The sequence below is a fragment of the Hordeum vulgare genome, chromosome 3H (genome assembly GCF_904849725.1).
Source record: "Hordeum vulgare subsp. vulgare chromosome 3H, MorexV3_pseudomolecules_assembly, whole genome shotgun sequence".
In the NCBI taxonomy this organism is placed as follows: domain Eukaryota; kingdom Viridiplantae; phylum Streptophyta; class Magnoliopsida; order Poales; family Poaceae; genus Hordeum; species Hordeum vulgare.
The window spans coordinates 308,125,297-308,197,385 of NC_058520.1; positions in this window are offsets into that span (position 1 = coordinate 308,125,297).

The window sequence follows — 72,089 nt, forward strand, 5'->3', positions numbered from 1 at the left end:
CCTCACGTTACAATGAGTCGAGGATGCGCAAGGACAACCAAACCTCCAAACATTCCTCCTCGGTGTACTTGTCTTTTTGTGAATTTCCAAACTAGATAGAGAGTTACCGATAATAAGTGAATGAGTTCTTAGGACTAATGTGAGTATTTGATTGTTGGTACTTCCACCATCCATATTTTGCTAGCTTCTTCCGTACCGTGCATTTCCCTTTCTCACATTGGGAGTTGGTGCAAACTCCGTCGGTTCAGCCAAACCCATGACATGATACGCTTTTTCATACATAAGCCTCGTCATATCTTTCCTCAAAACAGCCACCATACCTACCTATTAAGGCATTTCCATAGCCTTTTCGAGATACATTGCCATGTAACATCCATCATCTCATGACTTGATCTTCATGTCATACATGCTTTTGCTTGATCATAGAGCCGCATGCTAGTTGGGCCTTGCCCTCATTACTACTACATGACGCACTGGCAGAGGCATACATTTGCATACATCATGATAGTTTTCACTTGTCTTTATGTTGAGTACTTCTTATAAAGTGTGATGATTTTTCTTTCTATTCATGTAAAATATAGAGTGTTGCCCTTAAGTGAGGAAAAGATCCCATAGAGGACAAACAAAAGATCCCAAAGAGGACAAACGAGAGATAAAAATAAAGAGCCAAAGAGGCCATAAAAAAATAAAAAAAGGAAATAAAAATAGAGAAGGGGGCAACACTACTATTCCTTTTGAAAGATCCACACTCGTACTCCACTACTATATTGGTACTACATAGAGATTATAATTCATGCATAACTATGTGGGGATCCTTACACTATATAACTTGGTTTGCATATTCCAATGATGAGCCTCCTCAAATGAGCTCTAGGTCTTCATGAGCAAACAAGTTGGATGCACCCCCACTAGTTCCATTGGAGAGCTAACCTTAGCTCATATGTGCATCTGTTACATGGCAATCCCTACTCCTCACATCGTATCAATCATTTGGCTTTCTCTCGCCTATGGTTGCCCTCATTGATGTGAGCCTTTCACACCTTTTTGTCTTCCTTCCCCATCATTATTATATTTTCCATCCTAAGTGCCAACATATCTTGCTTACGCTCATCCATTGCATGAGTGCTCAAAATCGAAAGGGAGAGGATCATTTTGACTTGTGCCTGACAAGTGGTCTGGGGACGAGTCAAAATAAGATTCCAAAGGAGGCTAAGTGTGAGGCTTAGTAGATTGAGTTCTCAATTGAAAAAATATTTTATCTCTCAACCCATCTCCCACTTCTTGCACGCATACACCATTTGGAGACATTCGAGTCATGGACATCGAGAGCTCTTGCACCTTCATGTTCTTACTTTGCTAAATTCAATACTAGGTATAGACTCTTGCTTGTTATTGTCTTGACTTGAATTGCATATCTCACTTGCTTTACTTTGAAGTTCTTATATGTGTGTTAGCATGTCACCACATAAATTATTGTGTTATCATTTATCTACTCGAGGACGAGTAGAAATTAAGCTTGGGGATGTTGATACGTCCCAAACGTATCCATAATTTTTGCTTGTTCCATGATCTTTTCGGTGACATTGTTATATGTTTTGCTATAGTTTTATATCATTTTACACATATTTGGACTAACCTACTAACTCAGTGCACCTAGTGCCAGTTTATGTCTGCTGATGTCTTTTTTGCAGGGGCTTTTATTTAGTGTTCCTTGAGGAAACGCTCGCAGACTATCTAGAATCGGGAATTTCTCCATCGTTCCACCGACGCAGCACTTCCGAGATTGGGAGCGTCAGGAGACCTCTTCCCGACACCTTGCCGGAGAGAGGATTGACCTCGGGGAGCTTCTCCACAACCATGGACGCCTCCCGGATGTGCAGTGAGTAGTTTCCCTTGGACCATGAGTCCATGACCAGAAGCTATGTGATGTCTTCTCTCCAATCTTGTGATTCAATGGTTATTCCTTGTGAGCTGCCCTACATGATCAAGGTATCTATGTAATTCTCTTGCTATTGTTGTGCTTGGTTTGTTGGGATCCGATGGATTATGAGATTATGTTTAGATTATTATGAGTTATATATTTGATTATCCTTTTATATTATGTTCCTTAGTTATTCTTGCATGTTCTCTGTTGTTTTTCATTGCTTTCGCCAAGTAGTAGATCATAACTCCAAGAGGGAGCGTTATCATGATTGTGGGTTCGGGCCCCTCGATGTCTAGCTTGGGTGACAGAAACATGAGACTAGGGGATGTGCTTGATGCCACCGGGGAGAAAATGACGGTTCTTGTGACCAAGGTTGCAATGATTATTTACCTTACACATAGTTCGTTAATGCAGTTGTCCATTGCTTTGAGTTTACACATAGGTGGGACTCGCAACTTAATACCGGAGAGGTGTTTTGGATAGATATCTCAAGGTGTATGATTAGTAAGTAGATGCTGATGAATAAATGTTCTACTTGTCTCGGCGTATTGCGCATTACTATTGAACCTCTAACTATCAAGGAGCATAATTAGCATTGCGGTGCGATCATAATTCTATCAATTTCCCAACTTTGCTTTGTTTATCCTAGCATAGTTGTTTATCATCTTCTGGGAGAGAGACATCACTAGTGAGCTGTTGGGGAACGTCGCATGGGAAACACAAAATTTCCTACACACACGAAGACCTATCATGGTGATGTTCATCTAAGAGAGGAGATTAAATCCACATACCCTTGTAGGTCTCTAAGCGGGGAGCATTAAGAAACGCGGTTGATGTAGTGGTACAGCTTCATGATTCAAATCACTGTCGTCCCATGATCCGTCCCACGATTTGTTCCGATCTAGTGCCGAACGGTAGGCACTTCCGCGTTCAGCACACGTACAAATCAATGAAGATCTCGGCCTTCTTGATCCAACAAGAGAGACGGAGAAGTAGATGAGTTCTCCGACACCATGACGGCGCGCCGGGGTTGGTGATGATGAATTCCTGCAGGGCTCCGCCCGAGCTCCGCAGAAATCTAATCTAGATGAAGAACTATGAGGTGTAGGTTTGAGTTGCACGTGGCAAAGTTGTGTCTCAAAAGCCCTAAACCTCAAGTATATATAGGAGGAGGGGAGGGGCAGCCTTGGCGCGCCAAGGAAGGCCTCCTTGCGTCGGCCGAAGTGGGGAAGGGAGGAATCCTCCTCCAATTCCACTTTTTCCTCATGGGCTTTCCTTGGATGACTTTATCAGCCCATTATACCTTATTGCACAACCAATAAACCCACATGGACCCCTTGGGGCGTGGTGGGCCCACCCAGTGGGCCCCCGGAACCCATTCGTCACTCCTCGTACACTGCCGACAATGCGAGAAAACCTTTCGGAATCCAAACACCAACTTCCTATATATCAATCTTCATTTCCGGACCATTCCGGAAACCCTCGTGAGCTCTGTGATCTCATCCGGGACTCCGAACAACCTTCGGTCACCAACACATATAACTCAACTATACTAAAACGTCACCAAACCTTTAGTGTGCAAACCCTACGGGTTCGAGAACTATGCAGACATGACCTGAGACACTCCCTGGTCAATATCCAATAGCGGGACCTGGATGCCCATATTGGATCCTATATATTCTATGAAGATCTTATTGGTTGAACCTCTGTGCCAAGGATTGATATAATCCCGTATATCATTCCCTTTGTCCTTCTGTTTGTTACTTGCCCGAGATTTGATCGTCGGTATCCCTATACCTATTTCAATCTCGTTACCGGAAAGTCTCTTTACTCGTTCCATAATACAAGATCCCGTGACTTACACTTGATCACATTGCTTGCAAGGCTTGTATGTGATGTTGTATTACCGAGTGGGCCCCGAGATACCTCTCTGTCACACGGAGTGACAAATCCCAGTCTTGATCCATGCTAACTCAACGGAAACCTTCGCAGATACCTGCAGAGCACCTTTATAGTCACGCAGTAACGTTGTGAAGTTTGATACACACAAGGTATTCCTCCGGTGTGAGTGAGTTACGTGATCTCATGGTCATAGGATTGAATACTTGACACGCAGAAAACAATAGCAACAAAATAACACGATCACATGCTACGTTTATAATTTGGGTCTTGTCCATCAAATGATTCTCCTAATGATGTCATACCGTTATGAAGTGACAATAGTTGTCTATGGCCAGGAAACCTTGACCATCTTTGATCAACGAGCTAGTCAACTAGAGGCTTACAAGGGACATTATTTTCTCTATGTATCCACACATGTATTTGTGTTTCCAATCAATACAATTATAGCACGGATAATAAACGATTATCATGAAAAAGAAATATAATAATAACTAATTTATTATTGCCTCTAGGGCAGATTTCCAACGGTCTCCCACTTGCACTAGAGTCAATAATCCTGTTCACATCACTATGTGATTGTAATGAATCTAACACCCATACAGTTCTGGGGTTCGATCATGTCTTTCTTGTGAGAGAGGTTTTATTCGACGGTTCTGAATGTTTCAGATCCGTGTGTGCTTCACAATTTTTAATGTCATCCTATAGATGCTGCTACTACGTGCTATTTGGAAAATATTCCAAATGACTACTCTACTATACGAATCCGGTTTACTACTCAGAGTTATTCAGATTGGTGTCAAAGCTTGCATCGACGTAACCCTTTACGACGAACTCTTTAATCACCTCCATAATCGAGAAAAATTACTTAGTATACTTGTTACTAAGGATAACTTTGACCGATCTTCAGTGATTAAATCCTGGATCACTCTTTGTACCCCTTGACAGACTCATGGCAAGGCACATATCACGTGCGGTACACAACATGGCATACTTTAGAGTCTACGACTAAGGCATTGGAGATGACCTTCGTCCTTTCTCTTTCTTCTGCCGTGGTCGGGATTTTGAGTCTTACTCAAATTCACACCTTACAACACAACCAAGAACTCCTTCTTTGCTGATCTATTTTGAACTCCTTCAAAAACTTGTCAAGGCATGCATTTCATTGAAAGTTCTGTTAAGGGTTTTGATCTATCTCTATAGATCTTGATGGTCAATGTTCAAGTAGCTCTATGCAGGTTTCCTTTGAAAAAGTCCTTTCAAACAACCCTTTATGGTTTATAGGAATTCTACATTACTTCCGATCAACAATATGTCAACCACATATACTTATGAGAAATTCTATAGTGCTCCCACTCACTTCTTTGGAAATACGAGTTTCTCATAAACCTTGTACAAACCCAAAAGCTTAAATCATCTCATCCAAGCGTATATTCCAACTCTAAGAAGCTTGCACCAGTCCATAGAAGGATCACTCGAGCTTGCATACTTGTTAGGATCCTTAGGATCGACAAAACCTTCTGATTGTATCACATACAACCTTTCCTCAAGGAAACCATCGAGAAAACAATGTTTTGTCATCCTATGTGCAATATAAAATAATGCAGCAACCGCCAACATAATTCCAACATACTTTTAGCATCGCTACGAGTGAGAAAGTCTCATCATAGTCAACTCTTTGATCTTTTCGGAAACATCCTTGCAACAAGTCGAGCTTTTCTTAATGGTGACTTTTCACCATCATCATCTGTCTTCCTTTTAAAGATCCATCTTTACTTAATAGTCCTATGACCATCAAGTAGTTCTTCCAAAGTCTACAATTTGTTTTCATACATGGATCCTCTCTCAGATTTCATGGCCTCCAGCCATTTGCCGGAATGCGGGCCCACCATCGCTTCTCCATAGCTCGTAGGTTCATTGTTGTTCAATAACATGACCTCTAAGACAGGGTTACCGTACCACTCTGTAGTAGTACGCATCCTTGTCGACCTACGAGGTTTGTAGTAACTTGATACGAAGCTTACTGATCACCATCATCAGTTTCCACTTAAATTAGTGTAGGCACCATAGGAACAACTTCCCGCGCACTGCTACACACTGGTTGAAGTGACGGTTCAATAACCTCATCAAGTTCCACCACTCTCCCACTCAATTCTTTCGAGAGAAACTTTTCCTCGAGAAAAGACCTGTTTCCAGAAACAAACACTTTGCTTCCGGATCTGAGATAGGAGATGTACCCAACTGTTTTGGATATCCTATGCAGATGCATTTATCCACTTTGGGTCCGAGCTTAGCAGACTGAAACTTTTCCACATAAGCGTCGCAGCCCCAAACTTTCAAGAAACGATAGCTTAGGTTTCTCAAAACCATAATCTTTACTGTGTCATCTCAACGGAAATACACGGTGCCCTATTTAAAGTGAATGTGATTATCTGTAATGCATAACCCAGAAACGATAGTGGTAACTCGATAAGAGACATCACAGTATGCGCTATATCCAATAGGGCGCGGCTCTGACGTTCGGACACACCATCACACTATGGTGTTCTAGGTGGCATGAATTCCGAAACAATTTCCACATTGTCTTAACTATGTACCAAAACTCGCAACTCAGATATTCATCTCTATGATCATATCGTAGACAGTTTATCCTCTTGTCACGACGATCTTCACTCTGAAATAGCTTTGAACTTTTCAATATTTCAGACTTGTCATTCATCAAGTAAATACTCCAGTATCTATTCAAATCATGAGTGAAGTAAGAACATAACGGTATCCACTACGTGCCTCAGCACTCATTGGACTGCACACATCAGAAATGTGTTACTTCCAACAAGTTACTTTCTTGTTCCATGAGGTATGATTTGCATGTCTGATACGTCTCCAACGTATCTATAATTTTTTATGGTTTCATGCCATTATCTTGTCAAACTTTGGATGTTTTGTATGCCTTTTATATCTTTTTTGGGACTAACTTATTAACTGAGTGCCAAGTGCCAGTTCCTGTTTTTTCCGTGTTTTTGACCCTTTTCAGAGGAGAATTTTGAACGGAGTCCAAACGGAATAAAACTTCTGAAAAGATTTTTTCCGAAACAGAAGACGATTGGGAGACTTGAGAACTAAGGCAGAGGGTCACCAGGGTCCCCACAAGCCTCATGGCGTGGCCAGGGGGGCCGCGCCTCCCAGGATTGTGGGCTCCCTCGGCCTCCCCTCCCTAGGTCTTTCGCCTATATATTCCCTAAAATCCAAGAAAAAATTAGGAGATCATCGAAAGTACTTTTCCGCCGTCGCAACCTTCTGTCTCCGCAAGATCCCATCTGGGGCACGTTCTGGTGCCCTACTGGAGGGCGGATTCGGATACGGAGGGCTTCTTCATCAACACCATGACCTCTCCGATGATGCGTGAGAAGTTCACCATAGACCTACGGGTCCATAGCTAGTTGCTAGATGGCTTCTTATCTCTCTTGGATCTTCAATACAAAGTTCTCCATGATCTTCATGGAGATCTATCCCATGTAATCTTCTTTTGCGGTGTGTTTGTTGAGATCCGATGAATTATGATCAGGTTATCTATGAATCTTATTTGAGTTTCTCACGATCTCTTATATGCATGATTTCATATTCTTGTAATTCTCTTCGAGTTGTGGGTTTTTTTAGGCCAACTTGATCTATGATTCTTGGAATGGGAGAAGTGCTTGGTTTTGGGTTCATACCGTGCGGTGACCTCACCCAGTGATAGAAGGGGTAGCGAGGCACGCATCGTTTTGTTGCCACCAAGGGTAAAAAGATGGGGTTTTCATCATTGGTTTGAGTTTATCCCTCTACATCATGTCATCTTGCTTAAGGCGTTACTCTGTTCGTCATGAACTCAATACACTAGATGCATGCTGGATAGCGGTCGATGTGTGGAGTAATAGTAGGTGATGCAGAAAGTATCGGTCTACTTGTCTCGGACGTGATGCCTATATGTATGATCATTACCTTAGATATCGTCATGACTTTGCGCGGTTCTATCAATTGCTCGACAGTAATTTATTCACCCACCGTAATATTTGCTATTTTGAGAGAAGCCTCTAGTGAACACTATGGCCCCCGGGTCTACTTCACACCATATTTTTAGCCTTACTCTTTTACTTCGTTGCACTTTCCGCCTTCAGATCTCAGTTTGCAATCAATCTTGAAGGGATTGACAACACCTTTATAGGGTTGGGTGCAAGCTCTTTTTTGTTTGCGCAGGTACTCTGGACTTGACGAGATTCTACTACTGGATTGATACCTTGGTTCTCAAACTGAGGGAAATACTTACTGCTCCTGTGCTTCATCACCCTTTACTCTTCAAGGGAAAAAACAACGCAAGAAATGTCTCAAGTGATTCAAAATCAAGTGATTCCAAATGATCCATCTGCATGGAGTTTCTTCATGCGTTTATACCAACATGTATGGTTTGCATGTCTCAAACGTTTAAAAAATGAGTGAGTACAAAGATCCATCAGCATGGAGCTTCTTCATGCATTTTATACCAACATGACTCAAGCGGCAGTGCCACAAGTAAGTGGTACTATCATTACTACTTTGTATCTTTTGGCTTCAATATTATGAACTTGTGTAGCACTACGATCGAGATTCAATAATCCATTGAAGGCAATTATTCAAGTAAATAGAATAACCATTATTCTCTTTAAATGAATAATCGTATTGCAATGAACACTATCCCATCATGATTATGCTCAACGCAAATGCCAAATAACAATTATTTAGGTTTAACACCAATCCCGATGGTACAGGGAGCGTGCGATGTTTGATCACATCAACCTTGGAAACACTTCCAACACATATCGTCACCTCGCCTTTAGCTAGTCTCCGTTTACTCCGTAGCTTTCATTTCAAGTTACTAATCACTTAGCAACCGAACCGGTATCCAATACCCTCGTTCTACGAGGAGTACTAGTAAAGTACACATCAATATCATGTATATCAAACATACTTCTATCGACTTTGCCAGCCTTCTTATCTACCAAGTATCTAGGGTAGCTCCGCCTCAATGACCCTTCCCCTCATAACAGAAGCACTTAGTCTCGGGTTTGGGTTCAATCTTGGGTTTCTTTATTAGAGCAACAACTGGTTTGCTGTTTCATGAAGTATCCCTTCTAGCCCTTGCCCTTCTTGAAACTAGTGGTTTTACTAACCATCAACAATTGATGCTCCTTCTTGATTTCTACTTTCGCAGTGTTAAACATTGCGAATCGCTCAAGGATCATCATATCTATCCTTGATATGTTATTCATCACGAAGCTCTAGCGGCTTGGTGGTAGTGACTTTGGAGAACCATCACTATCTCATCTGGAATATTAATTCCCACTTGATTCAAGCGATTGTTGTACTCACACAATCTGAGCACATGCTCAACGGTTGAGCTTTTCTCCTTCACTTTGTAGACAAAGAATCTTGTCGGAGGTCTCATACCTCTCAACAAGGGCACGAGCATGAAATCCCAATTTCATCTCTTAGAACATCTCATATGTTTCGTGACGTTTCAAAACATGTTCGGCACCTTGCTTCTAAGCCATTAAGTATTACGCAGTGAACTATCACGTAGTCATCAAAAACATGTATGTCAGATGTTCGCAACATCCACAGACGACGCTCGAGGTGCAGCACACCGAGTTGTGCATTAATGACATAAGCCTTTTGCGCAGCAATGAGGAAAACCTCAGTCTTACGAACTCAGTCCGCAAAGTTACTACTATAAACTTTCAACTAAATTTTCTCTAGGAACATATGAAAATAGTAGAGCTATAGCGCAAGCTACATCATAATTCGCAAAGACCTTTTGACTATGTTCACGATAATTAGTTCAATTAATCATATTACTTAAGAACTCCCACTCAAAAAGTACACCCCTCTATCATTGGAGTGGTGCATGATCCAAATCCACTAACTCAAGTCCGATCATCACGTGAGTTGAGTATAGCTTCAATGGTAAACATCTCTATGCTAATCATATCAACTATACGATTCATGCTCGACCTTTCGGTCTCTTGTGTTCCGAGGCCATGTCTGCACATGCTAGGCTCGTCAAGTTTAACCCCGAGTGTTACACGTGTGCAACTGTTTTGCAACCGTTGTATGTGAATGTTGAGTCTATCACACCCGATCATCACGTGGTGTCTCGAAATGACGAACTGTCGCAACGGTACACAGTCGGGGAGAACACAATTTCATCTTGAAATTTTAGTGAGGGATTACCTTATAATGCTACCGTCGTTCTAAGCAAAATAAGGTGCATAAAAGGATTAACATCACATGCAATTCGTAAATGACATGATATGGCCATGATCTTCTGGTTCTTGATCTCCATCACCAAAGCACCGGCATGATCTTCAGCGTCACCAGCGCCACACCATGATCTCCATCATCATGCCGCCATCGAGGTTGTCGTGCTATCTATGCTATTACTACTAAAGCTACAACCTAGTGATATAGTAAACGCATCTGCAAACACAAACGTTAGTTTACAGACAACCCTATGGCTCCTGCCGGTTGCCGTAGCATCGACATGCAAGTCAATATTAACTATTATAACATTATCATCTCATACATCCAATATATCACATCATGTGTTTGGCCATATCACATCACAAGCATACCCTGCAAAAACAAGTTAGACGTCCTCTAATTTGTTGTTGCATGTTTTACGTGAATGCTATGGGTATCTAGTATGACCGCATCTTACTTACGCAAACACCACAACGGTGATGTACAAATTTCTATTTAACTTCTCTGCAAGAACCGCCTTGGTCAAATCCAATTCAACCAAAGTTGAAGAAACAGGCACCCGCCAGTCATCTTTATGCAACGAGTTGCATGTTAGTCGATGAAACCGGTCTCTCGTAAGCGTACGAGTAATGTCGGTCAGAGCCGCTTCAATCCAACAATACTGCTGAATCGAGAACAGACTAAGGAGGGCAGAAAATCAAACATCAACGCCCACAAAAACTTTTGTGTTCTACTCGAGATAACATCTACGCATCAACCTAGCTCATGATGCCACTGTTGGGGAACGTTGCATGGGAAACAAAAAATTTCCTACGCACACGAAGACCTATCATGGTGATGTTCATCGACGAGAGGAGATTAGATCCACATACCCTTGTAGATCGCTAAGAGGGAAGCGTTAAGAAACGCGGTTGATGTAGTGGTACAACTTCGTGATTCAAATCACCGTCGTCCCATGATCCGTTCCGATCTAGTGCCAAACAGACGACACCTCCGCATTCAGCACACGTACAACTCGATGACGATCTTGGCCTTCTTGATCTAGCAAGAGAGACAGAGAAGTAGATGAGTTCTCCGGCAGCGTGACGGTGCGTCGGTGTTGGTGATGATCTATTCCTACAGGGTTCCGCCCGAGCTCCGCAGAAATCTAATCTAGAGGAAGAACTACGAGGTATAGGTTTGAGTTGCACGTGGAAAAGTTGTGTCTAAAAAGCCCTAAACCTCTAGTATATATAGGAGGAGGGGAGGGGCAGCCTTGGCGCGCCAAGGAAGGCCTCCTTGGGTCGACTGACGTGGGGAAGGGAGGAGTCCTCCTTCAATCCCACTTGGATTAGGACTCCTTCCTTATTTTCCAACCTCTTTTGGATTTTCCACTTTTTCCTCATGGGCTTTCGTTGGATGACTTTGTTAGCCAATTATACCTTATTGCACATCCAATAAACCCACGTGGACCCCTTGGGGCGTGGTGGGCCCACGGAACCCATTCGTCACTCCTGGTACACTGCCGACAATGCGTGAAAACCTTCCGGAATCCAAACACCAACTTCCTACATATCAATCTTTGTTTCCAGACCATTCCAGAAACCCTCGTGACGTCCGTGATCTCATCCGGGACTCCGAACAACCTTCGGTCACCAACACATATAACTCAACTATACTAAAACGTCACCGAACCTTAATACAAGGATTCATATAATCCCGTATATCATTCCCTTTGTCCTTCTTATGTTACTTGCCCGAGATCTGATCGTCGGTATCCCTATACCTATTTCAATCTCGTTACCGGCAAGCCTCTTTACTCGTTCCGTAATACAAGATCCTGTGACTTACACTTGAGTCACATTGCTTGCAAGGCTTGTATGTGATGTTGTATTACTGAGTGGGCTCCGAGATACCTCTCCGTCACACGGAGTGACAAATCCTAGTCTTGATCCATGCTAACTCAACGGACACCTTCGGAGATACCTGTAGAGCACCTTTATAGTCACCCAGTAACGTTGTGACGTTTGATACACACAAGGTATTCCTCCGGTGTCAGTGAGTTACATGATCTCATGGTCATTGGAATGAATACTTGACACGCAGAAAACAATAGCAACAAAACGACACGATCACATGCTACGTTTATAATTTGGGTCTTGTCCATCACATGATTCTCCTAATGATGTGATCCCGTTATCAAGTGACAACACTTGTCTATGGCCATTAAACCTGGACCATCTTTGATCCACGAGCTAGTCAGCTAGAGGCTTACTAGGGACAGTGTTTTGGCTATGTATCCACACATGTATTTGTGTTTCCAATCAATACAATCATAGCATGGATAATAAACGATTATCATGAACAAAGAAATATAATAATAACTAATTTATTATTGCCTCTAGGGCATATTTCCAACATGAACACCATGTGACTCCGGTCCATATCACCATCATTGCTTACACCTCCATCATTTACCGTTTAATTTACTTTTCCATTGCAATCACTATTACCTTCCCGCTTGTGTTTTGATCCTTTGCAAACTACAAGGCCGGAGAGATTGACAACCTCTGTGTACTCGTTGGGAGCAAAGTTATTTGTTGTGTGTGCAGGTCCACGTCTTCTGCTAGCGCCAGGGTGGAAGACACCTACTTGTTGAGCCTAGGAGTCCTCCTGGTTCGTTAAACCTTAAAGTGTCCGTGTAAAGGAAATTTGTTGTTGGCTACATCTCCAACTTCCACTTGGGGTCCGACGAGGGGCGAGAAGCATATACATCACCTCGTCATCAACATGTTCCTGAAGACCAAAGGTACGTCGGAACAACACTGTCCCTATGGGAGACAGGTCCACCTTAACCTTAAGTTGCGGCCGAGTACAAATAGTAATGAGCGAAAAGAACCGCTCCACAAAAGGCCTACTACTAGACAACCGGTCTAGGCAAAATAGGGTGCTCGCATCCGAACCAATCCTAATGGATGCGCCTATCCAGAGGACTTGCAATATATAACTGGGTAATCGACTGCCAATACTGAGAGCCGCCAGCCCTCAGCGCAAAGCCAAGTGGCTGACCACCCAAATATTTGGCACATATAATGTCAAGCCACAGTCCCCCATCCCGAGTCTAAATATGCCAGAGCCACTTGAACTATAGAGCTATGTTCATTCGTTTGGACGAGATGACACTTAGGCCACCCTGGTCCTTGGGTTTGCAAATCTCCGACCACTTAACCATGTGGTATTTCTGCTTATGACCCTTTCCCGCCCAAAACAACCAGGATTGGTACTTCACAATATCCTGATGTAGGGATTCATGCAAGCTATAGAATCCCATCAGGTACATCAATAGGCTAGTCATGGAAGAGTTTATAAGTACAAACCTTGCCGCCTTCGATATCCACTGTCAGTGCCATGGTTTACCTTATGGTGGACCTTAGCCACTGTAAGATGGAGGCCCTTCTCCTGAAGCCGGAGTCACTAATCGACATGCCGAGGTAAGTTGTCGGGAAGGACCCGAGTCGACAAGTAAGGCCATTAGGTATACGGTGGGATTCCTAAACGGAGTAACCCAACACTATTATTTAGCTCTTTGCGAAGTTAATCATTAACCCCGACATCTCCTGGAAGCATAGAAGAAGGAACTTCAGGTCAGTGATGTCCTCATCTGAGCCTTCTATCATCAAGATCGTGTCGTCGGCATATTGTAGATGGGTTAGCCTACCCTCGGGGACGAGGTGGGGGCAAATACCCCTAACATGATCTTTTGGCAAGGTCCAAGATTGCCACTAGGGCTTCAACTACTAGGTCGAAGAGGAAACGGGACAACAGGTTTCCCTGCCGAAGCCCTTGCGCCATAGGAACACTAGCACAGTCATGTGCTATACAAATGGTTTTTACCCCCTTTCCACGATGCAGTTTTAAATTGTCACCTTGCCTGTGTGGACGAAAGGGTGCCTATCCCACAGGACATAGATAGATCATCGGTGATACCTCCGTCCGATCAAACAAGCCACACAAAAATAGAGCGTGTGCGATTGGGAGGACCATCACAAACAGACATATTGCAGAAGTCGTGTGAGATGTGCCTAGCATCGTGCACGGGGAATCCCAAAGATACATCTCTGTTCGTATTGCACATCACACACAATTTTCTACATAACATCGTTTCTAATAAGGCTAGCCATCACACACAATAGTTATAATTTTTTCAATTGCATTATTTAATACATCACTCACGGTGCCTAGAGGACTGTTTTGCATTGGGCTGTCCATCACACAGACTTGTTATGTGAAAACGTTTGTGATAGGGTGGCCTAATGCACAAAGTTGTCGACCGAAAGGCGTCTGTGATTGTTCACTGATCCAACACGCCAACTTTCAAGAAACCGTGTGGGTTTGTTGAGGTCATCGCCCACGGTGTTGTCTTAAAAACCGTCTGCAATAGGAACCCCTATAATCAGCATAATTGCTCTATTATTTTTAACCCATTTGGTAATCAAATTAACATTTTATATCAAGCACACAATATATTTCTTATTCGTATTAGGACAACCAGGATTTCATAATTGAATTACATCAGGGTACAACATCATATATGCATATACTACCTAGCTACCCAATTGCACAATAGGATGAAGTTTCAAATGTAACATATAAAACATTTGGAAATTAAGTATTATCATAGACGGTAAATAGACAAATGAGTATCATCTAGAAAACTATTGAAGCGGCAGGCGAATATTGAGCTTGCAGTGACGTTGAAGGTCCTCGCAACTTTAGCTAGTGCGTGTGGATGATTGTCGGCCCATCCTTCATCCTCTTGAGAAAGTCTTCGAGATTATATCGTGGGTGTTGTGTGAATACCTTCCTCGCCTCTTGAACATACAGGTGGTTTGAGACGTAGTCATCGACGAACTTCCTTGAAAAGGACAGGAAACAAACATATACATAAATATCTTTTGTAAAATTTGATATTGTGCAAAAACAAGAGGACAAGGTGAAAGAGATGGTACCATCCTATAGTTCACTGATGTCGTCTTCATTGTGCAGACAAACATCTTGTTGTTTTTTGTAGCTAGTTTCTTTATCTTAACAATCTTTCTAAGTTTCTTGATTTGACTCCTATTCAAGGACACCTCATTTCCCCAAATGCAAAAAGGGTCGAACAATGGGCCTAAACCTCTTATGGAAGGACCTCCATGTGCAATAACGAATTATTAAAAATCTTAATAGTAGAATGGTTCCTGCAATTGCACAGGAATGCGCTATTAGACAAAGGACCATGCATGTGCAAACCTTGATGGTAAACTTTAGTGTCTCCCATTGTTTCCCCCTGCAACATAATTAAGTTAGATATTGATCAAGTTATGTGTGATATTTGGCATACTAACAGCGAAATATGTTAATGAAAAATAAACACATTGCAGATCCAAGAGATTAATTCGATCCACATGGAAAGCCAGTTATCTAAACCAAGCGTGCTAAGAAACAGGAAATATAGCAATTGTATATGTTGCACATGTATTTAGTACATGTAAATTCAATTTATTTGTCACATGCATAACAATACCAAATTGTACCAACAACAATCGAACATCACATTACAGAATTGAATTAACTAGTTAAACGATCACCACAAGAAATGAATGAAAAAGTTAACTAAGAACCACATTGCACAATACAACATACTAGAAGGTAAGATTACAAGTAGCATTACATTGGACAATTCATAGGAATTTCTAAATGAAAGGCAGGAGCATCACATGCAAACCAAACATGCTTAACCGGCATAGCTAGCTAACATAGGTCCTTAGTGATAAAGCTAAGAAAAAAAAGCTATTCCTCATCGTCAGAGATATCAATGATGATGGGCTCATTCAACTTGGAAGAGGGTGAGGCCTCCTGTAACGCCCAAGATGCTATCCTATCCTAATTTTGGCACGAGGGCATCAACAGGGATAGAAGTGCATCTCGTCATTTCGCAAGAATGGATATCGTTGCAAGTACATGTACTGAAAATTTGAGTATAAGGAGTTGGCTTACACTCGCCACAAGCTACATTAGAGTCACATTAATACAAAAACATAATCAATCATCATGAAGAAGAGCAGGGTCTGACTACGAACGAAAACAACCGATAAAAGAACGACGTCCATCCTTGCTATCCCATGCTGCCACCCTGGAACCCATCCTTGATCGATGAAGAAGAATAAGAAACTCCAAACAGCACAATTAGCGCGCTCACGTCAAAGTAACTCTTTACATGCACCTGCAACTGGTGTTGTAGTAAATTGTGAGCCATAGGGACTCAACAATCTCATTTCGAAAGGTATCAAGACTAGCAAAGCTTAATGGGTCAGGTATGGTTAAGTGGTGAGGCTGCAGCAAGCGACTACGCATTTATTTGAGGTGGCTAACTTACGAGTACAAGAATATTAGGGGGATGATGTGCGCATAACGGACGTGAACTACTGATGATCAAATGAATGATCCTGAACACCTACTTATGTCACACATAACCCCACCGTGTCCTCGATCGGACAAGGAGCTCACGAAAGAGACGGTTACGGTTACGCACTCAGTTGGCACATAACCGCGTGCACGACTTTCTAAAAGATTTAACCCTGAAGAGGTGTTCCAATTAGTCCATCACAAACTACCACACGCTTCGTGGGAATGACCTCGATCAGGGAAAACCCATGATATCCTCGGGTTTCTATTGGAAAACCTCAACCTCGAGATAACCCGAAGCATCTTCGGAATCCCTTGTAGAAGACGCTCGAGAAAGGTAAAACAAGTCCAGCAAGGCCGCCCGGTGTGTCGACGGTCCCGATAGGAGCCGCGTATCTCGTTCTCAGGACACGATGGCTAAGCGACGCGTACGGTGGCCTGATAGAAATCATCCAAGTTGCATTGGGTTGGCCCCGCATAGTGCTCTGTTTTGGACCAACACCACCAGCACTGGATCTCCCTGTATTATGTTCAATTACCCCTTGGGTAGCGCTAACTCCCTATGCGTCACATTAATATCAGTATTATTATGTTGGAAAAATATAGTATCAATGTTGGCCCTTGCCTGACGATTTTATCCCTAAACGAAAGTGAAGGAGGTCCCCATAACAACCCCAAGCATGTTAGGAATGCTCATTTATGGAACATATCACCGGTAGCCGAAACTAAGGCGACAAAGGTGGAACAAGACACTAGGATAGAAACCCGAGCCTTTCACCTTCTACCAAGTATATATGTGCATTAATTTAAATAGCAATTAATATGATGATATAACAAGGAACCCATGTTTTCACATGGAAGCAACTGCACCTGCAACAAGAAGCTCGAACACATGGCTAAGCAAGCGGTAACATAGCCAAATAGTGGTTTGCTAGGTTGTGAACAGGTTGAAGGTTTTCATAGCAATGTTGGGATGCATGTTAAACAGGTGGTAGGCAGCGGGACATAATGAATAAAAACATGAGAACACCTCTAGGAAAGATATGAATTCACCACTTGACATCAAAGCAACTCAAATTACCATACTCCAACAAAGCAGAGGATGAGGCTTACGAAACAAGCTGGAACAAATTCATGACACATACTTCTTCCGATATTTTCGTGGATAGGATCGCACGGGCTCTATCCTACATAAGCCATCATGTACAAGGCCGTGCACACGACATACGAAGCATCCCCGAGTCGTAGCAACCTACAAGGACTCTTTAAGACAGAACGAGAACCACTTTAAGATTACCATGAACAAGCGAATCCACTAGATGTCAAACCCCAACCTCACATCATGCATCTGCTGGAAGATTGTCCTACAAGTAACTACTTGAATTCCCACTAAGAACTCTTGAAATTTTCTGGTCATGCAATCGGGTCCATGGATACAAGGAGTAAAATCCATCACTCAACTCCTAGCAATAACACTACCCATCCACTGTATCACATTGTCAACAGATAACCAGAGACCTTGGAAACTCATCTATCTCAGACCCTCGAAAACACAATGATATTAAGTATGGTAGTACCCCAGAACTCTCTGCACCAGTACTGGGGATGCCGGGATTATCTTGCCACTACTAGTATTGAAGCAATTTCGAACATCCTCCGTCCTGAGATACTAAGAAATCTGAATGATAACGATGTGCTCAAGAATCCCCTCGAGCTCAATTCCCCGGAATAAAATCAACACAACAGGAGGCACCAAGAAAGAATTCCGTCACATCGAGATCATATAGATTTCAAAAATATTCATGTGATCTTAAAAAAATGAGTGAGAAGAGGAGTAGAATTAAATTATTATGAAAAGATTCCTCACCTGAACATAGAAGAGGAGAAAAAAGATTCCTACTCTCCGATATATAACTAGACTCATAGTAGTGTTTTTCACTAGACTCGACTTGGCCAAGTTCGATCAATCAAGGGGGCTCCTAGGTCGGTACTGCTCTGCTACCAACTTGTAACGCCCAAGATGAGATCCTTTCCTTATTTTGGCACGAGGGCCTCAAGAGGGATAGAAGTGCATCTCGTCATTTTGCAAGAACGGATATCGTTACAAGTACATGTACTGAAAATATGAGTATAAGGGGTTTGCTTACACTCACCACAAGCTACAACAGAGTCACATTAATATAACAACATAATCAATCATCATGAAGAAGAGCAGGGTCCGACTACGGATGAAAACAAACGATAAAAGAACGACGTCCATCATTGCTATCCCAGGCTGCTAGCCTGGAACCCATCCTAGATCGATGAAGAAGAAGAAGGAACTCCAAACAGCACAATCAGCGCGCTCACGTCAAAGTAACTCTTTGCCTGCACCTGCAACCGGTGTTGTAGTAAACTATGAGCCACAGGGACTCAACAATCTCATTTCCAATGGTATCAACACTAGCAAAGCTTAATGGGTGAGGTATGGTTAAGTGGCGAGGCTGCAGCAGGCGACTAAGCATTTATTTGAGGTGGCTAACTTACGAGTAGAAGAATACGAGGGGGATGATCTAAGCATAGCAGACGTGAACTACTGATGATCAAATGAATTATCCTGAACGCCTACTTACGTCGGACATAACCCCACTGTGTCCTCGATCGGAGAAGGAGCTCAAGAAATAGACAGTCACGGTTACACACTCAGTTGGCAAGTTTTAATTATGTTTACTTCAAGTTTTCTAGAACCATATGTTAAACAAAGTTTTTATGTTGCCACATAACCGCGGGCATGGCTTCCGAAAGATTTAACCCTGCAGGGGTGCTCCAACAAGTCCATCACAAACTACCACACGCTGCGCGGCATGACCTCGATTAGGGAAAACCCATGATCTCATCGGGTTCCTATTGGAAAACCTCAACCTCAAGATAACCCAAAGCATCCCAGGAATCCCTCGCACAAGACGCTCCGGAAAGGTAAAACAAGTCGAGCAAGGCCGCCCGGCGTGTCGACGATCCCGAAAGGAGCCGCGTATTGCATTCTCAGGACACGACGGATAAGCGACACGTACGATGGCCTGATGGAAATCACCCAAGTTGCCCTGGGTTGGACCTACACAGTACTCTATTTTGGACCAGCACCATCAACACTAGCCCTCCCTGTATTATGTTGAATTACTCCTTGGGTAGCGCTAACTCCCTATGCGTCACATTAATATCAGTATTATTATGTTGGACAAATATAGTACCAATGTTGGGTCTTGCCAGACGAGTTTTATCCCAAAACGTAAGTGAAGGGGGTCTCCATAACAACCCCAAGCATGTTAGGAGCGCTCATTTATGGAACATAACACCGGTAGCCGAAATAAGGCGACAAAGGTGGAACAAAACACCAGGCTAGAAAGCCGAACCTTCCACCTTCTACCAAGTATGTAGGTGCATTAATTTAAATAGCAATTAATATGGTGATATAACAAGGAACCCATGTTTTCACATGGAAGCAACTGCCTGCAACTAGCAGATCTAACACATGGTTAAGCAAGCGGTAACATAGCCAAACAATGGTTTGCTAGGTTGTGAACAGGTTGAAGGTCTTCATGGCAGTGTTGGGTGGCATGTCAAACAGCTAGTAGGCAGCGAGACATAACGAATAAAAATATGAGAACACCTCCAGGAAAGATATGAATTGACCACTTGACATTGAAGCAACTCGAATTACCATACTCCAACAAAACAAAGGATGAGGCTTACGAAACAAGCCAGAACAAATTCATGACAGGATTTCATCCGATATTTTCGTGGATAGGATCGCACGGGCTCTATCCTACAGAAGCCATCATGTACAAGGCCGTGCACACGACATACGAAGCATCCCCGAGTCGTAGCAAGACACAAGGACTCTTTAAGACACAACGAGAACCACTCTAAGACGTCCGTGAACAAACGAATCCACTAGATGTCGAACCCCAACCTCACATCATGCATCTGTTGGAAGATTGTCCCATAAGTAACTACTTTAATTTTCACTAAGAACTCTCTAAATTTTCTGGTCATGCAATCTGGTCCACTCATACAAGGAGTAAAATCCATCACTCAACTCCTAGCAATAACACTACCCATCCAGTGTATCACATCCGTCAACACATAACCAGAGACCTCGAAAACTCATTTATCTAAGACCCCCGAAAACATAATGATATTTAGTATGGCAGTACCACCGAACTCTCTGCACTAGTACTGGGGATGCCGGGGTTATCTCGCTACTACTAGTATTGAAGCAATTTCGATCATCCTTCATCCTGAGATACTAAGAAATCTGAATGATAACGATATGCTCAAGAATCCCCTAGAGCTCAACTCCTCAGAATAAAATCAACACGGCGGGAGGCACCAAGATAGAACTTCGTCATAGCAACATCATATAGATTTCAAAAATATTCGTGTGATCCTAAAAAATTTTGAGTGAGAAGAGGAGTAGAATTAAAATTATTATGAAAAGGTTCCTCACCTGAGCATAGAAGAGGAGAAAAAATAATCTTACTCTCCAATATATAACAAGACTAAAAGTAGTGTTTTTCACTAGACTCGACTTGGACAAGTTCGATGAATCAAGGGGGCTCCTAGGTCGGTAGTGCTCTGATACCAACTTGTAACGCCCAAGATGAGATCCTATCCTTATTTTGGCACGAGGGTCTCAACAGGGATAGAAGCGCATCTCGTCATGTCGCAAGAATGGATATCGTTACAAGTACATGTACTGAAAATATGAATATAAGGGGTTTGCTTACACTCGCCACAAGCTACATCAGAGTCACATTAATACAACAACATAATCAATCATCATGAAGAAGAGCAGGGTCCGACTATGGACGAAAACACAATATAAAAGAACGACGTTCATCCTTTCTATCCCAGGATGCCGGCCTGGAATCCATCGTAGATCGATGAAGAAGAACAAACTCCAAACAGCACAATCAGCGCGCTCACATCAAAGTAACTCTTTACCTACACCTGCAACTGGTGTTGTACTAAACTGTGAGCCACAGGGACTCAACAATCTATTTTCCAAAGGTATCAAGACTAGCAAAGCTTAATGGGTGAGGTATGGTTAAGTGGTGACGCTGCAGCAAGCGACTAAGCATTTATTTGAGGTGGTTAACTTAAGAGTACAAGAATACGAGGGGGATGATTTGCGCATAGCGGACGTGAACTACTGATGATCAAATGAATGACCTGAACACCTACTTACGTCAGACATAACCCCACTGTGTACTCGATCGAAGAAGGAGCTCAAGAAAGAGACAGTCATGGTTATGCACTCAGTTGGCAAGTTTTAGTTATGTTTACTTCAAGTTTTCTAGAACCGGATGTTAAAAAAAGTTTCCACGTTGCCACATAACCGTATGTTAAAGAAATTATGATAGTTGATGAGGAGCTCATAAGAAGTTATATAGCTCCGTGATATCCTCAACCTACAAGGAATAATACTCGGAGGTAGATCAACATTAAGGCTTGGACCGATGTATTGATCTGAAGAAGACAAGTACTTTAACTCTTCTGAGAATGAAATCAAGGTAGGACAACATGGTCGGAACCATGATTGCAAAGGACAAGATCACATATACCAGATTAAACCACAGAAGGAATGATTATTGATACGAGAAGTTTCTATGACAGGATCAACGTTGTTTCCATGGGCATGAACACAAAGTTTAAGGTCGACTCCCACTTCATCAATGTATCACCTGACATTTACTCCTCGCCTCTCATAAGGTTGTAGCTTTGAAAGGATATTCGGCAAGGCACCACAAGAGTAAGAATCTTGAAAACTCGTCCGGTCATATTGATTTAGAAGGGCATAGGTCCAACCCATCGGGGCATCTTAGGAACATATACCACACACTCCAAGAGTAATTAACACATGCTTGACAACAACACATGGCCGACAAAAGTATAGGATATAATTTATCAGAGGGAGAAGACACAGTTTACCAATGGCATTATATATCAAGGGAACAATATCACAAGAATTATCGAAAGCAAAGGATGACGTTGGATAATGATGTTTGCTGTGTATCCCCGGCAACGGCGCCAGAAATACTTCTGATGTTTGTTGTGTATCCCTTGCAACGGCGCCAGAAATAGTTGTGTCGACGGCATCAGGAATCCTTCAGCTCCGGCTACGCCTTAAGGAACTTCCTAAGCAAGTATGCAAAGGATTTCCCGCGTGTCCTTGGAGCCTTGCGTTGGTGTTCCCTCAAAGCAGAAAGGGTGATGTAGCACAACGACGGTAAGTATTTCCCTCAGTTTGAGAACCAAGGTATCAATCCGGCGGAAGAGTATCTCAAGATCCTGCACAAACACAGAATCTTGCACCCAACGCTATGAAGGGGTTGTAAATCCCTTATAGATTGTTTGCCAAGTGAGAACTGAAAGCAACAAAGTAACAAAGCAAAGTAAAAGCGGAGGTGTAAACGATGGATGTGAATAGACCCGGGGGCCGTAGTGTTTACTAGTGGCTTCTGTCATGAAAGCAAGTAGACTGTGGGTGAACAAATTACTATCGAGCAATTGATAGAACCGAGCAAAGTCGTGACGATATCTATGCAATGATTATATCTATAGGCATCACGTCCGAAACAAGTAGACCGATACTTTATGCATCTACTACTATTACTCCACACGTCGACCGCTATCCAGCATGTATCTAGTGTATTAAGTCCATAAGAACTGAGTAACGCCTTAAGCAAGATGACATGATGTAGAGGGATAATCTCAAACCAATGATAAAAAACCCATCTTTTTACCCTTGATGGCAACTACTTGATGGGTGCCTTGCTGCCCCTACTGTCACTTGGAAAGGTCACCACATGGTAGAACCCAAAAGCAAGCACTTCTCCCATTGCAAGAATCATAGATCTAGTTGGCCAAACAAAACCCAAGACTCGGAGAGACTTACAAGGATATCAAATCATGCATATAAGAAATCAACAAAGACTCAAATATATATATCATAGATAATCTGATCACAAATCCACAATTCATCGGATCTCGACAAACACACTGCCAAAGAAGATTACATCGGATAGATCTCCATGAAGATCATGGAGAACTTTGTATTGAAGATCCAAGAGAGAGAAGAAGCCATCTAGCTACTAACTACGGACCCGTAGGTCTGAAGTGAACTACTCACAAGTCATTGGAGGGCAATGATGATGATGAAGAAGCCCTCCAACTCCAAAGTCCCCTTCGGCAGGGCGACGGGAAAGGTCTCCAGATGAGATCTCACGGAAACGGAAGATTGCGGTGGCGGAAAAGTATTTTCGAGGCTCCCCTGATTTTTTGCGGAATATTTGGGAATTTATAGGCCAAAGACCTAGGTTAGGGGGTGGGCAGGGAGGCCACAAGCCTGCTAACCGCCGCCTCCCCCTTGTGGCGGAGTGGGGGCTTGTGGGCTCCCTGGAGCCCACTTGGCTTGGCCCAAAAGCCCCCTGGTCTTCTTCCGTTTGGGAAAAAATCATTTCGGGGTTTTTCTTCCGTTTGGACTCCGTTCCAAAATTAGATCTGAAAAGAGTCAAAAACACGAAAAAAACAAGAACTGACACTTGGCACTGAATTAATAAGTTAGTCCCAAAAAACATATAAAAGGTACATAAAACAACCAAAGAAGACAAGATAACAGCGTGAAACCATCAAAAATTATAGATACGTTTGAGACGTATCAGATAACAACCAAAATGAGTCTGACAGTCCACAAATGATCTGATGTGAGTATCGGTGCTTAGTTAGAGGGAGATAAGATGCAATGCATCGGGTTATAGAACATCTGAAAAATATCGATACTTAATTACCAAAGGAATTAAGATTTCCAGATTGGTGTAGCAGATTCAGATGCTCCGATCAAATACAAGTAAGCTAAATGGATTTAGATGGATAACCACCATAGTTGATTTGTCCAGAACCAGCTATGTGTGGAAGGACGTCTGAGCCGGAAGATAATTTATGAATATCATCAGATGATTGTGTTCATTCACACAGAGGTTGAATCAATAAGATCAGAGGAAAATCACAAGGGATTTTAATGAATGCTGCTAGACATATGGATTTAACCATAATGCAAGCAGGGGAGAAAAGTCAAGAGCAATAGGCTACAAGGGTTTCCGAAAGTTCAAATAGTAATTCGAAGAACCCTCGAAACCCATGACAACTCATAATGGACGAATCCCTGATAAGATAATTCGTTGCCTCTCGTAAAACAAGAGCAATTGGAAAAGAAAGTATGGACGACAATTGCATGTCATCATCCATAGTGGTAGACGGAGGAAGGGAAGTTGCAAGAGCGATGGTCACAAGTTCTCGATAAAATATCGGAGAGTATCATCGGAGTCTTCTGACGGATCAAGCCATCGTCTAGAAGACGGGGCTCTCCGGGAGGAAGTATTTATGAGATCCTAGAGTTAGAGTTAGCAAAATCCTTAACCCGAAAGAGAAGAGAGATTAGAACCCAAAGTATATGAAAGGAGTAAAAGATACTAATACCACCCAATTGAGATGTGGGCCCGTAAGCCATAACATCAGTGTTAGTAAAGTTTTTCAAACACTAGACTCAACTTCGGCCAAGGAGTTGGAAAGGGGGCTACCTACAGGCAGTTGGCTCTGATACCAACTTGTGACGCCCACGGTCTAATCATACGCTAATTATACAGGCAAATGCGTACGACCAAACTCTAAACACAAATAAAATAATACAAGCTTCATATTACAAGCCAGGGGCCTTGAGGGCTAGAACACAGAAGCTCGATAAACACATGAGTCAGCGGAAGCAACAATATCTGAGTACAGACATAAAACATGGGGTGCCTTAGAGAAGGCTAGCACAAAAGAAACACGATCGAACGAGGCGAGGCCTCCTACCTGGGAACCTCCTATACTACTCCTATCTTCAGCGGCCTCCGTGAAGAAGACACCATCGGGATGGCAGACATCGGCAGGAAAATCCACTCTTGGGCTCCATCATCTGGTCGCAGCAACGGTTCAAAGGGACAAAGGGGGAGCAAAGCAACGGTGAGTACTCATCCGAACTACTCGCATGTCTTACATCAGAACTATTCTAACTATGCATCAGTATCAAAGAAGGGGGTGTTTATATGTGGACTGACTGCAGCAATGCGAGAAAATAGAGAGAAAGGCCTAGTCCTATTGAAGACTAGCATCTTCAGGGTCTTGCAGCAATAGACGATAGTAGAACAGGTGTAACACAAAATAATAGTCATATTGTTGCAGCAATATTAAAGTGAGGTCACGCCCAGAGATCCTCCCTCGACTCCCTGCGAGGAAGCAATCCCGAGGCAAATAGAATCCGGTTAAGTAACAATTGTAGTTGTATAAGATCATGGCACAACTCCAAGTCGTCCTGTAACCGTGGACACAACTATCCGAATAGTTAATTTTCATCCCTGCACGGGTGCACCACATGTCCCGTCACGCTCGATAACACTCTGGCCGGACACACTTTTCTGGGTCATGCCCGGCCTCGGAATATCGAAACGTCACAGGCCCACCGAAGCTCAGCAGAGAGGCCAGCCCGCCGGTCTAATTCCTAAGCGCAAAGGGTTTGTGGGCCCTGTTCCCCTCCATGCTCCTGCACGATGCGAGGGCGGCCGACGTCAGTCCTAGCACCCCTTAATCAGAAGCGCGATGCAACTCGGGACCACTCGGGCACGCGCCGCTACATCACTGACGTCTGAAGAGCTTCGGCTGATACCGCAACGTCGAGTACCCATAATTTTTCCCACGCAGACGGTTAGTGCGAAAAGGTCTCCAACCAACCCAAATCAAATACCCAAATCCATTATCATTTTAAATAGGCCATCGACACAATCTCGCGGGAATCCACCCGTCTTAACAACTAATCACCAATGATCCCAGTAACATGGTCGAGTAACTGTGTGGTTGTAACATCGGGGGGAATCCGAGGTATCATCCTCGTTGGATTCCGAACGATGTATCTGTCAAGGTGGCCTTAGAGGAATCACCCTCGGGGGTCCCACACTTGAGGGGTTGCATGACAGAGGCATCGTCGGGAATGGTGAAAGAGGAATCACCCTCGATAATCACGACCGACTAGCTATACTATAGAGATATAATCAGGAGTACTTAGCGAGGTGTCACCCTAGGTACCCGATAGTATCTGTGTAGCGTCGTACAACTAAGGGGGGGGGGGGTATGTGATGTGTCAGGTCTGGCTTGTCGATCAGGGATCGAGATTTGAAAACAAGCGGTGCAACTAGACTACGGGGTCAGAAGGGACTACTGCTCCACCTATACTAAGAAGATTTAAAGTACAGTACTGAAAGTAGCAGTTCATCAAAAACATGCTATGCATTAGATATAGGAGCTATCTACAACAGTAGCAAAATACTAATGCAAGCAGTAGGAAGAAAGACATAGGCGATATAGGAATGATCAAGGGGGTTTGCTTGCCTTGCTGCTCTGCATCACAAGGCTGATCGGCAGGGTCGTAGATGTACCCGGCAGCAGCGTCAATCTCGGGGTCTACCGGTAAGAAGAGGGGGAAGAAACAATAAATAATAGCAATGGTGCAACACAATGCATGACATGGCAAGATGCAGGCTAGACATGAGCTAATGGAGCAACATCCGTCATAGACGGGTCGGAAGAATATCTAACGATATTTTTCGGGTCACGGCTACTACCGGTCGGACGGAAAATGATGGAAAAGTTCCACGTTTGCTATGCTAGGGACGTGTGACAGACGAATGGACCGTGTATCCGGGTTCGTCTCGTTCTGCTGATCAACTTTCATGTTGAAAATATTTTGATCTGACTTACGAATTATTTTATTTTAATTTTTTAAGTTTTTTTAGTTATTTAGGAATTAAAAATAGATATATTTAATTATTTTACGTGCAACATTATCCAGAATAGTGAATGATGATGTCACCATGACATCACCATGAAGTCAGCAGGTCAACTCTGGCTGACAGAGTCAAACCTAACATGTGGGGTCACTAGGACCCACATGTCATTCACTAATAGGATAACTAAATTAGCTAACTAATAGAATCAATTAACTAGTCAAATTAATACTTAAATATCTACTTAATTGATTAAGTAATATAACTAATTAGTTATTATTATTATTATTATTTTACAACATAAATACATATATATTTAAAATCCTGTTTTTTATTAATATTTTTAATTCCATTTTTTTGTACATTTTAGAGGGGGGTTACTCGCCCCATACACACTGAAAGGGGGGATTACTCCCAAATCAACTACACACAAGGGGGTTAATCCCCCTGGTTCAACATGGTAAAGGGGCCAGGGGCCAGCCGAGGAGCGGCGCCAGTAGCGTGCGGTCAAGGCATGGCGAGAGGTCGTCGGATCGGGAGGGGACACCGGAGCGACGCAACGCCGGAGCGAGGCCCGAGGTGGTACTGATAAGTGGGGGAGGCAAAGGGGGAAGGAGGGGGTGGCGCTCACACGGGGACGATGAGCGGCGAGGCAGGGACAGGGGCGGCGACGGGGCGTCGCCGAAGCACCATGGGGGATTCGGGTTGAAGGCGACATGGCACCGTCGCGTGGGCGGGTGACCTGCGGAGGACCGGTGGAGGCCTGCGAGGCCGGCTGGTGGCGCTGGTTAGGAGGAGGTGGGCCGCTGGAGGTGACCCGACGGCGGGGCGAGAGGGTGCAGGGGCGTCGGCGGGCGCAGGGCGCCGGTTGCGGACCGGAGGAGGACCGGCGGGGAGGGGCCCGATGGCGGGGCCGCCGGTGAGGGAGGGCTTGGGGCACCATCGGGTAAAAGGGCGAGGCGGAGGAGCGCAGAGAGCGCTCGTGGGGAAAATGACGAGGGGTAGGTGGGGGTGTCGGTCGCTAGGCAGTAGGCGTGGTAGGTGGGACGAGGGGGTGCGGTTGGTGAGGGTGGGTGGCGCGGGGGGGAGGGTGTTGCCCAAGCGGCCATAGGTGGGGGGAGTGGGGGGCTGGGGGCGATTTAGGGTTTACTGGTGGGAGTGGGCCGGCCAGTCTCGGCAGAGGCCCAATGATGAGGGGGGTTGTTTTTTTCTTTTTCTTTTGTAGTTATTGTTTTACTTTATTTTAACAGTTTATGTCTTATCTATTTAGAGGCTCTAATTCATTACTAAAAATATCCGATTCGATTTCACAAATCATTAGGGAATATTTGTAACTCATCCGACATTTTTGTTTTTGCATTCGAAAACTTTCCTCGTTTGACTTTAAATTAAATATGATCATTGCTTTGCTTTTATTAAGTGACAACTTATTTTAGATAACTTGATGGCGTGAGAGAATTAGTGTGTGTTTACAATAGCTTAATTTTCCGGGGCGTCACAATATTGCTATCTATAATTATCTACACACCTCACTTTCTTGCAAATAACAAGACAAGAGGATCGACAATCCTCTTGCCCGTGTTCGGTGCAAGTTGTTTGTTCTTTTGTGTGCAGTCGATGAAGAAGGTTGTGGTTGATATTCCTATTGGTTCGATAAATCTTGGTTTCATAACTGAGGAAAATACTTATCCACTTTGTGATGCGATAATCCATTCCTCTTCATAGAAAACCCAACGTACATCACAAGTATCAGTTGTCGACGAATGGACAGCTACCCGAGCGCTCTCGGTTATTGCCAACTCTTCGGGCGTAGGTTGTCGTCCGATGTCGAAGAAGGCCACTGCTATTTGTGCAGTGACTAACACGACCTGGGCATGGGCATCCTTGGCATAAGCGTGGGCAGCCGCCATTAGGGCTACGACGGTCGCAGAGGAACTTACAGCTGATGTGTCATTCTCGCCATTTGCTATCCCTGTCATGGATGTTGCTGCCATCATGTTAGTTGCAGCAGCTACCCTTTTGGCGGCTACAACCGCCTTGTCGGAGATTGCGGTCGTGCTCATGGATGTTGTGAACGCGTTCATGGCTGATGCGGCCGTGCTCAGGCCGGAGTGGGTCGTCGAAGTTTCCTTCCTGACGCGGATCCACATCCCTATATTTTACCGGTGATGTGTGAACAATACAATGCTCTTAGGAAGCAAGAATGACTGTGTGGTTGACGCGCTGGCAGTGGACTGTAGCCAGTGAAGCTTTCAGCGTAAGCCATATATGAGGATTGGCCCAAGATATCTTATACCATATCACCCACGTTACGTGATCACGAACTATTTGCATGTACGTTATTTTCATATTGTTTTGAAACAAAAAATTAGGTTACATTCTCAATTGATGGTGTTTGGATTGCAATAACATTTACCTGCATTTAAAGTGCAACTATAGGAGTGCGTGTTAAATATGGAATTATTCGGAGTTCTTTAGGCCATTCAAAACATTTAAAGAGTTTTTTAGACATTTCATGTGCATATATAGTTCAAATAGCAACTATAGTTACACACATGTTAGAGTGCACCTGAATGGGTTGAAAAATCATATATGTGTCACTCAATACATATTTTGGTCCCATGCAAGAAATGGAAATGAATTTCAAACAATGGGCTCACTAGAAGGGATGTCTAGAGGGGGAGGTGAATAGACTACTTGAGCGAATTAACTTAGCCTTTTCCCAATTTTAATATTTGGCAGATTTTAGCAATTATAGCAAATCAAGCACACCCTACTCATGTAACTCTATGAGTATAACAGTGGAAATTAAAGACATACACATGAAAGTAAAGAGTAGCGTTTAGGAAGTTCAAACTCAAAGATTGACACTATGATTTTTGGCATGGTTCCGATAGTGTCACATCCCTGACCCCTTAAGCAACTTAGCTTGTGCTCATATTTTTCTTTGCATTGCATCTAAGAATTTTCAACAAGAACAAAGCAAATGGTAAAGGAAAACTCAAAACCCTAGCCACTTGTTTAAATAAAGGAAATCTCAAACTAGTTAAAATCAATGAACCCAGAATGGCCTCAAGAAACGTTCAAACTTTCTGATAAATCATGAAAGTAAATGAGCAATGAAGAAAACCTTTTTCTTGACACTTTAAGCATTTTAAATAAATGCAAAAAACTACTGGTTTCAAGTTTTAAATTTGAAATCAGAAACTTTAAACTTTCAAAAATGTTGAAAACTTTAGGAATGGTTGGAAATATTCCAACAAATATTCTAGGGTGCTTAACATAGATTTTACAAATTATTTGGGAGCTGAAATAAATAGTAGATCAATGTCAGCAATTAAAACAGAAATAAAATAGAAACAAATGGGAAAAACCATACATGTCGCTCACCTCAGCCCGGCCCTGCTGCCCTTGTCGTCTTCCTCCTCGCCAGTAGGAGCAGGAGGTGGCCGCCGCGTCGCCGCGCGCCTCCACGCAGCTCCCTGGCTGCCTGGCCGCCGCTTTGCACTGGCAAGCACGGGGATAAGCTCCCCGAGCCCGTCCCTATCCATCCCCGTGCCCATTCTCCCCCTCTGCCCCGTTTCCTTCTGCCGCCATTGGAGCCCGAGCAGAGCTCGAGCTCGCCGTCGTTCTAGCCTCCCCTCCTTCCTTCTGAGCCACGCATTAGCTCCGCCGCAACTCCCTGAAGCTCCCTAGCCACGAGCCCGATGCCCAGATGCAGTGAAACAACGAGAAGCAGCCGTCTTCTTCCTCGGGTCACCGAAGATCGTCGCCGACGTTCTCCCTCTCCAGGCCGTCCCCGAGCAAGCTAGCGCCACCACAGAACTCCTCGTGAGCTTGCGCGTCTTTCCCCTAAGATCTCCCCGTCGATCCCTCCTCTAGGCCTAGTTCAATCGGAGCCTGACGAGATCCACCGCTGTAGCTCGTCGCCGGTGGCCGTCAAGTGACCAGCTCGTCCTTCTGATGGCACCAGCAGCTTCAGGCCGTTGCGTAGATCCAGTAGGAGCTAAGTCCCGTGCGCAACTCCCTCTGTATCGATGACCCGATGCCGCCCGAACCTTGGCCGCCGCCAAGCTCATCGCCGGCGTCATCTCCGGCCAGATCAGCCCCGGCTAAGTGCAGAAATGGAACCGCGGGAGAAGTGTCGTTCTTCTTGTGCTTTCCGCACAACGTTTGGCCCCCTGTGCGCCGTTTCCGAGCCCCCCCCGACGTTCTGGTGCACGCCGGAGGCTCCCCGCCGGCGAGGATGACCTCGCCGCCGGTGGATCTCAACTGGCCTGAGCCACTGACGGGTGGGGCCAGCCTCTGGATAGTTTAGAGATAATTAAAATAAATGAGATAAATTAATAAGACACTGACATGTGGGTCCAGTGAGTTTAATTAACTAAATAAGATTAATCCTAATCTAAAATTGACAAGAGACACTGACCAGTGGGTCCCACTGGTCAGGTTTGACTTTAACGGCCAGTTGGACATGCTGATGTCATGCTGATGCAGTAAAAGTATTTTCGAGTATAGAAATAATTCCAGAAATGTTTAAAACTTCAAAAATTCAAAGAAATTAATTTGTAACTGCAATGAAAATAATTTATATATGAAAAAGTATCAGAAAAATTCAAGGAATCTGAATATGCTATTTTCAATCATGTTTGAAAAAGTTACAGAACCCAAACATGTAGACTAATGAATAAGTCAATTCTTATAAATACTTTATAAATGGAATATGGAAAATAATTAAATTTCTTTATGAATGACATGATCAAACATTGTTCTAATTACAAACCAGCAACTTAACATGTCATCCCATGCATGTTAACTTCAAGTTGATCTGAGCATCAGGTCGAATCAATTAAAACGGTATCCGAGAATACCTCGTTTGAAGTGATATTTGAATTTGATTCAAATCAACTTCAAACCTAATACATGCTAGCTATATTAATTATCACCTTGCATTCTCATGCCATGCTCATGCATCATCTTGTTTGCATATGAATTTTATTGATTGTTGTCATTCATTTCGGTAGGCTCCGCACCCCCGGATTCCACCGAATATCTGTCTCACGGATATTGTCCCTCCTCTGAGCAACAAGGGAAGCAACCATTTTGATCATCCCGATAAATCCCATGTTCTTGCTCCTGCACTTATTTATTGCATTAGGATCAAATGCTTCAACTGCTCTTGCCACGTTAGTTGAACCCACTTCCTTTGCATGACCTAACCTTGTCACAGTAAATAGCCGAACCTTGCAACCTAGCATACCTGGTAGTTCCTTGAGCTATGATGTTCCTTATCCTGCTATGCATGCTATGCTTAGAGTTGTGTATGGTCTGTCATCTGGGAGATGAACAGAATTGTGAGAATGCGTTCGGTAAGCAAAGGTTGTGTGTTGAATCTGATTTGGTAAAGGTACCGGTGAAAGGCTGTGTATGAGTACATGGCGGGTTGTTTCATTGGAACCGTCCTTAGGAACTGAGTTCCGTGTATGTAATCCAAGACTAGATACTACCACATGCTGGGCCCTGAAATATGACCCCGCTCGGCCTATTAATCGCTTTGTACTCGGTCCAGGAGTTGCAAGTAGTTTCTGGTGTTTATAGTGATGCTGGAGGCCGTGCATGGTGCTGACCTGAGAGGTGGGCCGTGATGCGGTAGGTAGTGGCATGGTGTACCAAGTGGCACCCGAATGGTGGGCTTGGGAACCCTGCGCACATCATTTGAGGCCGTGGCAGAAACCTTGGCCGGACTTCCGTACGGGTTACTCTCAGATAGGCGATAAACCTGGACTAGGTACTAGTGTGGTTAAGAGTTGTGGCCGACTCCCTCGCTAGGCTTCCGCTTGAAGGTTGCCGAGGTGCATGACGTGCACATGGCGATAAGTGGCGAGAGCGTGTGTGACGAAGTACACCCCTGCAGGGTTATGATCTATTCGAATAGCCGCGTCCGCGGATATGGACTACTTGGAGACATATGTTGTTCATAGATAACTTAAATGGCTACTCGTAAAATTGTCAAGATAAGCGTGAGTGTCGTGGACGGCATTTCCGTATGGAGACGGAATGATTCCACGATGGTGTATTGTTGTGGTGTTAGGGGACTCGTGTGCGAGAAATCAAGTTGTAAAAATTATTTAAAAATGCAAGTTGTCTAGCCACGAGTCAAATGCTGGCTTTCCGCATGAAACCCCACAATACCTTATTGATACTTTGCATGAGTAGATAGTTATCCTATAGTCTTGCTGAGTACCTTCGTACTCATGTTTGCTTAATAAATGTTGCAGAGGTTGCTAATGACCCTAATGGAGGGTTCTTCGTAGACATCAACGACGACGAGTAGATGGTGTCCCAGCTACGATCTGGCCCTACGTTGGGTCTTTAGTATAGTCAGGTCATGTGCCTTCTAGTTGCACCTGTCTGTACTCAGACAGTTTAAAACTCTTCCGCTGGCTTGTAACTGAATGACTGCTATTATGGGTCGTGAGACCCTTAATGTGTAATATTATGTGTGTGGCTCTTCCGAGCCTCTTAAATAAAGCTTGTATGTTTATGGTTATGTTGTGATGCCATCGATGTATCTATACATATCGGTATGCCATGCGTACGTGTGTCGTACTTGATATGTATGGGGTTCGATTACCAAGTCGTGAACTTTAGTAGCACTCCTTACAAGGAACTGCCCCTTTGTGATCCAACGAGCCTTGGTAGTTCGCTACTGCTCCGGACACATTGGTTGACCGGCATGTGTACTTCTTAGCTGCTGTGTGTGTCCCCTTTGGGGAAATGTCATGCGATGTGATGGAGTCCTTGTAGCTTTCTACGACTCGTCTACACTCGCTGGTGACCGACACCTGCTTTGTTGGGTCATGTATGCATGTCCTTGTGCGGTACTGCCACTTTGGTTTGTGACTAGACTTGTCGATCCGGGTTCTTTGACATTGGGATGCTAGCAACACTATTGCATACGTGAGTCAAAAGACGCAAACGGTCCCGGCTAAGGTAAGGCTGCAGCCGTGGAGTTAACCGTGCGTGAGACCGCAAAGAGATGCGATGTGTTACAGGCTAGATTCCTATGACTTAGGGTCGGGGTCCCGACAGCGTTGGTATCAGAGCCTGACTGACTGTAGGGTTACTAAGACAAACTGGTCGAAGTTGAGTCTAGAATTGCTTTAGTTATATATAAGGGAATTGTTTGTGGAAGGGAATGTAAGACTCTTGATCTCTTCTCAAGTTATTCTATTCTGGTCATCCTCGTCTTTTCTGCGGGAATTAAGGACTAGGTTACTCATCTTCTTCTAGGCTCGTGTTTCTGATCGGTAGATTATAGGACTAAGGGTCAAGAGATATTTTGGTTTCTTTCATTCCTAGGAAAAAGGGAAGTAAGTTTGATGATCAGAGAGTTGAACTTGATAGTTGAGTGGTTACGCTATTCCATTTTGGGTTGCCTCAAAATTTGTTTTTGAACATTTACAGCCGTTATGCTGCCCAATTTTGCATTCAGAGCTCTAATGCTTTTGCATTACTCTCTATTTACAGATGCCTGGCCGTCCTTCTCGTCAGGTGGTACGTCTAACAAGGTGCATTGATGTACCGGGTCATACGGCCATGCTGGTCAGGGTGATGTCGGTGTGCGGTTACCGCTGGTACCCCGAGTACACAGTGCAGGAACAGTACTGAGACTTTAACCAGAGCCAGTACATCTGCACTGTTAGGGTATTTTCAGACTACCTTGGAGCTGAGGAGCCAATCCATTGGTCCTATGGGTTGGGACTCACTGTTGACATGGCAGTACAAGATGCTGCCTATTCAATGCTGACCATTATGAGAGCGAGACATGCATTGCTGCAGAATTCAGAGTTCTGCTATGTTCCGGCCTCTCAGCCTGGTGAAGAGGGATACCTGAGTGGAGTCTATTTTGATTCTTCTATGGAGGATCCACTACTGCAATCCACTGTTGAGATGCTAGAGAACAGACACAGGGATGCTCGTGCTCTCCGCATGGAGCTTTATGCTACCCGTGCCCGTCTGTGGACGGCTTTGACGCAGCTGGCACCCAGTAGTCCAGACAGGGTACGGAGATATGGAGATGTTGAACCCTGTTAGGACTCATCTTCCGGCTCACGTTGACTGGCCAACTATAGGAGGAGTCACACCTCTTCGGGGACCCCTCTTACCACCAGTCAGGGGACCAAGGCCACATCCGTGTCCTTATGGATCCCAAGGATCTCAGGCTAGAGTGTTTCCTGATCCGCAGGTTGAGCTTCCAGGTCATGGAGGTAATCTCTATGAGATGTTCTATGCGGATGCCTGAGCTGTGAGCGGAAGGATAGTATGGTAGTAGCCGTACGTTCACAGTCCTGCGTGACTTGTGAAGTATGCCTGTAATGTGAAACGAGTTCCGGAGGCCTGGATAAATAATGTATAGGAAGCTTGTAAGCTTCTGATGGGTAGTTTCATAATTTCAGTAGTTTGCTCTTCGGTTAAGATTGTACTGAACTATGTAAGGGTGTGTATGAACCATGGTGTATATATAGCAGTTTCCTGTTACCATGCTGTTCGGATATTCATTTCCGCATTCCGTGTGTTCAGTACATTCTTAATCCATAGCTAGTATTGATATGATATTGGTCTAAGCTGTGAGTTTGTTTGTCAGGATGGTGTTCACCAAGTTGAACCGTGCCCCTGGTCATGAGCACGGCGAGGGTAGTCAACCGTCGCAGGAAGACCTGCCTCACCCGCCCTCTCTGGCGGAAGTGATGCTTGAGGCAGAGAGAAATAAAAGGGAGACCAACCGACTGTTAGAGCGTATTGAGCAGAATACGGCTCGTCAGCCTAGGATTGCTGCAGTGTCCCTCAACGACTTTGTGAAGCTGAATCCTCCAAAGTTTCATCATTCCGTCGATCCCCTCGACGCTGATGACTGGTTGTGCAGCATCTCACGCAAGTTCGCTCTGCGAATGTGTCTGAGGCCGACAAGGTGACCTTTGCGGCGTATTTCCTGGAAGGACCCGCCAATCTGTGGTGGGAGAATTTTGAAGCAATGCGTCCCGCTGAACCAGCAGCCACGTGGGCAGTCTTCAGTGCGGCCTTTCGTCTGCACCATATTCCAGAGGGCCTGATGGACAGAAAGAGAGAAGAGTTCTGTGCCTTCACTCAGGGCAAGTTGACCGTGGATGCCTATAGCCGCGAGTTCGGTAACCTCGCCCGCTATGCAACAGAGGAGGTGTCTACTGGCGCCAAGAAGCAAGCAAGGTTCCGTAAGGGTCTGAGCCCTGAGCTCCGTCGTGATCTGTGCCTCCCTGAGTGTGCAAGCTTGCAAGCCCTGGTCAACAAGGCGATCAGTGCCGAGACTGGTCATACTGACTTCGAAGCCACAAGGAAGCACTCCCGTGACTTTAGCTCGTCTTCTGGTTCCGCGTTTCCTAAACGCAGGCTGTGGGTTCCGAACAGTTCTCTGCCGCCAAGATACACTCCGAGGCCATCCTACGTGGCGCCTTAGACGAATCAGGCCAACCCTCCAGCAAAAGCTTATGGTGGTCCAGCTAGCAATGCTGCACCACGTGCCAACCAAGTGATATGCTACAAGTGTGGAGAACCAGGGCACTATTCCCGTGAGTGTCCTCAAAATGTGGGTGCCAAGCAACCCGGAAAGTCTGTCGGGCAAGCCAAGTCGGGCAAAGCTTACTATGTGAAGCCAACTCCTGCACGTGGCCGTGTGAACTATGTGTCAGCAGAAGAAGCTGCAGAGGATCCCGATGTCATGCTGGGTACGCTTCTTGTTACTCATCACCCAGCATCTGTTCTCTTTGACACTGGGTCTTCTCATTCCTTCATTTCAAAAAGTTATGCACAGTTGCATAACATGTCTTTTTGTGATACGCCAATTCCATTGGTTGTCCAAACTCCTGGTAGTAAATGGCAAACCTCTAGGATAACCTATGACAATGAAATTCTAGTAGATAGGCTAGTTTTTGTAGCCTCATTGATAGCATTGAAATCTTCGGATATTAATATCATCTTGGGCATGGACTGGATGTCAGCTCACTATGCCAAGATTGATACCCATTCTAGAAATGTCCGGCTTACCCATCCCTCGGGTGAGATAGTAAATGTCTCTACTCGAGTTGCCAAATGCCAACTCTATTCCTTAAATGCCAACCCTCTTCCGGAACTTGAAGACATTCCGGTAGTCCGTGACATCCCGGATGTTTTTCCAGAGGCACTGCCAGGAATTCCACCTGACAGAGATGTAGAGTTTGTGATAGATCTTGTTCCGGGAACTGTTCCAATTGCCAGAAGACCATATAAGATGGCACCCCTGGAGCTAGCCGAACTTAAGAAGCAATTAGATGAGGCCTTGAACAAAGGTTTCATTCGTCCTAGATCTTCTCCTTGGGCTTGCCCTGTCCTCTTCGTCAAGAAGAAAGACGGGACGGATCAGATGGTTGTAGATTACCGACCAGTTAATCTGGTCACCATAAAGAACAAGTATCCGCTCCCCAGGATCAACGACCTGTACGATCAGCTCGCTGGATCCTCAGTCTTCTCCAAAATGGATTTGAGGTTGGGATACCATCAAATCAAGATCAAGAACGGGGACATTCCAAAAACGGCTTTTGTTACTCGTTATGGCCAATACGAGTACACCGTCATGTCCTTCGGTTTAACCAATGCCCCAGCCACCTTCTCTCGTCTGATGAATTCAATCTTCATGGACTATTTGGATAAATTCGTCGTGGTATACCTCGATGATATTCTCATCTACTCGAAGAACGAACAAGAACATGCCGAGCATCTAAGGCCGGTATTGATGAAACTTCGAGAGCATCGCCTTTATGCCAAGTTTTCAAAATGTGAATTTTGGTTACCAGAAGTGACCTATCTGGGTCACGTAATCTCTGGTAAGGGTATTGCTGTCAATCCCGAGAGAGTTCAAGCTGTCCTTGATTGGACTCAACCTGAATCGGTTAAGCAAGTTAGGAGTTTCCTTGGTCTAGCGAGCTATTGTCGCCGCTTTGTCGAGAATTTCTCCAAGGTTGCAAAGCCTCTAACTGAACTCCTCAAGAAGGATAAAAAGTTCGAGTGGACACCACAGTGTGAGCATAGTTTTCAGGAACTGAAAAGACGTCTACCTTCCGCACCTGTGTTGCTACCACCAGATTTTTCTAAGGACTTTGTTATCTATTGCGACGCCTCGCGACAAGGATTAGGTTGCATTCTCATGCAAGATCGTCATGTGATCGCATACGCATCTCGACAGTTGCGTCCACATGAGGATAATTATCCCACACATGACCTTGAGCTTGCAGCTGTGGTCCATGCACTAAAAACCTGGCGACATTACCTTTTGGGTAATCGTTGCGAAATATTCACTGATCACCAAAGTATGAAATATATCTTCACCCAGCCGGATTTGAATCTGAGGCAAAGACGGTGGTTGAGTTGATCTCGGATTACGACTTAGGGATAACTTACACCCTGGGGAAGGCCAATGTTATGGCCGATGCACTAAGTTGTAAATCTTATTGTAACAATTTGATGCTACAACAAGGTCAACCACATATCTATGAGGACTTTCGGAAGTTGAAACATCATATTGTTCCTCAAGGATTCCTTTCTACCCTGGTGGCGAAGCCTCCTCTTAAGGATCAAATTATAGCTGGCCAAAAGCGTGACAAGGGTATATCACGGTTCAAGGAGAATATTTTTAGCGGAAAAGCTAAAGAATTTTCCATGAACGATCAAGGTGTTGTGTTCTTCCAGAATCGTCTAGTGGTTCCTAAGAACCCACATCTAAGGTAGTTAATCCTTAAGGAGGCTCATGATTCTCCTCTCACCATTCATCCCGGTAGTACTAAGATGTATCAGGACCTATGCCAGAGGTTCTGGTGGACTAGGATGAAGAGAGAAATTGCTGAGTTCGTTGCTAACTGCGACGTTTGTCGTCGAGTTAAGGCAGAACATCAAAGGCCTGCTGGCACCCTTCAACCTCTAGCTATTCCTGAATGGAAATGGCATAAAGTTAGTATGGATTTCATTACCGGATTTCCCAAGACCAAGAAAGGAAATAATGCTATCTTTGTGGTCATTGACCGTCTTTCCAAAGTGGCTCATTTTCTTCCTGTTCGTGAGAATATAACAACTAGCCAGCTAGCAGAGTTATATATCTCCTGAATAGTGTCTCTTCATGGTGTTCCACTAGAGATTAACTCGGACAGTGGAAGTATCTTTACTTCTCGCTTCTGGGAAAGTTTTCAGAATGCCATGGGGACTCACTTATCTTTTAGCACTGCTTTCCATCCTCAATCAAGTGGTCAAGTAGAAAGAGTGAATCAAATCCTAGAAGATATGCTCCGAGCTTGTGTTATATCGTTCGGTATGAATTGGGAGAAGTGCCTTCCATTCGCCGAATTCGCTTATAACAATAGTTATCAATCAAGCTTGGGCAAAGCTCCTTTTGAAGTTCTCTATGGACGAAGATGTTGAACACCTCTTAATTGGTCAGAAACCGGAGAGAGGCAACTCTTTGGCCCGGACATGTTCCAGGATGCAAAAGAGCAGGTTCGTATTATTCGTGAAAAGTTGAAAACAGCCCAGTCTCGTCAAAAGAGCCAATATGATCGTCATCATAAGGCTGTGACCTTTGAAGTTGACGAGAAGGCTTACCTTCGGGTTACACCTTTGAAGGGTACCCATCAATTCGGTATCAAGGGCAAGTTGGCTCCTCGTTACATTGGTCCTTTTCGCATTCTTGCCAAACGAGGAGAAGTTGCCTACCAGTTGGAACTTCCTCCGCATATTTCCAAGGTTCATGATGTCTTCCACGTCTCGCAACTCACGCGTTGCTTTTCGGATCCTATCCGTGAAGTGGACCATGAAACACTTGATCTCCAAGATAACCTTTCATACCGAGAATACCCCGTGCATATTCTTGATCAAGATGAGCGTACCACTCGACGTCGAAACCTCAAGTTTCTTAAAGTTCAATGGTCAAATCATTCTGAAAAGGAGGCAACTTGGCAAAGAGAGGATCGTCTCCGACTTGAGTATCATGCGTTATTCCCGACGACTTCTAAATCTCGCGACGAGATTCTTTTGGGTGGGGGTGAGTTGTCACATCCCTGACCCCTTAAGCAAGTTAGCTTGTGCTCATGTTTTTCTTTGCATTGCATCTAAGAATTTTCAACAAGAACAAAGCAAATGGTAAAGGAAAACTCAAAACCCTAGCCACTTCTTTCAATAAAGGAAATCTCAAACTAGTTAAAATCAATGAACCCAAAATGGCCTCAAGAAAAGTTCAAACTTTCTGATAAATCATGAAAGTAAATGAGCAATGAAGAAAACCTTTTTATTGACACTTTAAGCATTTTAAATAAATGCAAAAAGCTACTGGTTTCAAGTTTTAAATTTGAAATCAGAAACTTTAAACTTTCAAAAATATTGAAAACTTTAGGAATGGTTGGAAATATTCCAACAAATATTCTAGGGTGCTTAACATAGTTTTTACAAATTATTTGGGAGCTGAAATAAATAGTAGATCAATGTCAGCAATTAAAACAGAAATAAAACAAAAAGAAATGGGAAAAACCTTACCTGTCGCTCACCTCAGCCCGGCCCAGCTGCCCCTGTCGTCTTCCTCCTCGCCAGTAGGAGCAGGAGGTGGCCGCCGCGTCGCCGCGTGCCTTCACGCAGCTCCCTGGCTACCTGGCCGCCGTTTCGCGCTGGCAAGCACGGGGATAAGCTCCCCGAGCCCGTCCCTATCCATCCCCGTGCCCATTCTCCCCCTCTGCCCCGTTTCCTTCTGCCGCCATTGGAGCCCGAGCAGAGCTCGAGCTCGCCGTCGTTCTAGCCTCCCCTCCTTCCTTCTGAGCCGCGCATTAGCTCCGCCGAAACTCCCTGAAGCTCCCTAGCCACGAGCCCGACGCCCAGATGCAGTGAAACGACGAGAAGCAATCGTCTTCTTCCTCGGGTCACCGAAGATCGTCGCCGACGTTCTCCCTCTCTAGGCCGTCCCCGAGCAAGCTAGCCCCACCACTGCACTCCTCGTGAGCTTGCGCGTCTTTCCCCTAAGATCTCCCCGTCGATCCCCTCCTCTAGGCCTAGTTCCATCGAAGCCCGACGAGGTCCGCCGCTGCAGCTCATCGCCGGTGGCCCTCCGGTGACCAGCTCGTCCTTCTGAGGGCACCAACAGCTTCAGGCCGTTGCGTAGATGCCGTAGGAGCTAAGTCCCGTGCGCAACTCCCTCTGTATCGATGACCCCGATGATGCTCGAACCTTGGCCGCCGCCAAGCTTATCGCCGGCGTCATCTCCGGCCAGATCAGCCCCGGCTAAGTGCAGAAATGGAACCGCGGGAGAAGTGTCGTTCTTCTGGTGTTCTCTGCGCAACGGTTGGCCACCTGTGCGCCGTTTCCGAGCCCCCCCGACGTTCTGGTGCTCGCCGGAGGCTCCCCGCCGGCGAGGACGACCTCGCCGCCGGTGGATCTCAGCTGGCCTGAGCCACTGACGGGTGGGGCCAGCCTTTGGATAGTTTAGAGATAATTAAAATAAATGAGACAAATTAATAAGACACTGACATGTGGGTCTAGTGAGTTTAATTAACTAAATAAGATTAATCCTAATCTAAAATTGACCAGAGACACTAACCAGTGGGTCCCACTAGTCAGGTTTGACTTTCAACGGCCAGTTGGACCTGCTGATGTCATGCTGATGCAGTAAAAGTATTTTCCAGCATAGAAATAATTCCAGAAATGTTTAAAAGTTCAAAACTTCATAGAAATTAATCTGTAACTCCAATGAGAATAATTTATATATGAACAAGTATCAGAAAAATTCAGGGAATCTGAATATGCTATTTTCAATCATGTTTGGAAAAGTTACAGAACCCAAACATGTAGACTAATGAATAAGTCAATTCTTATAAATACTTTATAAATGGAATATGGAAAATAATTAAATTTCTTTATGAATGACATGATCAAACATTGTTCTAATTACAAACCAGCAACTTAACATGTCATCCCATGCATGTTAACTTCAAGTTGATCTGAGCATCAGGTCGAATCAATTAAAACGGTATCCGAGAATACCTCGTTTGAAGTGATATTTGAATTTGATTCAAATCAACTTCAAACCTAATACATGCTAGCTATATTAATTATCACCTTGCATTCTCATGCCATGCTCATGCATCATCTTGTTTGCATATGAATTTTATTGATTGTTGTCATTCATTTCGGTAGGCTCCGCACCCCCGGATTCCACCGAATATCTGTCTCACGGATATTGTCCCTCCTCTGAGCAACAAGGGAAGCAACCATTTTGATCATCCCGATAAATCCCATGTTCTTGATCCTGCACTTATTTATTGCATTAGGATCAAATGCTTCAACTGCTCTTGCCACGTTAGTTGAACCCACTTCCTTTGCATGACCTAACCTTGTCACAGTAAATAGCCGAACCTTGCAACCTAGCATACCTGGTAGTTCCTTGAGCTATGATGTTCCTTATCCTGCTATGCATGCTATGCTTAGAGTTGTGTATGGTCTGTCATCTGGGAGATGAACAGAATTGTGAGAATGCGTTCGGTAAGCAAAGGTTGTGTGTTGAATCTGATTTGGTAAAGGTACCGGTGAAAGGCTGTGTATGAGTACATGGCGGGTTGTTTCATTGGAACCGTCCTTAGGAACCGAGTTCCGTGTATGTAATCCAAGACTAGATACTACCACATGCTGGGCCCTGAAATATGACCCCGCTCGGCCTATTAATCGCTTTGTACTCGGTCCAGGAGTTGCAAGTAGTTTCTGGTGTTTATAGTAATGCTGGAGGCCGTGCATGGTGCTGACCTGAGAGGTGGGCCGTGATGCGGTAGGTAGTGGCATGGTGTACCAAGTGGCACCCGAATGGTGGGCTTGGGAACCCTGCGCACATCATTTGAGGCCGTGGCGGAAACCTTGGCCGGACTTCCGTACGGGTTACTCTCAGATAGGCGATAAACCTGGACTAGGTACTAGTGTGGTTAAGAGTCGTGGTCGACTCCCTCGCTAGGCTTCCGCTTGAAGGTTGCCGAGGTGCATGACATGCACATGGCGATAAGTGGCGAGAGCGTGTGTGACGAAGTACACCCCTGCAGGGTTATGATCTATTCGAATAGCCGCGTCCGCGGATATGGACTACTTGGAGACATATGTTGTTCATAGATAACTTAAATGGCTACTCGTAAAATTGTCAAGATAAGCGTGAGTGTCGTGGACGGCATTTCCGTATGGAGACGGAATGATTCCACGATGGTGTATTGTTGTGGTGTTAGGGGACTCGTGTGCGAGAAATCAAGTTGTAAAAATTATTTAAAAATGCAAGTTGTCTAGCCACGAGTCAAATGCTGGCTTTCCGCATGAAACCCCACAATACCTTATTGATACTTTGCATGAGTAGATAGTTATCCTATAGTCTTGCTGAGTACCTTCGTACTCATGTTTGCTTAATAAATGTTGCAGAGGTTGCTACTCACCCTAATGGAGGGTTCTTCGTAGACATCAACGATGACGAGTAGATGGTGTCCCAGCTACGATTTGGCCCTACGTTGGGTCTTTAGTATAGTCAGGTCATGTGCCTTCTAGTTGCACCTGTCTGTACTCAGACAGTTTAAAACTCTTCCGCTGGCTTGTAACTGAATGACTGCTATTATGGGTCGTGAGACCCTTAATGTGTAATATTATGTGTGTGGCTCTTCCGAGCCTCTTAAATAAAGCTTGTCTGTTTATGGTTATGTTGTGATTCCATCGATGTATCTATACATATCGGTATGCCATGCGTACGTGTGTCGTACTTGATATGTATGGGGTTCGATTACCAAGTTGTGAACTTTAGTAGCACTCCTTACAAGGAAATGCCCCTTTGTGATCCAACGAGCCTTGGTAGTTTGCTACTGCTCCGGACACATTGGTTGATCGGCATGTGTCCTTCTTAGCTGCTGTGTCTGTCCCCTTTGGGGAAATGTCACGCGATGTAATGGAGTCCTTGTAGCTTGCTACGACTCGTCTACAGTCGCTGGTGACCAACACCTGCTTTGTTGGGTCATGTATGCCTCTCCTTGTGCGGTACTGCCACTTTGGTTTGTGACTAGACTTGTCGATCCGGGTTCTTTGACATTGGGATGCTAGTGACACCATTGCATACGTGAGTCAAAAGACGCAATCGGTCCCGGCTAAGGTAAGGCTGCAGCCGTGGAGTTAACCGTGCGTGAGACCGCAAAGAGATGCGATGTGTTACAGGCTGGATTCCTATGACTTTGGATCGGGGTCCCGACAGATAGTTGGTGCTATCATATGTCAATGTTGATGGAGACTTCAACCCACGAAGGGTAACGACCACGAGATTCCATGGAGGGCTCAACCCACGAAGGGTCTAGAGATAAGCAACCTTGTTTATTCCATCATGGCTTACGTCCATGAAGGACTAGCCTCACTTGGGGTAGATCTTCACGAAGTAGGTGATCTCCTTGCCCTTATAAACTTCTTGGTTCAACTCCACATGAAGTCGGAGGTTCCCAAGAGACATGTCACGAATCTAGGAGGCACCACTCTCCAAAAGGTAATAGATGTGGTAGTATGATGAACTCCTTGCTCTTTTGCTTCAAATGATAGTCTCTTCAACACTCATTCACTCTTTCATTAATTTGGCTTGTGTAGAAGAGAATTCTTGGGTAGAAAGAAACTTGGGGAGGCTAGAAATCAATATTCATATGGTACTAATGAAATATCTTGAACTCAACACATGAGTAGGTACGTCTCCGTCAGAAAATGGGTGGGGCAAGTGTTCGTTCGTTCTGAGTGCTTCCTCTTCGAGTGAGAGGTTGGTGGAGGGGTATATATAGGCATCTCCAAAAATACAACCGTTACAAAATTATTGCTCACCTCGGTGAAACTGAAGTAAAAAATTCGGTTGCACCGACTAGTGCAAAATGTGGCAACTTTAGGCTTTTTGGTGAGACCGATATATGAATCACGAAGGGTCCTATTTTGGCTCGCCTAGGCAGTTACCAAACTCGATGGCACAGATTAGCAAAACCTAGAAATTCCAATTTTAGCAAATGTCTCACCAGGGAGTTGGTCATTGTTTTTCGGTCAAACCGCAACCAAACTTGGTGGTACGGGGATGCTAGGGTTTGGCATAGGATCTGTTTGGGGGTAATACTAGGTATGGCTTATTTGGAAATATTGGTGACATTGAATTTGGCTTTGGGTTTTGGATATAATATTTGTGGGAGACTTTCATGAGTATTTTTTGTGGCTAATCTGTAAGCACTTGAGCAATCAGATCATCATAGTCACCTCATCCCCTTTTAATAGTATTGGCTTTCCTATGGACTCAAAATTGATTTCTCACAAAATGTAAAATGTATAGTTTTGATGCTTGAAGCTTGGCCAATCATATTACTTTCCTTCCTTGGGGCTTCTCCTTAGAATGCATAGCCAGTCCTCTCTGTGGACTATATATGAAATAAACTAGATAAAAGTATTACTTCAAGATACAATGTATGTTGTCATGAATTATCAAAACCACCAAGGGAGCATATCTGCTTTCAATCTCTCCCTTTTGGGTAATTGATGACAACATACAATCAAAGCTTCAAATAAATGTTGGTAGTAAAGTATGCCAAATTTGAAGGATACATGACTAATACAAGCTCTACCTAAATGTGTGCGATCCCCTTTTAAAGTAAAGTTGATGTCGAATGCATGGGCCCACACATACTAGAAATGCCATGATAAGTCATATGTAACTTGGATATATGCATCAATCATATGTGAATGAAAGATCTCTATGTTCAAGACTCACTCTTGCAAATATTTTTTGCAAGAGACAAGAGATCATGCTGAGGAAGGATATGATGCATATACTTACCCTGGACTTCTTGAGCATCTTAACAGTAGGAACACACTTGATAAAACAATTGTTAGATAACACAAGAGTATTATCTTGTAAAGAGTCAAAGAGCTTCAATGGTACCAAGACATGCAAGATATATCGAAAATAGAATTTGATGATAGATATTTCTCCCACTATTTTTGGAATAGATGTGTCTCCAAAAACATTTAGAACTTTCTCCCCTAAGTATGAATATGTAGGTTTTCCTCTCCCCCTGAATCTCACCATGTAGATCTTGGGTGTAGGTCCGGTGAGACAAGTCCAATACAAGAAGGTACATAAAACTAATAAACCTTTCTCTCTGCCTTAATGTAGTTCTCCACTTGGAATATTTCTATCCCTTTGGGTAAGCATAAGCCTTGATATTTCTCCCTCTTTGACATTAATTTCCAAAAGGGGTCACAAGGTATGGATTCCTTGAGAGTAAGGGATCCTTCATATTTCTCCCCCTTCGATTTTTATTTCTCCCTCTTTGAAAATTTGAGATAAAGTCAAAGAATTCAAGTAGTATCAAAAATTGGAGACTCTGAGGCAAAGTAAATCGGTAGAACAAAAATGATCTTAGGCCTCTCGGAGAAATCAGTACAACCGAAGAGGTTCATATCGATGGTGTCGAAGCTCTTGACATTATACGTGCTATGTTGGTGAGACCAATTTTCCTAGTTTGGAGGGACCAAGTTGCAAATAGAAATTGAACAACTTGACAATGTGGGGTTCCTTGTCAAACAAAAATCAATTTTGGCCATTTTTACAATAAAGATTCTCAAAAAGTTTTGGCCAATGTTCTTAGAACATATTCAAAAGATTTTCAAGGAATTTTCAAAAGGATTTGCATGGAATTATCACATCTTGATGGATACTGAATGATTCCAGGAAAACATGCAACTAAAATATGAACCATACATGAAACTTCATCTACATGTTGGTCGGTGATTGGTGATGACGAGGTGATGTATATGCTTATCACCCCTCGTTGGACCCCAAGTGGAAGGTAGAGATGTAGTCGGCAGCAAATTTCCCTCAAACATAAACTTTAAGGTTTATCGAACCAAGAGGACTCCTGGGCTCAACAAGTAGTTGTCTTCCACCCTTGCTGTAGAAAAAGACGTGGACCTGCACACACAACAAATAACTTTGCTCCCAACGAGTACAGAGAGGCTGTCAATCCCTCCGACATTGTAGTTTGCGAAGTATCAAAACACAAGCCGGAAGCTGATAGTAATTGCAATGGAAATGTAAATAAAATGGTAAATGGTGGAGGTGTAAGCAATGATGGTGATATGGACCGGAGTCACATGACGTTCACTAGTGATGTCTCTCTCCCAAAAGACGATAAACAACTATGCTAGGGTAAACAAATCATAGTTGGTCAATTGACAGAATTATGATCGCACCGCAATGCTAATTATGCTCCTTGATAGTGTGACGTTCAATAGTAATGGGAAATACGCCGAGACAAGTAGACCATTTATTCATCAGCATCTACTTACTAATCATCCACCTTGAGATATCTATCCAGAACATCTCTCTGGTATTAAGTTGCAAGCCCCACCCAAAGTGTAAACTCGAAGCAATGGACAACTTCATTAACGAACTATGCGTAAGGTAAACAACCTTGCAAGCTTGCTCACAAGCACTGTTGTTTTCTCCCTGGTGGAAACAAGCACATCCCCTAGTCTCATGTTTCTATCTCTCAAGCTAGACATCGAGGGGCCCGAACCCAGAATCATGCATAACGCTCCCTCTTGGAGTTACGATCTACTACTTGGCCAAAGTAATAAAAAGCAACGGAGAGCATGCAAGAATCACTAAGGAACATAATATAAAAGGATAATCAAATATATAACTCATAACAATGTGAACATAATCTCATAATCCATCGGATCCCAACAAACTGAGCATAGCAATAGCAAGAGAATTACATAGATGCCTTGATCATGTAGGGCATCTCACAAGGACTAACCATTGAAGCACAAGATTGGAGAGAAGACATCACATAGCTACTGGTCATGGACTCATGGTCCAAGGGAAACTACTCAGGACACATCCGGGAGGCTTCCATGGTGGTGGAGAAGCTCCCGGAGGTCAATCCTCCCTCCGACAGGGTGCCGGGAAGAGGTCTCCTGACGCTCCCGATCTCAAAAGCGGTGCGGCGGCGAAACGATCGAGAAATTCGCAACTCCAGATAGTTTGCCAGGGTTTCCTCGCAGAACACTAAATATAGTCCAAAGTAGGGCACCAGAGGAGTTGGGGCCCACCCAAGCGACCTCCTGGCACGTCCTAGGGCCAGGCCGCGCTAGCAGGCCACCTGGGAGGCCCCTGGCCCCCCTCTGGCCCTCCTTCGGTGATGCCGAAGCTTCTGTTTTGCTTTTTTTTATATATTTTTCTAGATTTTTTCGGGCTTCAGAAAATTGGGTAAAAGCCCCTACAAAAAAGACATCAGCAGACAGAAACTAGCACTGGGTGCAGTGAGTTAGTAAGTTAGTCCAAACATGTGTAAAATGATATAAAAGTGTAGCAGAACATATAACAATGTCACCCAAAAGAACAAGCAGAAATTATAGATACGTCTCGGACGTATCAACATCCCCAAGGTTAATTTCTGCTCGTCCTCGAGTAGATAAATGATAACACAATAATTTCTGTGGTGACATGCTAACACACATATAAGAACTTCAAAGTAAAGCAAGTGAGATATGCAATTCAAGTCAAGAAAATAACAACCAAGAGTCTATATCTAGTATTGAATTTAGCAAAGTAAGAACATAAAGTGCAAGAGCTCTCGCGGTCCGTGACTCGAATGTCTCCAACTGGTGTTTGCATGCAAGAAGTGGGACATGGGTTCAGAGATAAAATATTTTTTAATTGAGAACTCAATCTACTAAACCTCACACTTCGTCTCCTTTGGAATCTTATTTTGACTCATCCCCAGACCACTTGTCAGGCACAAGTCAAAATGATCCGATCCCTTTCGATTTTGAGCAGTCATGCAATGGATGAGCGTAAGAAAGATATGTTGGCACTTAGGATGGTAAATAGAGTAATGATGGGGAAGGAAGACAAAAAGGTGTGAAAGGCTCACATCAATGAGGACAACCATAGGCGAGAGAAAGCCAAGAATGATAGATATGATGTGAGGAGTAGGGAGTGCCATGTAACGGATGCACATATGAGCTAAGGTAAGCTCTGCAATGGAACTAGTGGGGATGCATCCAACTTGTTTGCTCAAGAAGACCTAGTGCTCATTTGAGGAGGCTCATCACTGGAATATGCAAACCAAGTTCTATGGTGTGAGGATCCCCACATAGTTATGCATGAATGATAATCTCTATGTAGTTACAATATAGTAATGGAGTACGAGTGTGGATCTTTCAAAAGGAGTAGTAGTGTTGCCCCCTTCTCTTTTTTTTTCTTTTGTTGTGTGGCCTCTTTGTCTCTTTCTTTTATCTCTCATTTGTCCTCTTTAGGATATTTTGTGTTGTCCTCTTTGGGATATTTTCCTCACTTAAGGGCAACACTCTATATTTTACATGAATAGAAAGAAAACCATCACACTTTATAAGAATTACTCAACATAAAGACAAGTAAAAACTATCAAGATGTTTGAAAATGTATGCCTCTGCGAGTGTAGCAGGATATGCAATGATACTAGCACGTCATGTAGCAGTAATGAGGGCAAGGCCCAACTAGCATGCGGCTCTATGATCAAGCAAAAGCATGTATGACATGAAGATCAAGTCATGAGATGATGGATGTTACATGGCAATGTATCTCCGAAAGGCTATGGAAATTCCTTAGTAGGTAGGTATGTTGGCTGTTTTGAGGAAAGATATAATGAGGCTTATGTATGAAAGAGCGTATCATGTCATGCGTTTGGATGCACCGGCGGAGTTTGCACCAACTCTCAATGTGAGAAAGGGCAATGCACGGTACCGAAGAGGCTAGCAAAATATGGATGATGGAAGTGCCAACAATCGAAAACTCACATTAGTCCGAAGAACTCATATACTTATTATCGGTAACTCTCTACCTAGTTAGGAAATTCACAAAAAGACAAGAACCCCGAGGAGGAATGTTTGGGGGTTTGGTTATCCTTGCGCATCCTCGACTCATGGTAACGTGAGGGTACTCTATATATTCCAACCCCTCTAGAGGTTAGCGAACAATTTAGTAGCCAGAGTTCTGAACTAATTTTTAAATTTTGAAAAACACATGAATTTCCCAAAATACGATACCTATCACTAATAGGCTCAAGATCTTGGCACCAATAGTCCAAACATTACATAAATCAATACCTCAAAACTATTGCAAGTTACTATTATACTTAAATAGCAACCTCAATTACCTACTTGTGCAAGACACACAACTCAGTACAACAAGCCAACTCCCTAAACAAGATAAGCATGATAACTCAAGAGAGTTCCAAAATCAACCTAAGTAAAAGCTATTAAAAAGATAAGCATGAAAGCTAAGAGCTAAGCATGACAGTAGCTACGAAAATATGAAGAACACACTAAAAGATAAGCATGAAAACCTATGTTGTGTTCTAGAGTGGAATGGAGCGTGTCTCTCTCCCAAACAAGGTAGGCTAGGTTCCAAATTGTTATGAACAGGAAGAAAAACTAAAACAAACTAAAAAGTAAATAGCGGGACACTCCAAGCATAGCACATATCATATGAATTGATAAAAATATAGTATGGGGATGGACGACCTGATGATTGTTGATAGAGAAGGGGATGCATGGGGGCATCCCCAAGCTTAGACTCTTGTGTCTCCTCGAATATTTCTTGGGATGCATGGGGGCATCACTAAGCTTAAGCGTTTGACACTCCTTTATCTTCTTTCATCAACTCTCCCATCGCAATAATTGAAAACTCCCTTCATACAAAACTCATCATAAGCTGATTAGAGTAGTTAGTTCCCTTAATAAAATAGTTCAATACCTGCTAGAAATAAAGATTATCATGAAAAGCTACAGCTTCTCATGAATGCTAAAAGATTTTTGCAAATAAAAAGCAAGCTTAGGATTCGCAAAACAATGAAAACACAAAGCATGGCAAAATCTGTGAAAAACAGAACAACATGTAGTAAATAATTTATTCGGGGCACTTGTCCAACTCAAAGCAACAAACTCAGAACAAATGCCAGAAATACAATTATATAGATCATGCTCTCAAAACAATTCAGTTCAAAAAGATGATCTGGTTATTTTTTGCGAATTTTTCTGTCAAGTAGACATAATCTGTTCCTGGATAGCATGTCGCGATTTTTGAACTTTCTTGCAATCAGAGGCTATAACTTGGTACAAAACTTAAAAATGAAGATACAATGATGTTGCTACAGTAGTAACACACATCAATACCACTAAAATAGAAAGTAAAAACATATTGGGTTGCCTCCGAACAAACGCTTTCTTTTATGCCTTTGAGCTAGGCATAATGCTAGAAGATCAAGTGTTATCAACTCCAAAAGAATAGCTTGCCCGTGTAACAGACTCATAAGGTAACTAGATCTTCTTTCTAGGGAAGTGCTCCATTCCCTTTTTAAGAGGAAATTGGAATTTCATAATTCCCTCTTTCATGTCATGATAGCACCAACGGTGCGGAGAAAAGGACATCGCAAAATAATTGGACATGAAGGATCACATTCAATGTCCATAGTAAGAAAATCAATGGGCACATAATTATCATTGACAATAATAAGCACATCATCAATTCTCCCTAAAGGTTTCTTTACGGAAGAATTATCAAGATGAACAACAAAAGAACATGGATCATAAGGTTTCCAATCAAGCATATCATACATTCTTTTGGGCATAACGGAGGTACTAGCTCCAACATCACACAATGCAAAGCAAGATATATTATTCAATTTAATTTTGACCATAGGATCCCAACCATCTTCTAGCTTCCTAGGAATAGAAGTCTCTAGCTTGATATTCTCCTCCCTAGCTTTGATAAGAGCATTGGTAATATGCTCAATGAAGGCAATATTGAGTGTGCTAGATTGGGGTTCTTTAGCTATTCTTTGCAAAACGGTGATCACTTCAGAGAGACTACAATTGTCAAAATCAAGGTTACCACCATTAATTAAAGTGGTAAAATGTCATCTAAGCTCATTCTTTTGGTAGTCTATAAATTCATAGGACCTTCTTGTCCTAGAGTTGATGTATTAGCATCACAATTAATAGGTCCACTTGGACTAGGAGTGCGATGGGTGCTAAGAGTTTTGAGATCCTCAACAACTTGTATAGTAGCAATGGTAGTGTGTGTAGGAAGGATCTTAATTCTCTCTTCTTCTCCTTGAGGTACAATCACTTCGGGTTTGGTTGCCATTTGATTTATCAAAGTTGCATGTGTGTGAGACATATTGTAAACTTGGGTCTCCATGGTGGTAAGTCTAGTTTGGAGGTTGGAAATCTCACTATTCACGTTCTCAACTTGTCTTCCAATGTTTTGCAAAATAGAAGTAAGCTCATCTAATTGTCTAGAGAAGACTTTGTTTTGTTCATATTGGGTGTGCATATAATTTTTTGTAGCCTTCTCTATCTCTAAAAGTTTCTCATAACTAGGCATTCTTCTATCATTAGGAGTGTCGCTATTCCCATAGTTGTTGGATGGGAACCGTCTAGGATTGCTACCAAAATTACTCCTATAGGCATTGTTATTGAAGTTGTTCCTACAAATAAAATTAACATCCACTTGCTCTGTTTCTTGAGCAACCAAAGAATTTAAAGGAACATTCATGAGGATCAATAGGAGCTTTCTTAGTAAGTAGAGTCATGATCATGTCAACCTTGTCATTAAGGGAGGAAATCTACTCAATAGAGTTTACCTTCCTATCTGTTGGAGCTCACCATCTTCTCGTTTCATAGGATTTCAGCTTGCGAGGTAAGTTCTACATTATATTCGGTAGATCCTCTTCCGCATTGTTCCGTCATTTGCGACAAATGAAACGTTGTAGGGCCCACAAAGAATGAATAATTTCCTTTCAAGGAGTTAACCACCTCCTTGATTCCTGAGCGCCAATGGAAATAAGTAGTTCCATGCCAAAGAAAATAAGTTACGCATCATATAACCCATGTGTGTACCCCAGCAACACTACCCATCCCTTCCAACGCGTTGAAAAGAACACTAGAGAAATGAAGAAATGATGACTGCCCAGACTCCTCCTCGCATGCTTGAAGGCTCTCTCCGAGGAGATTTGGCCAGTTGTTCAGTCTCGGAGGCGCGAGCTTGAGGTGCAAGGGTATTTGCCCGACTCAGATCTGTCACCCACCCGCCCCGAGCTGACCTCCGCTAACGGAGAGGCCTTTGCGGAGATATTCCCTACGCCCAATATGTCAGAGAGGGTATGTTTCGTTCCCTTCCTCTTACGAGGCATGGTGTTCCGTATTCATCCCTTCCTCTTACCTTCCTACTTCATCACCTTACCCCCGGAGCCATTCTCCACATCGCGGGTTTTGTCAGTCTTTGCGGGATGTTCATCGGTTGCGAAGCCCATTTTGAATTGTGGAACTAGTTTTTTGCCCCGTCCCCCGAAATGAGGGCGAGACTATTTATGAAGTCGGAGGAGCCGAAGTATGGCGCATAGCTCGGACCGGGTATTTGGTAGGCACCCCGAGGGCAGCTCTCGAAGGGTGGACCTTAGAATGGGTCTACATTAAAGACGTGCCTTTGTTTGACCCTGTCAGAACGGGTTTGCCCGAATTCTCAACCGCTCCTCTTAAGAAGCGGTTCAACTGGCGTCCAAGAATAACATATAAAGAAGATGGCCCGAAGGTAAGACAGTTGGTTGCCAAGGTAAACTTGTTGACACACTACCGTCTTACTATGATTGATGGAATGGCTGAGGCAATAAAGCGGTGTGTTCAACCTCTCCAACAAAGATCACATTCGCTTTGGCAATTCAACGGTGTGAATGACGCCACTCGATACAAGAGGGAAGGTCCGGCGGATTCGACGGCATTGGTTTCCATATTGGCCTATCTTTATAAAGGATAAAAGGAAGATTTTATCAGTCACAACACTAAGGAGGGATACTCGAACCATAACCCCATCAAGTGGGTTAGTATAATTCAATTCCCCTAATTCGGATTCTTAACTAAAACCCGGAAATTTTGTTCAAACAGGAATGGAAGCGGGTTGTAGAGAAAATCAGCTGCCCTCCTCCTCAGCGAGAGAATTATGCCAAGGACAACGAACCCCGATTCCATGATGATCTGGATACGTTGATCATTTTCAAAATGGGTTCTTTTATCATATGAGTGTAAATGACACCGAGGTCACCCTCCTTGATGACTATCTGAAGATACCTGATGACCCACAAGTATAGGGGAACTATCATAGTCCTTTCGATAAGTAAGAGTGGCGAACCCAACGAGGAGCAGAAGGATCTGACAAGTGCTTTTTAGGAAGGTAATATCTGCAAGCACTGAAATTATCGGTAACAAGTAGTTGTGTGGTGAGATGATTCGTAGCAAGTAGCAAGTAACAAAAGTAACAACGGTGCAGCAAAGTGGCCCAATCCCTTTTGTAGCAAGGTACAAGCCTAGACAAAGTCTTATAAGAGGTAAAATGCTCCCGAGGACACATGGGAATTTCTGTCAAGCTAGTTTTCATCATGTTCATATGATTCGCGTTCGTTACTTTGATAGTTTGATATGTGGGTGGACCGGCGCTTGGATACTGCCCTTACTTGGACAAGCATTCCACTAATGATTAACCTCTCTCACAAGCATTCGCAACTATGAAAGAAGAATTAAGACAAAGTCTAACCATAGCATTAAACTAGTGGATCCAAATCAGCCCCTTACGAAGCAACGCATAAACTAGGGTTTAAGCTTCTCACACTCTAGCAACCCATCATCTACTTACTACTTCCCAATGCTTTCCTCTAGGCCCAAATAATGTTGAAGTGTTATGTAGTCGACGTTCACATAACACCACTAGAGGAGAGACAACATACAACACATCAAAATATCGGACGAATACCAAATTCACATGACTACTTATAGCATGACTTATCCCATGTCCTCAGGAACAAAAGTAACTACTCACAAAGCATAATCATATTCATGACCGTAGAGGTAATGAGTAGCATCAAATATCGGAACATATAATCTTCCACCTTGTAATCCAACTAGCATCAACTACAAAGAGTAATTAACACTACTAGCAACCTTACAAGTACCAGTCGGAGTCGCGAGACGGAGATTGGTTACAAGAGATGAACTAGGGTTTGGAGATGAGATGGTGTTGATGAAGATGTTGATGGTGACGAGTCCCCTCCGATGAGAGGAGTGTTGCTGATGACGATGGCGACGATTTCGCCCTCCGGGAGGGAAGTTTCCCCGGCAGGATCGTCCTGTCGAAGCTCTAGATTGGTTCTGCTCAATTTCCGCCTCGTGGCGACGACGAATCCACCGAAAAACCTCCTCCTAATTTTTTCCGGAACGAAACCCTTCTTGTAGCAAAAGGGGGGAGCCAGAGGGCCATGTGGGAGCCCACAAGCCCCCTAGGAATGGCCAGGGGGAGGCCGCGCCTAGCAGGCTTGTGGCCTCCTGCTGGCGCCCCTCTGGTACTTCTTCGGCCCAGTATTTTTTATATATCCCAAAAAAAATACTCGTTGATTTTCACGGCTTTTGGAGTTGCGCAGAATAGGTATCTCAAACTTGCTTCTTTTTCAGGCCAGAATTCCAGCTGTCGGCATTCTCCCTCTTCATGTAAACCTTGCAAAATAAGAGAGGAAAGGCATAAGTATTGTACCTTGAAGTGTAATAACAGCCCAAAAAGCGATAAATATCAACATGAAAGCATGATGCAAAATGGACGTATCAATACCTCCTTCGTCGAATAAGGATAAAAAGAAGAACTCGACTCCTTGAAAAGGTCGCTCGACTGTCGCAAAGACCCCTCCTCCACTAGTGGATAAATGGCTAGCCACAACTCTTGTTTGGGGAGCGCCATTTCTAACCAATGCAGCAGTAATATTTTCAAGTAGTGTCGACGTAGGCGAAATTCGTACGCCATAGCTATTTGCTTAGTGTTGGCGTTGCCAAATTAGGCTCGGCGTGGCACGTTAGGCCCATTAGGCCCACGCCAGCACTAGTGGGTTCCAACCGCTCCCGACCTACACATAGTAAAAAAACTTATTGTCCTTTCATCCTCCTCTCGATCCCAACTCCTGGCCGTCCTCCTTTTGATCCCCGCCGTCGCGTCGCCCGACGTCACCGCCGCCCCACCAGACCCTGCCCGCGCTTCTGCCAGACACCGCCGCTACCTCCACCTGACACCACCACCACCTCCGTTCCATGCCGCCACCGCCTCCAACCGACGCTGCCGCCCTCCGCCACCGCCGCCTCCGTCTGACTCCCCCGAGCACCTCCGCGGTATGTTCGGTGCCCCTCCCTCTCTCATTTTGCTTAGGGTTAGTGTTAATTGCCCGATGGTAGTAGGTATATTTCCTCCCTAGAATATTACTAAGCCTAATTAGCAAATGGTTTGTAGGAATATTGTAGTAATATTATATTGTATCAATCCTTCACATTTCATAGCGAAAACACAAAAGGTTTGCGTTTCATTTAATTGAAAAGCTAGGGAAGTACAATCTTCCTAGGAGGCTAAGGTTACATATATGGGTCATGAGAAAACTTATAATTAGTTTTTCATATGGTTTTGGTAACATATATTTGTTTGGTAGCAAACTCGTAATCTGTTATTACTTAATTTATCTCATGATTATGTGTTCGGTAGCATATGTGTTTAGTAGAAGATGTTTTCTAGCACACTTATAATTAGTTTTTCATATGCGTTTGGTAGCATATATATAGGTGTGTTTCGTAGAACACTCATAATTTGTTATACTTAATTTTTCTCATGTTTATGTGTTTGGTAACCTGGAAGACACTAGTTTGTGGATAGGCTCCTCTGACCATTGGTCTGGGTATGGCACACACAAAGGCGACGTGAGCACCAATCAGGTAATTACGGTTTCAAAAAACATGCATGAGCTAGCATTGCAAACATCCATATATCTAACTGTTAATTAATTGTTGATCATTTTAAACCCTTGTCAGGAACACGTACCAGCTGTTCCACCTTCGACAACACCTGTTGTGCAGGGGACACGTGACGTGGCCATGCTTAATCACGAGTTGATCGCGTCATGTCAATCTACCATGAAGGCCCTACAGGAGTTGAATGACTCCGTGGATAAGTAGAAGGACAAGTTTTTCAACGACAACGACATTGTCTAACACAATATTTTCAATTTAGAACATTAGGGCGACTTGCTAAACCTCAAGATAAGCGAGCTTAAGAAGGAAATAAAAGTCCTGAAGAAGGAGAAGACTCAACTGAAGAGGAAGAAAACACATTACATCATGGAGGGGTAGATGACTAGGAATAAGCTCCGTGAGCTTAAGTTAGTCCTTAGAGGAAAGTAGTTAGTGCCAAGAGGGGGGAGATAGATACATGTTAAGTTGCTACTTTTTTTTGAATTTGGTATACTATGTTAAGTTTGTGAAGCTAGCCGATACTATTTTGTGAATTGCTGAAACATTTATTTTGCGAAGCTGTCAGTATTATTTTATTACCTAAATATGACAGTTCCACCTAGTAACTCTTTCAAACGCCATAGGTACTCAAAATACTGCTAGCATAGTTCCCAACACCACCACTATATATTTAAAGTGGCGCCATAGTAGTGGTGTCGGGTGTCCATGCGAGTAGGTCCCTTTTTTCCACGCCATAGCTAGGCTTTTCTGCACTAGTGCTACTACAACGGGTCGTCGTTCCATGCACCGAACACCTATAGATATAGGGTCTACCGAACCCGCCACGAATAATGCCTGATCCTCTGAATGGGGCATCTAGACGGACCGCTCCAATCTTTCCCCATCCAAGAGGTATCAATTTTAAAGTAAGCGTTGCCTTTCTTATAAACGACAAGTATTTACGCCATTCGTTGTATTCGACGGGACCCGAACACAACCACCCCCTCGACAGCGGTAGTTCCTCCTGTAGGTCAGTCCATCGAGGGTTATGGCGATGTTTTGGTTACCAACTATGAACTGGAGAGTGTAATGAACAACCGTCGGTGGAAAGAATCCCTCCGCTATCCTGAATTTACCGGACAAGAGTTTAATGCCTTGAGTTCGGTTGATGTGCACCTCGGAGCCACCCGAGCAGGACTTCAAGGAGTAGCCAGCCGTTTGTCAACAAGCCTTAAGGTATGTATTCAAAATTTTGCCATTGCATAGAAATTCCCAGCCACTAGCCCCCATCTTGGATCGGGCAGCATGGTCGATCTGAGGGTCTAACCCTAACCATAGGCATGCTATTTAGGCTACGAGGGACAAAAATAAGGAGTTTCCTAGGAGATTGGGATGTACCGAACACAACTTGAGGCTTTTAAAGCCGGATCAGAACAAATGAAGAGTTTCACAAGACAAGCGCATGGTAAGAGTTTTTGTTTTGAACTCATGTGCATAGTTGCCCTATTGTCCCTCTTTTTTATAAAAAAATCGAAGTATATTTTTAGCAGCTGAATCTATAGGTCAATTACAAAAAGATCTAGAAATGGCCAAGGAATCACAGGGATGCCTAATCTCAAAATGAACCCATCTACAACTCGTTATTTGAAGTGTAAATGAAAATTGAAAGCTTCAGGCGGAAAAAGAAGGACATATAAGCCAAATTGAGAGTTTAAAGACTCAACTTGGACAAAACACCGAAGAAAACAAGAGATTGAAAGGTGGAATGTTCGGTAAGTAATATACCAAACTTTGTGAATATACGAATATGAGTACTGATATTAACCAGAGATTCCATTCCTTTGGTATAACACTCCTGACTGGGCATACTGAGGAAGAAGCGAGTTACTTTAGTGGTGTCCTTCTAAAGGAATTGTCCATAAGTTATGAGAGTGGGAGAAAAGCAATGAGGGGCATACTAAAGGCTTTATGGTCGACTGAGAAGCCCTCGGAAAGGATGTCGGAACTGGCTGAGCGCTTTGAAGGGGCTCGGAACCGATTTGAATTATGGAATAAATCATTCTACCAGGAAGGTTCTCGGGAGGCGTTGGAGATGGTGAAGATGAGGTTTATGAAGTTTAATCCAAAAGAACTAGCGTGAGTCGGATCGGTGGGGCCCGATGGTGAGGAGGTGCCTATTCATCTGGTTTATGACCAAGCAATGCCCACCGCACGCATGTCGCAACAAGATTTCTTCCTGGATGCGATAATAGATAACTTAGATCAGCAGCCTCGTGTGGGATTTTGGGCAGCGAAGTATTTTTATTACTTTGTTCTGTGAAATGATGTATTAATACTATCTTAACAAACCATCCGCTTCTACCTTCTTGCATAAACATGAGGAAGTGTTCCATAGTATGTAACATGTGAAATAAGTGAACAGTTCAGGGAAGCATGCAATCCATCCATGTGGTTCTCACAAATAAATAATTACCGTGGAGTGATGTTATATTACTTTTTACTTAGTAAGAAACATCTTCCCAAGGAAATAGTTCCCTTATAGGTTCCTTTTTTGGTGTTTAGTGTGCATCCATTGTGTATGAAATTAGTGTATACTTGGGAATTTTAACCCTTGGTGCCAACCACCTAATTATTATTTCCTTCCTTTGCCAGACCAATTTGTCATTAAGAACCGTAGTTTTTGGCTTAACCCGTCTGAGGTACGTATCTGGATTACCCGGTCGTAACAATCGCAGAGGCGCTCCCTTTATCCTCTACCCCAATAATCGGGAACGTAAAGGATAAACACAGGAGCTAGGCAACCCAACTTGGCAAAATTCTAAGTCAAATTTAGTCCATATTGAGGCTTTAAATACGGAAATAACACACGCATTACTAACATGATACACAAATGTATTATTATCGTCTTTACAAAGCCTCGAGGTGTCCACGGAAATTACAAGTTTCACGGACACAACTTTGTTAATCCGAACATGAACAGGGATACATGAATCCCCCTGACATAGGAAAAAGGATACAAGAAAAATTGAAAAAACATAATGAGGAAAGGAATAAGCGTAATTGTGTCAGCTTAGCTGTAAAAACGCCAAAGAAGAGCCGCGTTCCATTGGTTTGGTTCAAGATGATTATTCGACGCGTTGCGGAGATGATATGCCCCTCCGTAAAGTATGTCGTCAATGATGAAGGGCCCCTCGCATTTGAGTGCAAGTTTATTCTTATTTTTCTAAGGGAGACGTAGCACGAGCTCGCCCATGTTGTAAGTCTTCACCCAAACTTCCCTGCTCTATTAGCGTCGAGCCTGCTATTGATAGAAGGTGGATCATGCCAGAGCTACGTCGCACTCTTCTTCTAGTGCATCCAAGTCATCCTACCAATCTAGATTGGCATATTTTCACTCATACATGCGCACTATAGGTGCATCATGGATAATGTCACATGGGAGGACTATTCCACCCCGTACACCATGAAGAACGATGTGTAACTCGTGCACCTGTTTGAGTTGTACGCAAGCCCCACAATATAGAGTCCTGCTCCTCTACCCAATGGCAATCATATTCTTTGGGAGATCGGACAAAATGAAATTTGATGCCGCTCATGATGAGACCGTTAGCGTGTTCGGCCTATCCATTTCTTTGTGGGTGGTAGACAGAGGCGTAGTCAAGCTTAATGCCCAAGTTCACGCAACAATCCTTAACCTCCTGGGCTATAAAATTAGATTCATTATCCATCATTATATTGTGCAGACCGCCATAACGGCGAACCACATCTTATGCAAACTCGATGACCGGTCCAGACTTGGCAGAAGTTACTCATTTAGGTTCAATCCATTTAGTGAATTTATCAACCATAACTAGTAACTATTTCTTTTTCTTGGATCACCTTTCAGAGGTCCAACCATGCCTAGCCCCGAGAGCGTGAATGGCCAAGTAATCGGTATTGTCCGAAGAGTTGTTCCTGGCATGTGACTCTAAGTTGCGAAGAGTTGACATCCAACGTAATGCTGGACAAGCAAATGAGTGTCTGCTCAAGCTGTTGGCCAAAAGAAGCTAGCTCGGAACGCTTTGCCTACCAGAGCTCTAGCTGTGGCGTGATGGCCGCCCATACATGTGTGTATTCTAGCCAAGAGTTCTTTACCTTCTTCTTCGGATATGCACCACTAGAGGACGCCGGTAGTGCTTTTTCTATAGAGTTCCCCTTCATGAACTTTGTAAGACCTGGATCGTCGAACTATCCTTCTTGCTTCTGTTTGGTCATTAGGGAGTTCCTCGCGAAGGAGATAAGCCAGAAAAGGTTCGGTCTATGGCGCGATTACAACCATAATTTCATGAAGCGAGAGTGTTTCCTCTAATGCGGATCCACCGATGATTTGACCCTCTCGCTCAATTGTAGGAGGAGTAGTTTACTCCTTTCTTGTGGCTTCAATATCCTTTTGTTCGTACTGTCAAACCACGAAAGGTTTAAACAATCGTTCTAGGAAGGTATTTTTAGGAACAGGGTCACGCTTGGTACCCATGCGGACGAAGATATCGGGAGCATGATTATTGTCTCTAGAGACATGGTGGAACTCTGAGCCTTCCAACCGAGATGATATTTTAAGGACAACATTCCTATAAGATGGCATCTTTGGATGTTTGTCATCAAATTCGCCATTGTTTTGATAGATAGCGATGTTGAAGTCCCCTCACACCTCCATACTTTGTGCGCCCATCGAAGTTTCCATCGTTAAGCCATGTAGCAGAGCTTCGTATTCGGCCGCGTTATTTGAATTAGTATACATGATTTGCAACACGTACCGAATATTATCATCGGTGGGGGATGTAATTATAATCACGTCCCCAAGGCCTGCAAGCGTCTTGGAAACGTCAAAGTCGATCGTCCAATGGGAATATGTGTTATAATCTTTAGGGAGGTTTGCTTCCATCTATTCAGCTAGTAAGTCAGCCAACACGTGAGATTTAATAGCTCAGCATGGCTTGTACATGATTCCAAAGGGTAACAGTTCTATGGCCCATTTAGCTCTGTGTCCGGCGGCATCCTTGTTGTTAATTATGCCATTCATGGATACCTCAGATGCTACCATGACGGAACACTCTTGAAAATAGTGTCACAGCTTGCGAGATTCCATGAAAACTGTATAGGCTATCTTTTGGTAGTGAGGGTAGCGAGTCTTGCACGGGGTGAGGACTTCAGACACATAATAAACTAGTTTATGTACCCATAGTTTGTGGTCTGCTGCCTCTCGTTGAACCACGAGTAGTATGCCGATAACCTGATTTGTGGTCGATATGTATAACTACAGTGTTTCCACTGTTGTGGGTGCTGTCTGTATTGGGTTGCTGGCCAGCAATGTTTTAATTTCTTCCATGGCTGTTGTTGCCTCTTCGGTCCACTAGAATTTTTGGTTTGCTTGAGCACGAGATAGAGTGGTAGTGCCTTTTCGCCAAGGTTGGAGATAAAAAGGCTTAACTCCGCCATGCAACCTGCGAGTTTTTGAACATGTTTCAGCTCCGTAGGGATCACCAATTGGGATAGAGCTCAAATTTTTGCCGGATTGGCATCTCTTCCTCTGTGGGATATGATGAATCCGAGCAGCTTACCTACAGGGACACCAAAGACACACTTCTCTAGCTTGAGTCATATGTCATACTGACGAAGGTCGTCCACTAGATAGCTGACGTGCTTGGTTTTGATAACCACATCATCCACGTATGCCTTCACTATCTTGCCAATTTGTTTTTCTAGGCATGGTTGAATCATGTGTTGATACGTGGCACGTGCGTTTTAACCCAAAGGGCATTGTGTTAAAGGAGAATGCCCCATAGGGAGTGATGAAAGTGGTTGCGGCTTGATTGGATTCCTTCATCTTTATTTGATGGTATCCGGAGTAAGCGTCGAGGAAACATAGTGAATCATGTCCCGTGGTGGCATCAATGATTTGGTCTATGTGAGGCAAAGGAAAAGGATCCTTAGGGCATGCTTTGTTGAGGTCTTTGATATCGACGCACAATCACCAGGATTGTCCTTTTTTGGGACCATGACCATATTTGCCAACCACTAGAGGTGTTTGATGTCCTGAATGAATCCGACTTCGAGCAAATTTTCTAGTTCGGTGCCCATGGTTTGACGCTTGGGTTTGGAGAAGCGAGGTAGAGTTTGTTTGACAGGTTGGAAGCTTCTATTATGTTCAGGCTGTGCTCGGCCAGTCTCCGCGGGATTCCTATCATGTTCGAAGGGTGCGAGGCGAATACATCCTTGTTTTCTCGCAAGAATGTACATAATGCTTCATCGACCATGGGTTCAAGTTGTGCTCTGATGGATGTTGTTTTAGCGGGGTCCATCGGGTGCACTTGGAACTTAATTATTTCGTCGGGAGGCTTGAAGGATGTGGACTTGGGTCTCTTTCTAAGAGTCACATCATTCATGTCGACCGTCGATCTTAGTTCGATGAGTTCTTCAGCCGCAAGGGCCTTTGAAAGTTCCTCGAGGGAGAGCGCAACGGTTTTATTTTTAGCCCCCAGGGCCCTATCCGGATGTCTTATGAGGGTAAACATACCATTGGGTCCGGGCAATTTGAGTTTCGTATACCCATAAAGGGGTACGGCCTGGAATCTGGTAAAGGAATCTCGTCCCAAAAGGGCATCATAGCCTCTTTTGAAGGGCACGATATGGAAGGTGAGATCCTTGGACCACTAATTCTCGTAGGTGCCGAATACTGCATCGAGGGAGACCCGACCTGTGGATCGGGCTTCTCTTCCGGGGATGATTCCTTGAAAGGTTGTGCTGCTGCATTCAATGCGGGATCTGTTGAACTGCATTTTTTCCAAGGTATCCTCATAAATGAGGTTTAAGCCACTCTCATCGTCCATTAGAACTTTGGATAGTTTGAAACCATCTATAATGGGAATAAGGAATAATGTTGTCGGTGTTTGGTTAGAATGTATTCTAGGATGGCCTTCCTTTGTATAGGTAATGGGTGTGCTTGTCCATGGATGTGATGCCGGCACCATGAATACTTGGTCGGTTTTTCTGAGAGCTCTTTTCCTTTGATTATTTGAGGACGAAGTCTCGTAAATTGTGAGTAGATTGACACTGTTATGGGGAAGTTTCAGTGCCTTTGCGGTGGTTGGACCTTGAGGATAGCCTCTGCGCTTTTAGCAACCTGCCTGATGACCCAACAGGCTCGAAGCATGTGGGTTGAGACAATGTGAGGTAATGTAGAGTGTATTGGACATGGGCTATCTAATAGCTTATCCAATACGGTTTTAGATCCGTCGAGGGGCTTGTTCTTTTCCGAAGGCCCGCATTTAACTAGTTCTTGTTGGAGTATGCACTTCCTCCGAGCTTCTGTGGGTGGCTCGGTGTGGATTGGTTCCACCTGCAGTTGCTGAGACTGCCAAGTACTTTCCATGGTGGAGTATTTGTGTATCAATGTCTAAAGCTCAGTGAGGCTTTGGATGCGGCACGTGCGAGGGCACTCAAGATTCCCTCCTCATGGCAGTTATGCTGGAATATGTTTATAATATCTTGGCAGTTGTAATCCGGTATCCGTTTTATGTTTAGTGCGAATCTAGCCCAGAAGTGTTGGACTGATTCTCCTGGCGCCTACCGGACACGCAAAAGGTCCCGTATGCTAGGCCTTTCTGTGATACTCAGATGATTCCTATACTTGGAGGTGGGTGGGGGAAAACTTGGTATTTCAACAAAACACGTGCCTCTGGTATCACTAATTGTATTCGATACCATTGGGGAGTTTGGAACATCGGGTTTGAAGCCCATACTGCTGGCCGGACATGACATCTCGAGGCCTAAATTGAGTTCGGGGCATGACCCGATCGGTGGAGTATTGTTGGGTACGTTGCATGGGAAACAAAAATTATCCTACGCACACAAAGACCTATCATGGTGATGTCCATATACGGGAGGAGATTAGATCTACGTACCCTTGTAGATCGCTAAGCGAGAAGCGTTAAGAAACGCTGTTGATGTAGTGGTACAACTTCATGATTCAAATCACCATCGTCCCATGATCCATTCCGATCTAGCGCCGAACAGACGGCACCTCCGCGTTCAGCACACGTACAGCTCGATGACGATCTCGACCTTCTTGATCCGGCAAGAGTGATGGAGAAGTAGATGAGTTCTCCGGCAGCCTGACGGTGCTCCGGTGGTCGTGATGATCTACTCCTGTTGGGCTCCGCCCGAGCTCCGTAGAAATCCGATTTAGAGGTAAAACTACGTGCTATAGGTTTGAGTTGCACGTGGCAAAGTTGTGTCTCAAAAGCCCTAAAACCACCAGTATATATAGGAGGAGGGGAGGGGCTAGCCTTGGGGCTCAAGGGAGCCCCATGGGCACCGGCCGAAGGAGGAGGTGGACTCCCACCCCAATTCGGTTTGGGGGAAGGAGTCCACTCCTTCCTTCCCACCTCCCTCTTTCCTTTTTTTCCTTTCCTTTGGTGTTGTTCCACTAGTGTGCCATGGCCCTATTGGGCTAGCCTCACCAGCCCACTAAGGGTTGGTGCAACACCCTAGGGTCACTGGGCTCACTCCCGGGTGGGTGGGCCCCTCCCGGTGAATACCCGGAACCCATTCGTCACTCCCGGTACACTGTCGGTAATGTCCGAAACTTTCCGGTGACCAAATGAAACCTTACTATATATTAATCTTCGTTTATGGACCATTACGGAAACCCTCGTGACGTTCGTGATCTCATCCGGGACTCCGAACAACATTCGGTAACCACACATATAACTCAACTATCCTAAAACATCATCGAACCTTAAGTGTGCAGACCCTACGGGTTCGAGAACTATGTAGACATGACCCGAGACACTCCTCGGTCAATATCCAATAGCAGGACCTGGATGCCCATATTGGATCCTACATATTCTCCGAAGATCTTATCGGTTGAACCTATTTGCCAAGGATCCATGTAATCCTGTATGTCGTTCCCTTTGTCCTTCGGTATGTTACTTGCCCGAGATTCGCTCGACGGTATCCGTATACCTATATCAATCTTGTTACCGGCAAGTCTGTTTACTCATTCCGTAATACAAGACCCCGTGAATTACACTTAGTCATATTGCTTGCAAGGCTGGTTTGTGATGTTGTATTACCGAGTGGGCCCCGAGATACCTGTTCATCACACGGAGTGACAAATCCCAGTCTTGATCCATACTAACTCAACGGACACCTTCGGAGATACCTGTAGAGAACCTTTATAGTCACCCAATTACGTTGCGATGTTTGATACACACAAGGTATTCCTTCGGTGTCAATGAGTTATATGATCTCATTGTCATAGGAATAAATACTTGACTCGCAGAAAACAGTAGCAATAAAATGACACGGTCACATGCTACGTTCGTAGTTTGGGTCTAGTCCATCACATGATTGTCCTAATGATGTGATCCAGTTATCAAGTGACAACACTTGCATATGGTGTGAAAACCTTGACCATCCTTGATCAACTGGCTAGCCAACTAGAGGCTTGCTAGGGACATTGTTTTGTCTATGTATGCACACATGTATCTATGTTTTCATTCAATACAATTATAGCATGGATAATTAAAGATTATCTTGAAACAGGAAATATAATAATAACTATTTTATCATTGCCTCTAGGGCATATTTCCAACAGTCTCCCACTTGCACTAGAGTCAATAATCTAGTCCTCACATCTCCATGCGATTTACATTGTAATAAATCTAACACCCATACAGTTCAGGTGTTGATCATGTTTTTCCCGTGGAAGAGGTTTAGTCAGCGGATCTGCTATATTCAGATCTGTGTGCACTTTGCAAATATTTACGTCCTCTCCTTAGACGTAGTCGCGGATGAGGTTGACGCGTCGTTTGATTTGTCTGGTCTTCTTGTGAAACCTTGGTTCCTTTTCTAAAGCAATGGCACCAGTGTTGTCATAGAACAGAGTTACTGGATTTAGTGCGCTCGGCACAACTCCAACATCCGTCATGAATTGCTTCATCCAGACACCCTCCTTAGCTATCTCCGAGGCAGCCATGTACTCCGCTTCACATGTAGAATCTGCTACGGCGCTTTTCTTGGAACTGCACCAGCTTACTGCACCCCCATTGAGAATAAATACGTATTTGGTTTGAGACTTAGAGTCATCCAGATGAGTGTCAAAGCTTGAGTCGATGTAACCCTTTACGACGAGCTCTTCGTCACCTCCATAAACGAGAAACATCTCCTTAGTCCTTTTCAGGTACTTCAGAATATTCTGGACCGCCGTCCAGTGATCCACTCCTAGATTACTTTGAAATCTACGTGCCATACTTATGGCCAGGCTATCGTCCGGTCTAGTGCACAACATTGCATACATGATAGAACCTATGGCTGAAGCATAGGGGACGGAACTCATTTGTTATCTATCTTACGCAGTTGCTGGGCACTTAGTCTTACTCAATTTTATACCTTGTAACACTGGCAAGAACCCCTTCTTGGACTGTTCCATTTTGAACTTCTTCAAAACTTTATCAATGTATGTGCTTTGTGAAAGTACTATCAGGCATCTCGATCTATCGCTATAGATCTTAATGCCTAGAATGTAAGCAGCTTCTCCTAGGTCCTTCATTGAGAAACTTTTATTCAAGTAATCCTTTACGCTCTCCAAAAAATCCATGTTGTTTCCAATCAGCAATATGTCATCCACATATAATATTAGAAACGCCACAGAGCTCCCACTCGCTTTCTTGTAAATACAAGATTCTCCAACCACTTGTATAAACCGAAATGCTTTGATCACCTCATCAAAGCGCTTATTCCAACTCTGAGATGCTTGCACCAGTCCATAAAAGGATTGCTGGAGCTTGCATACTTTGTTAGCATTCTCTGGATCGACAAAACCTTCGGGTTGCATCATATACAACTCTTCCTTAAGAAAACCATTAAGGAATGCCGTTTTGACATCTATCTGCCAGAATTCACAATCGAAAAATGCAGATATTGCTAACATGATTCGGACGGACTTAAGCATCGCTACTGGTGAGAAAGTCTCATCGTAGTCAACTCCTTGAACTTGTGAAAAACCCTTTGCCACAAGTCGAGCTTTATAAACGGTCACATTACCGTTTGCGTTCGTCTTCTTCTTAAAGATCCATTTGTTCTGAATAGCCTTGCGACCTTCAAGTAATACTTCCAAAGTACACACTTTGTTTTCGTACATAGATCCTATCTCTTACTTCATGGTCTCCAACCATTTGTTGGAATCCGGGCCCACCAATGCTTCTTCATAATTCGCAGGTTCATTATTGTCTGACAACATGATTGATAAGACAGGATTACCATACCACTCAAGAGCAGTACGTGATCTTGTCGACCTGTGAGGTCCGATAAGAACTTGATTCGAAGTTTCATGATCATCATCATTAACTTCCTCCTCAACCGGTGTCACTTCGACAGAGGTTTCCCCTGCCCTACGCCACCATCTAGACGAACTATTGGTTCGACAACCTCATCAAGCTCTATCTTCCTCCCACTCAATTCTTTCGATAGAAACTCCTTCTCAAAAAAAGCGCCGTTCTTAGCAACAAACACCTTGCCCTAGGATTTGAGATAGAAGGCATACCCAACTGTCTCCTTTGGGTAACCTATGAAGATGCACTTTTCCGCTTTGGGTTCCAGCTTTTCAGGCTGAAGCTTTTTGACATAAGCATCACATCCCCAAACTTCAAGAAACGACAACTTTGGTATTTTGCCATACCAAAGCTCGTATGGTGTCGTCTCAACGGATTTTGATGGTGCCCTATTTAAAGTGAATGCAACTGTATCTAATGCATAACCCCGAAACGACAACGACAAATTGGTAAGAGACATCATAGATCGCACCCATTTCTAACAAAGTATGATTACGATGTTCGGACACACCATTATGCTGTGGTGTTCCAGGCGATGTCAACTATGAAACAACTCCACATTGTCTTAAGTGAGCACCAAACTCGAAACTCAGATACTCACCCCCACGATCAGAACGTAGGAACTTGATCTTCTTGTTACGATGATTTTCAACTTCACTCTGAAATAGCTTGAACTTCTCAAACGTTTCAGACTTGTGCTTCATCAAGTAGATATATCCATACCTACTCAAATCTTTAGTCAAGGTGAGAAAATAACGATATCCGCCGCGTGCCTCCACACTCAATGGACCGCATACATCGGTATGTATGATTTCCAACAAGTCACTTGAACGCTCCATTGTTCTGGAGAACGGAGTCTTAGTCATCTTGCCCATGAGGCATGGTTCGCACATGTCAAGTGATTCAAAATCAAGTGACTCCAAAAGCCCATCGGAATGGAGTTTCTTCATGCGCTTTACACCAATATGACCTAAGTGGCAGTGCCATAAAAACATGGCGCTATCCTTGTTAACTCTACATCTTTTGGTCTCAATGTTATGTATATGTGTATCATCGCTATCTAGATTCAATATGAACAGTCCTCTCACATTGGGTGCATGACCATAAAAGATATTACTCATAGAAATAGAACAACCATTATTCTCTGACTTAAACGAGTAACCGTCTCGCAATAAACACTACAGGAATCAGCTTCTTTGCTGTCTGCCATCACAGACGGCAAAGACAATACCACAGACGGCAAAGACAATACCACACACGGCAAAGATTCTCACGGCCGGCAAAATTTCTGCGTCAGCCTACGACGGCATCGTACCTTCTTTGCCGTCCGTCTCCCCAAAGCGGACGACAAAGAGCTTTACCGTCAGCTTTCCATAGAAGCAGTCGGCAAAGTGCTCGAGATGGCAGCCGACAGGCGTTGCCTCCGTTAGGGGTTAACGGAGGCTTTGCCGTCTGCCTCCCCCTTATTCTTTGCCGTCTGCCTCCTCCTCCTCCCCCCTCCACTCTTTGCCGTCTGCCTCCTCCTCCCCCCTCCTCTGTGCCCTCTTCTTTGCCGTCTGCCCACCCTAGAGGCAGATGGCAAAGAGCCTATATAGACACCCCAGGATGCACAGTTGGGTGCCATGTGGCACCTTTGCCATTTGCCAGCGGATGGCACAGGTCTTTTCCATCAGCTCGCAGAAGGCAAAGAGCCCATATAGTAACTGTTTTTTTTTGTTTTATATTATTTCACATCACACACACACACACACACACACACACACACACACACACACACACACACACACATATATATATATATATATATATATATTTGACAACACATTTATATAATTGACCACACATATATGATATATAGTTCACCACACATATACTTGCTAACATATATATATATAATTCACCACACATATATGATATATATATAAATCAATGTACATCCCCATATATCAAAAGAACCAACATACAAAGTATTGCACTGTTTATCCATATATGCATATACATATAGTTCGACATTATTAATCAACTCAAATGAAAACTAGATGATATACATATAAAGTTCATTCGTCGACATTATTCAACTACATGAATGCCAGCTTCCATGCATGTAGTATATCCAATCCGCAAAAATGTGAATAAGAAAGTAAGAAGAAGAACAAAATATGATGTTTTTGAGCTAATTATGTCATTTTTAGCGGAAAACAAGCTAAGAATATAATATTCATGAGCTAACCAAGGTTCTTATGCCATTTTTAGCTTATTATGGCATTTTGGAGCTAATGGGTTAATTATGTCATTGTTGGGGAAATTAAAGCAAGGATAATATGAAAGAGGAGAAGAAATAGGAGGAGGAGGAGAAGAAGAATAAATCAAGAAGAAGGAGGAGAAGGAGGAGGAGGAGGAGAAGGACTAGAAGGTCCTTGGCCTTCTCCTCCTCCTCCTCCTCCTTCTCCTTCTTCTCTTCTTCTTCTTCTTTCTTTCTTTTCATTTTTCCTATTTATTCTCCTCTTATCCTCTTGTTGGAGCTAAATTACCTAATTATGTATTTTTGGAGCTATATGGGCAAATTATCCCATTTTAGAGGAAAACAAGCTAAGAATATAATATTCATGAGCTAACCAAGGTTCTTATGCCATTTTGAGCTTATTATGGCATTTTGGAGCTAAATGGGCTAATTATGTCATTGTTGGGGAAATTAAAGCAAGGATAATTTGAAAGAGGAGAAGAAAGAGGAGGAGGAGGAGAAGAAGAAGAAATCAAGAAGAAGAAGGAGAAGGAGGAGAAGGAGGAGGAGGAGAAGGACTAGAAGGTCCTTGGCCTTCTCCTCCTCCTCCTTCTCCTTCTTCTCTTCTTCTTCTTCTTCTTCTTTCTTTTCATTTTGCCTATTTCTTCTCCTCTTCTCCTCTTGTTGGAGCTACATTACCTAATTATGTCTTTTTGGAGCTAAATGGGTTAATTATCCCAATTTAGAGGCAAACAAGCTAAGTATATAATATTCATGAGCTAACCAAGGTTCTTATGCCATTTTGAGTTTATTATGGTATTTTGGGGCTAAAGGGGCTAATTATGTCATTGTTGGGGAAATTAAAGCAAGGATAATATGAAAGAGGAGAAGAAAGAGGAGGAGGAGGAGAAGAAGAAGAAATCAAGAAGAAGGAGGAGAAGAACTAGAAGGTCCTTGGCCTTCTCCTTCTCCTCCTCCTCCTTCTCCTTCTTCTCTTCTTCTTCTTCTTCTTCTTCTTCTCTTCTTTCTTTTCATTTTTCCAATTTCTTCTCCTCTTCTCATCTTGTTGGAGCTAAATTACCTAATTATGTCTTTTTGGAGCTGAATGGGCTAATTATCCCATTTTATAGGAAAACAAGCTAAGTATATAATATTCATGAGCTAACCAAGGTTCTTATGCCATTTTGAGATTATTA